The following is a 72,089-nucleotide window of genomic DNA, read 5'->3' as shown; positions in this document are numbered from 1 at the left end:
TGGAACTTCTCCATTTAATCTTGTCTATGGAAAAGAAGCAATCTTACCCACAAATCTTATTCTTCCTTCTTTAGCCCTAGTGCAGTTCATTGAGGAAACTCCTTCCTCTTCTATTCAGTTTAGACATGACCAGATTTTAAAATTAGAAGAGGAAAGAGAAAAAGCCAAGGTTACCCATGCCAAACATCAGCAAGTCATCAAAGCAGCTTTTGATTCAGTCTCATCCGGTTCAAAACAATTCCAAGTCGGTGATTTAGTTCTGAAATGGGACAAAGCCCATGAGGACAAGGGTAAACACTCCAAGTTCCAGAAGTTGTGGCTTGGACCATTTCAGATCTGTGAGAAGATAGGCCATTCAACCTTTATATTGCAAGATTTATCAGGTTTGAGAGATTCTCTCCCTGTTAATGGCCTTGTCTTGAAGAAATTCTTTCACTGAGGAGGTAACCCCTTCTCCTTTCATTTCAGTAGGATTTTATAGTTTGTAGGATTTTTAGAAATAAGGTTGTGAGATGTCTCCCATTGACCTTTTGCTGTATTTAAAAAAGTTGTCCCATAGAATGAATATGAACATTTGCTTTTAAAATCATAGAATTTTTAACCAAAAAGGATAATTTCTAGGAAATTAGATATCTTTGTATTCTGAAATCACAATTCAAATTTTGTCAACTCCTCTCAAAGCATAGAAATATTGTAAACCATTTTCTGTTTTTCAAATTGGTCTCTAAAGGTTATCCATACTAAGATAGGAATCAATCCAGTCTCAGCATCTTCAACTCTTACTCTGTCATCCATTACTCTTAAGAAGAAGATTGTTCACCCCATTCACTAAAGTTTATGATTTTTCAGAGTGTAATTCTAAAATATAAGATATTTAAGATAAGAGGTCTTATTACAAGCCTGCTTACCACGTTCATAGAGAAATAGTTTATCTGACATTACCAATACTGCAAACCAAAACAGGGTAATGGCTTGAAATTACAAGACAAGGGGTCTCATCACGAGCCAGCTTGTTCAGTTAAACTACTATCAGTGAGTGGCATTGTCAATAGCTGGCCACCAAACCAGGACAATGGCTTTTTATCTTATCAATGACAAAGAAGAAAAAGGAAATGAAATACAAAATATGAAAAAATATTTTGAATTCATTCTGTTAATCACACTCTTAATTGGATGGGACAATGGACAATCACATGGTTAAAAGGTATCCCTGTCGAAACTATAGATGTTTGTTGGCAGCAGAGGCTCTACCTATGACAGATGAGTTTACTATAAAGGCTGATTTGGAAAGATATTCTATTTTATCATTACAAACCAATAAAGACCTATTTCAAAGCTTAGAATGTTTTTATTTTCTTAAACAAGAGGAAGTCAACAAAATAGTTTCATTTTTCTCAGAATATATTGAAATCTAGTTATATTAGAAATTTCCCCATTGATTGAAACTCTATTTTCTGAAAAAAGCTTAAATGTTTCTATTTTTTGAAAGAGATAACTGGTTCTTCCAGCGAATCGCCAATTGTTGTGCTCTACAACAACCCCCCATTTCATATCATCTTTACTTATAAATATTAACGTATGAAATGGGTCCCTTTAGAATTTAATTTGGTATCAATGCTATTGTAATCCAAAAAGTCCAATAAATGAATAAATGCACTTTGTAAAACTTTCTGGGCGAACCCTTAAGAGAAATCATGTAATGATTTGTCATTGCGATAAAGCGATCGCAAGATCGCATATCGCAATGACACATGAATTATAATTAAGCACCCCAAAGTTTTCCGCCGATGCGCATTCGGCGCATTCGGCGATCGACGATATTCCATGTACATGTTATAATGCCCCATGCCAATAGTCCCGACCCGATACACATTCGGCGAATTCGGCGATCGGCGACACGCTACAACAGTTGTGATGTTCCCAAAGACTTGTCCCGATGCGATGCGCAATCTAGAATCGGATATCGGCGGCAATCTCACCCAACTCTTATTGCGCTCAAAACTTTTCGCCGATGCGATATCGCATTCGGCGATCGGTGATATCCAATACACACCATTAAAGCACACTAATTATATCCCCGATTGCGATCCGATAAAGCGCGGTTTTCAACGAAGAGCCATTAAGTGATGGGATGGCACAATTCATTTGTAATAAAAGCTTGATCTCTCACGCAATCCTTCATCTATGCTCAACCGCCAAAACATCCATTGCATGCTTAAGTGAATCGTTCACCCAAATAACGATATAATGGGCATTTAAGGAATGACGGATTGAAATCGGCTAATTAATAAGATCATGTCCTAAAATCTTTTCACTGATTGTATCCGCGCCCATTTTAAAAGCTAAATCCTTTAGTTACGCATCTATTCATATGTGCTGTATCACTTAAGAGTTTTTCATCGCTATCTCTGTGTATTACGCCCAATTGCCTCTTTGTGCAGAATTCATTCGTAGAAGCCAGGCCTGAGAAAATGGGAAAGAAGTCCAAGAAGACTGCAGGTGCTTCCGCAACACCAACTGCAGGACAAGCGGCCGCAAATAAAAAGAAGGGACTAATATCCGATACCACATGCACAGGGCTCACCAGAGTTACTTGGCAGGGCACTTATAACCTAATTGAAGCTGAGCAACCAGAAAAGGTGGTGACAGAAGCCAGTGTGGACTTACTCAAGAAGTCTGATGCAACTCTCAAAGATTTGGCCGACTCTTTCCTTCACAGGATAGCGGCCAGAGATCAAATTCTTCCCTATACAGACGTTGTGCGATGGGCGATTGAAGAAATCCCCATATTGGACAGAACTTTTAATACCAGAGATGGGAGGATTTTCGGATCATTCAAGCCAGATGACCTAAGGCAAATGTATCATTTGCCTGAACCAGAGAAAATATATAACAAGGCCTTCTTGGAGAAGTTCGCAAGCGAGAATGAGATCGAATCTGAACCTATCAAGGATTGGAGGCAAAATCCCAACAAGCACAAGCATGAATCCTCCGGTAAGTACTCGGTCGATTCTTTGGCTTCTCCTTATTGTTATGTGGGGATTGCTATGGGGATTGCATGATTCTGCCAATTTTACCATTGAAATGGTTCCTTTAATGGAGGCAGCAGTAAACAGTTGGATTATGGATTGGGCTACTATTCTTTCGGATAAATTAGCAGTAGCTGTTCGTGATTTTAGATCTCAGACTGTTGTTTCAGAAAGGAAAATGCCCCCGTTCTACTATAGTGCATATATCTTAGACACCCTTTGTTTCAATTCCGAATTTCCTGTTCTCGGGTGGAGGTGGACCGCACAGGACCCTTCACCCATTCATATATATCATCAAAAATTGTGGAAGTCTTCTTATAAAGACCACCTGTATCAAATCTGTAATGGTTTTATGGTACCTATTTATTATTCCATTTTTTATAAACCCATTCCAAAAATTTCGTATCAAACTTCCTTTGATTTACCAGCGGTAGCAAGTTGGTTTGGAGAAGAAAATTTCACCTATATCAGAGTTTTCGGCAGTGAAGCCGATCCACATGTTCTCCCTCTATATGTTCCAGATAAGCTGCTAGCAAGGGAAATTGCATATCAAATCATGGCTGAGAGTACTACACAGACTCTCAAAAGAGAAAAGAAGAAGGGATGGCCATCTTTTCCCTTCAGATGTGGTGTTTATACTCTGCATGATCTTAAACATGCAGAAAAGGAAGCCACGAAGCTTCAGTCTTTAACTCTGGCCACAATCCCAAACAGACCATATGACCCAAAAAAGACTGCTTACAATGCATTAGAACAAGCCAAATTAACAAGGTTTGAGCATCAGAAAGATATGTTTGATGACCTGTTCGTTGCCTCCGAATCAATAGGACATGCTAAAGAACTCGCTAGGATGCAATATAATGATGAGGGATTAACTGAGTTCAATAAACTCAGAGAACAGAGGTTGCAAACTCTGCCTCTGGATTTACTGGCAACAACCCCAGCGACATCATCAAGCGGACCTGTTCGGGAACAGTCCAAGCAACAGGAGGAGAGGCAGAAGAAGCAACAGGAGAAAGAACTGACAGATAAGCAGAAAAGGGAACAAGAGGAACAACAGAAAAAGGAACAAGAAGAAAGGCAGAAAAAAGAACTGGCAGATAAACAGAGGAAAGAAAAAGAGGAACAACAGAGGAAAGAGCAGGAGAAAGAGCAGCAGGAGCAAACCACCGATGTCAATGTAGACACTACTATAGACCCCAATTTATTACAAGAATGGCAGCAATTTCATTCCATCATCAGTGGATTGGAATGTTCAAAAGATGGGGATACTTCTAAGACAAATGATACTCAGGATGTTACCTCTCCTCAGGTTCCAAGTGGAACCAGCGGCCCACCAAGTTCTAAAGAAGTTGAAGTTATTCCAAAAGACCCCTCTGACCAGATTATTCTACAGATAGAAGATATTCCGCCATTGGATGTTTTCTACAGCCCAAGACACAGGGCAGTTGTAAAGCGGTCAAGGAAGAGACGAAGGATTGATCAACCTTCTATCTTCCCAGAACAAACGGTCACGGGTAAAGTAGTATGGAAGGAGGAATTGGATCCCTCTGATGACTTAACAAAGCTATCACAGTATGCAGGTGCTTATTCGGCGACAACAATTGACAAAGCATCGGAGGTGAGCCTTCTATTGAAGAATAAGGACCAAGAAATCTTTGCGTTACAGGCAGAATTGGTTGAAACAAGGCAAAGGGCAGAACAAGCAGAAGAACAGTTGCTGGCACAACAGCAAGAGAACAATCAGTTGACTCAGCAATTGCAAGCGGAAAGGCAAAGGATTGATCAGGGTGCAATCCAGAAACAAAAAGAATTGTCGGAGGCATTGGAAAATTTGAGAGTGGCGAATGAGCAAATGATAAAGACCAAAGATGAGCAAATCGCTCAAATGTCATCGCAGCTGGAAAAGATGAAGGGCGCGTCGCAGGTAAAAGAGTTTAAATCAGAGGCATTATTGATAAACAAAGCGTTGATATCTCAGGTCAGACTCTTATGTCAACAGATCGCTCAAGCTGAGCCACTATGTGAGCTAACTACAGCAATAAATCAGCAGGTAGAAAACGCCAGGACTGAACTAGATCAAGCGGACGAGGCCATTACTGCATATCTTGAATGGCAAGATACTGATTTGGGAAAAGCAGCAAAATTTCCCAGGATTATAGAAACGCATAAAGATATACTTTTCACAGAATGGCACACTCAAATGATGAAAGCAGAAAGGGCGGCTTCAAGATGTAAATCAACCGCCAACAATCTAGTGGATCTAGTCAATAACACTCTTTACCTGGCCGATATGATTTCTCAATGTACACCGGGAAAGATGACAACCACAAATACATTAGAGAAAACATGCTATCTTGAATTAGAAGAAAAAGGAAGATTAATCGCTGGAGTTAAAAGCTTATCCTTAGATGCATATTGGCTCTTTTTAATCAAGCCACATACACAGAGATCTGCCCTAAAGTGCCTTACAGACGCAATCGGGTGTATAATTCCCGATATCCAAGATGCCACCTACACTGCACAGCTCAGTTCGTGCCTCAACAAACCTCCGGAAGTTGAGCCAATGCTCGCAATTAATCAGCTCAGATTCAAAGGAAAGCAGCCGACTCATTGAGTCACCCTCCCGCTTGCCAGATCGCCAGCCGAAACAGGATCAAAAGTTATTGATACCAGCTTAGTAGGATTTCTGTTTAGTAGATATTTAAATTAGATTAGTATTTATAGACCCTTTCATTGTTTTGGAAAAGGTTGTAAAATTTTGTAACAGACTTAATAGGCTGAAGTTTGCACTACTGTGCTTCAGTCACTATTCTTTTATGAAATTGGACCAATTGTTCTGAATTCGACATCAAATTTTTTAATGCAATTGCGCACTATTGCCTTTGTTGAGGACAATTTCTGTGTTGGAGGAAGAACTGCTAATAGCGATTGATATTTGGGAATGTGCCGCAGCTCATATGGTACTTTTATCTATGTCTAAAGTCATTTCTTTTATATGAATTGTTATGCTATATATTCTTGCTATTGTTGAATACATGTATGCGCTGTAACAACAAATCTCTATCTCAGCCCACTATTGGATGTTTTGCGATTTGCCTTTTCCTTTAATCATGCATGTAACAATGATATAAATGATAAAGTGTAGTAATTTCGCTGTTATCGCTTTGTGTAACTATTTATGCATAGCAATCTTGAATAATTTAATATCTATGTTTAGAGACAGAGTCATCTATATGCCTGTCTAAAAGCTCAGATCATCAAACGCTACACTTTAGAGATCGATAAAACCCCGGGGTAGATTATAGTTATTATATTCATGCCGATAGTTTTAGTTGTTTGCTTATCACTAGCATAATCTATAAGTCACTCATCCATCCCATTTTATCTATTTTTGGGAAACTGGTCCCATTATCCCCAGTCGGAGCCACTATTCCAAACGGAAAAGGAGCTGTACTAAGGTCCAGACCGGGTGGTTTCCCCTATGTTGTTGCAGCGATTTTCGAGGCATCAACAGGATCACAAGTCTATACTAGCACTGTCTAGTGTTGAAGCAAATGACAACTGCTAGGTTTAAAGATGGAGGAACATGTCTTTAGCGTAGACCTCTAAAATGTGAGCGTTACATTTCAAATGCGCCTTAGGTTAATTGAATACATTTTAAATTTTATCTTGAAATTATGTCTCGGTTTTTAGGCCCTATCGATGTGACTCAAAAAACTCCTATATGTAGCTAAATGAGACAAAACCCTTTCAATTCGATGAGTGTTTACACTAATGAGAATAGAGAAAACAAACAATGCAACAAACAAGCAACTGAAAGCAAGATGAGTCTTCACTACTTCACTTTTTAAAACAAAATAATGAAAATTCTTTCCACTTCCTATCCTCCTATCAAATGCACTTCAAATAGTCCTTTCAATGGTAAAAGAAGTTCATTTCCTTTAGAATGCGAATGATGATGCAAGTCTAGTTTTCAATGATGCTACTTAATGCAACATATCGATTCAACAAACTAGAATGATGTATTTTTCAATGGAATGATAAAATGAATCTTTCACATAAACACTTCAATGAAAAATTTTCAAACAATCAACATCAATCATATGCAAAGCATGAAAAAATAGAACTCTTTTCCAAACCAATCATTTAAAGAATCAATATAAATAAGACGAGAAATTGTAATCTATGCTCAAAAAGAGATGTTCAACCAAGAGAAGAGCAAATGAAACTTTTCAAACTTGTTGAATTGAAACCAAAGCAATAAGAAGACTAAAACACAAAATGCATGGAGTAGTTAACGAACCACTTGACTTGCTGAGCACACAAACAGCTGAATGGACAATGACCTAGATTCCCTAGGGCCACAAACCATCCAAAGACTCAAACAATTAAGTAAGGAAATCTCAAGCCAAAAAATCATGAAAAATAGGCTAATGAAGTTTTCTAGCTATGGAAAACAAAGACAAACATGCTAAGAGGTAGAAATTATAAGGGCAAGACACATTGGTTATGATTCAGGAGAAACCATGATCTTCACCTATAGGAATCGGCATGATTGTCTAATTGACAACAAGCGCCAAAAGGGGGTACAACGCGACTATTTTAGCTCAATTCACACTGGTTGATGCGACTGTCAAAAAATAAAACGCACTCATCGAGGATTTGAAGGGAAAAATAAAAATTTTCAAATCTCAAAAATAGACTTGTCACTTTAAATTTCAGAACCAAAGTAGTAAACCAGGCAAAGCACAGAAAATCAAAGGGAAAGGGTGATAAAGAAAAATTTCACACAAACCATGAAATGAAAAACAATCAAAAGAGAGGGATGGCTCCCTAGTGGAGTTGCTAATTTTTGTTGTAGGTAAATCTCCTCTGTGGACAGAGGTCATCCCTCTATCCCAAGAGAGGGTCTAGACACAAACAGAACAACCTAATGAAAAATTCCTTAGACGAGAATTGAATAAGACGAGCTACCTCTTTGAATGTTAATCCGATTGATAGTGACCTCACTCCTTTGCTCCGGCTTCTTTTCATTCTTCTCCTTCAAATAACTAAAAAAGTATACAAGAGACAACAAAAAATGTAATAGCATACAATCGCATTCAATCTACTTAAAAAGTCAAGGAATCTTAAGCCATCAAATGTAATATGACACTCAATGTAGGAAATAAATCATTAGTTGTATTAATATAAATCGCATAAAGAGATACAACCAAAGCCTTGACATTGCAGGTCTCCTCCAACGTATCTAGGTACCAACACCACTTCTAGCATCTCATGGTTAGCCTCAACAATGGAAGTTTAAGGATTCTTCCTTATAGATCCAAACCAAACCAAACACACTATTCTCCCTTTACACACATAAACTAGAAGGCAAAAGCTATAGATATCTTATTGGTATTCAAGCTCCAAAAAAGAGTAGTTCAACATGGAAAGGGAGGATTTTATATAGCTTTGATGGAGGGGAGATGGTTCCTCTTATAATGGGAGAGGGCTTATATCTTTGGTTTGTTCCATATTTATAGGGGAAAGGAGCCCAAATAGACTCTCTTGGCTGTATCTAGCCCAACCATTTACCAGACTTCTGTTCACGAAGATTCTAGAGATGGAAGCTTCGACTCCATTTTTAAAAACTTGCCAAAAGAGGATCGACGCAAGTGAGGAAGTGCTCACTTGCACCATTTGACGCTAGGTCTGGTTTCAAACTCTGCAAATCAATGCGGGGAAGGAACTGATCACTAGCGCTGGTCTTGAAAACTGGGAATGAAGGAAAATTCTTGGAAAATGATGTAAAAGGGGAATGTTCTGCTCATGAACAGGGATGTAAAGGCATTCTATTCATGATAACAAAGTATATAGAGTTCACTGTAGAGGTCCTCCAGGATTGAGGAGCAGGGAGTATGGGGACAGTGACAAAATGTTGTGTAATAGGCACCATAAGAGAAAAATGACAATTGATCGACGGTGATAATTTTTCCTTCATGAGGAAAATGGAGCACCTAAAACAAAGAGGAAACCAAAAACAACATGGCATGGGTCAACCTTTGCACAAGTAGAAGGTTGTAATTCAGATTTGCATCTACAACTTCCACTTCTGGCTTGACAGTCTTCCCTTCCAAAGTGACAGGAAAACTTGTGAAAATACTATAAGGAAGAGAGCCTCTACCATCAAAGGCCTCCATCATGTTAATATATTTCCAACATGAAACAAACATGATGCAGGTGGAAGCACCTTCATCAATGAAAATCCGATGGATCATCTTTCCTTTTATAATAACTTGAATAAAAAAGGAAATCTGATGAGGAAGACGAGGAACATGGTTTTCAAGATCGATAGTAATCAAGCTCGAATCATCAAGATCAATGGTTCCTATAGTAGACAAGAATGACTTCCACTGCATTGGACATGTTTGGAGAACTTCCAAATCAGACATCACTGGAGGCGCTTCAACTAGATCTTTGACAATACTATAATGTTGAGCAACTCTAGAATTCGGATATAGGATGATTTCCAAAGAACAGCTTTGGGAGGCGGTTGGAGAACGGATTCATTATTAGTTCTCTCAATATGGAGAGGACCAGAACTGGGTGGAGTATAAGTAGAAGGTATATCAGTGACTTCTTACTCCACCGTCTACTTTTGAGGGGTTTGATAATCTTTTGATTGAGTAGCGACAGAGATAGGTAATGAACCCATCATCATGTAAACTTGAGAAATAGATGAGGCAGAGGATTGTGGTTGGTATACCAATTGAGTGTGTTGAGATGGAAATGGCTCTTTCAAAATTTTCGGAGTCCCTTTCAATAAATGACTAACTTCAATACGTCGGGGACAATCCTTGGTATAATGATCTTCCTCACAAATGAATCAAGGATATTTCAACTTTTTTTTGGAGGCATCATCGGCAGATTACTTGGGAGGATCCTATTTCGAGGCATTGGATTTTTCTTTTCCTTTACACTTCTTCTTACCTTTGAAGGTTTTATCTGCCATGGTAGACTGCACGACATTGACCTCAGAGGTTTTACCAAGATTCGACGAATTTTTTGAAGGATGACTAGAACCAGTATCTAATACAGATTTTTCCTTTGAAGAAGTTTTGGCAGAAGTTTGAGACACTGATCCAATTATACCATCAATAGGTGATACATCAGGGAACTTTGAAGATGACAGATTCGAAGATGGTCTTGGAGCATCAGGAAACATTTCATATAGTGTACAAGACTAGGAATATACTAAGTCCAAATACTGGGCACGGGAAATAGCTTGGTCCTTGGTAACACGTCCACCCATCGCTATATCTTTAGCAATTTTGTTTACGAATGATTTGGTGAACCATTTAGTTAACAACTCATCAGGAATTTTAAATTTGATGAGGCGACGCCAGCATCTCCATTCATGGATGTGATCAGAAATATGGGTCGTTGTATCCTGCTTCAAAGAGGTAAGAAAATGAATACCAATTTCATACTGAACTAGAAATTAGAAGTGGGTGAGGAAGGCCATAGCCAAAGAATTAAAGTTTGCATAGGTACGTGAAGGCAACTCAACATACCACTTTATGGTAGCACCTGTCAAGGTTATTTGAAAGAGGTGGAGACAAATAGAATCATCAATGTAAGAATTGGAAGAACACTATAAGCGATATGTCATCAAATGGGCTTAAGGGTCCTCTTTAGGTTTTCCTTCGAACTTGGGGAAATTGTTTCAAATTTTAGTAGGAACTGGAGGCCAGTAAGGCGAGTGAAGAATTGGATCATTAGTAAGCCCGAGATATCAGGTAGTTCCAGTGTAGATAAAAATACAAATTGTGGATTAAAAGGAATATAAGGCCTTTGAGGAGGCCAACCTACAAGTTCCAACCTTGTTGGTAGGGATTCTGGCCCCAAAGCGAAGGATTTTGTCCATAGGGGATTTGATTTTTCCCCCACTGAGGGGTACCTTGACCATAAGGTGGATTCTATCAAGGGTAGGGTTGATATTTACCTACCATAGGCTGTTGATAACCATAAGGAGGATAAACATTATGTGTGGCATATGGATTATAAGGTTTTTGTACCTGCTGACTCTGGATATGAAGTCATTGGCCTTGCTGTTGTATGGGTTGACCTTGTGTCTACAAGGTTTGACCTTGTTGATATATCAGTTGAGCTTGCTACTACAAGGGTTGACGTTGTTGCTGCAATGGTTAGCCTTGCGGATACAAGGTTTGGCTGGGTTGTTGAACAAACTCCGTTTTTTGTTGCAAAGGCTCTTGATACTACTGGAAAGGTTGCCCCATATGCTCTAATAGTTGCTGGACAGTTCCTTGAGGGACTCCCTATGGGTATTCGTAAGTTCCAAATGGGATTTCACCATATGCACCGGGAGTAATAGTTTGACCAGGTTGCACATGAGGACCTGCTTGTGGAATATAGGGTGTATTTTATAGTGCTTTTGAACCATATGGAACATAAGACTGTTGGAGTGATATCTGGGCCATGTTGATATTGGATATTAACTGCCCTAGATAAACCAACGAGATAAGGAATGCCACTAGGATTAGGTTGACTAAATCTAACCATGTGAGGTTATGATCCACTCACATAGATTCCACCTAACACAGGAGGAATGTTTGGCTTTCCCCCCCAGGCTGTGAATAAGGCAGTGGTATATTTTGTCCACTTGATGGAGGGACTGAGGAACTTACAAATGCATGAACCAAAACAGTAAGTTGTACCAGAATAGAAGGTTGAAATGACAGTAAAGGTTGTGACGGAATCGTAGTTTGAATTAGAACAGAAGTGACGAGAAATTTTATAGGTATTTGAGAGGTCAGTTTGGGAATAAACAGACTGAAAGTAGGCATAGCATTTGACGAGCAAATAGGATTTTGGTACAAATAGGAAGCACTGTGAGTTCCTGAAACTAATTGATCCAAGGTTGTATAACCATGTGGAAGCATAGGCCAATTGTTTTCAGGAATTATTTGAGATAGAACTCTTCCCGTATAAGGAAAGCCTTCAGGAGGACACTCATATTCAAGCTCTTCATCAACATGAGGAGTGTGAGTAGTGGAGACTTCTAGAGGACCTCGAGGAGAGGTTGGAATCTCACCTTCTGAATCCATGGGTGGAAATAACTAGCAAGGAGGAATCCAATATGTACAAGGAGATAACTCCAAAGGAACACATGGTCAATCGTATGCACTATAACGATGTTGAGGAGATATCACAAAAGGATCAAATAACAAATTCAGAGGGTATAGGACAAACCTTTGTGGACTCTCAGAGGTTTCTGGGTCAGACTCCTAAGGAAACAAAGAATCTAGAGGTGGTGGATTAGAAGAAAGGGGTTGGATTCTTGGGAGAGATCCAAGTTCAAAGCCTTGAGCTTCAAGTGACTATGAATGTTCCAGATGAACTCCTTGTGATGACCCTTCAGTATCAGACAATGAAGGGGAACTGTGGGGTGAACTCAATGGTTCAGCCACAGTGACTTTCTCTCAAGAGTAGAAGAAGAAGAGATGATTCGTTGAGGAATGATTAAAATTAAAATTTACAAGGAATTACTCAATATGGGGCCAAGAAGCAATTGCATGGGTTCGACATTTTATCATTGGCAGTTAATTTTATGACACAAAACAACAAATAAATCAAAATGCGTCATACTAGGTAAGAGATTTTACCAAGTAACTATGAACCATTATATAAACCTTAGTTGAGACCAACGACTTCATGTACGATGACTGATCTCCCCGAATGATGGGTTCGGTGTATCACATTTACAAGGCAGATGACTTGGTTACCTATGGCTAAATGATAACAACCTAATGGGGTCTCCCAATATATACTTGATGGTACGAGGAGCACAAGTTTGTGTTAGCGTTGTCTAATGTAGAACCATTTGATGAGAGCATCCCTGAATACTTATCATACTGAATTTCCTCCTATATACACAAAATTATTAGAGAACCTTTTATATACTTCCATAACGGGACGAGATTTCACCCTCAGGATAAACTGTAGGCAGTTAACAAGAGATGTTGTGTTTAAAGATGTCGGAACACATCTCTAGCCTAGACCTGTAGATATTTGCAATAGGTGACAAATGCTCCTTAGGTTAATTGAGGTAAATTTTAAGTTTATCTTGGATGAAGTTTCAATTTGATGGCTCAACGATGTCACCTGTATTCCTATAATGCAACTAAATGATGAAAGTGAAACCTTTTCATTCGATCAAGGCTAAACTAGTGAAGGAATAGAGACAACCAAATAATGCATCAAACAAGCAAAATACATCAAAAGACAATTCTTTCCAATGCAAAATGTAAAAACGAAATCTAATATTTCATTTCACTAAAAAATGAAATGGGAAGATGTAATCCTATAAGAAATGAAAATCTCTTTCCTTTCACTAAGATGCACTAATGATTTTCTTTCACTTTGATTCAATCAATGCAAGCTAATGCAATGAGCAAAGGAAAAATGTTATCGAACACAATGAAAATGAAATTTTCTTTCATTTTACGGTTTCGATTGCAAAAAGATGTCTGAAAAGTACTTAAATGATGAAATCTTTCACTTTTTTCTTTTTGAAACATAAGAATGAAAACAAGTACTCTCTTTTAGTCCAACCAAAGATAACAATTTGTAATCTATTCTTGACAATGGAACTAAAGCAATCTTCAAAGCATCAATATGACTAGACACCAATGAAAACAACTTCACATCAATGAACCAAAAGAAACTTGAAAAATATGTCCTCATCGTAGGAAGAGTCTTGAAAGGAAGAAATTAATCTCAAGAGAGAAGACCAAATAATTAGTGGAGGATTACCTAGAAGCCTAGAAAACCTAGAAAACAATGAAGCCTCAAACGCACATTAACAAAGTCAAGTGACAATTACAGTCATATAAGCATAAAAACAAAGAAAAATACGATGTAGACACACTGGGAAATCATCAACATAGACCAAAAGCACTGAAAACAAGAAGAGACCTTATTTTTTCTTCTATCCTCTAGGATTAACGCACTTGTTATAGGGGAAAGGGTGATGCAAGGGTAATCAATGTGACTATAATTAAAAAAGCAGCATGATAGCAAGACTGTTGAAGAAGAACATGCGATGGGTGAGAAAAATAGTTATAGGGGAAAGGGTGATGGAAGGGTAATCAACGTGACTATAATTAAAAAATTAGCATGATAGCAAGATTGTTGAAGAAGAACACACGATGCGCGAGAAAAATAGGGAAAAATAAAAAATATTGAAGACCAGAACAAATTGAATATCCTCAAGTAAGAACTACTGAACAAAAATAGCTACAGTGAAGAAACAAGCCAAGAAACTAACGATTGCTCAAAATCATTAGAAAATCTGATGAAAGGAATGGATGCAAAGGGTTATAACTTCCCTAATGGAGTCACCAATTTGTTGTTTAAGAAAATCTTCTCTGCAGACAAAGACGATCCCTCTAGCCTAATGAGTGAGACTAGCAACCTACACGACAATCTACAAGGCACTTTCCTAAATTACAATCGAAATGAGAGAAGAGGAAGATGAACTACCTCGTTTTGATGCTATAACGTCCTCCTTTGTTAAATACCTTGAATCACTTGTGCCCTAGGCTCAATCCTACTGCTCACAACATTTGAATGCCTGTGCAAGAGATCAAAGACACAACAAAGCATATGAATACAAATAGCATAATCAAAAGTAATCCACTTAACAGATCAAGGAGCATTAAGATAAATGATTCATTAACACAAACATTTATGGAAAGTGAACCAACAGTTATATATATTAGTGAAATAAAGGAGGAAGCATACAAGAAAGCCTTGATGTCAATAAGCTCTCCTTGAGTGAACGTCCAAGTCGAAGCTCAAGCTCTTCAAGAACTCCTTCTCCAAGCTAAATGAGTAGTATGTAGGAACTATCTCACCATAAGGGTGTAAATAGCCAAAGACCAACCATTTGGGAATGGGAAAAGATGAATATATAGGTAGGGAAAGAGAGTTAGGATCTCTCGAAATATAGGAGAAGGCCCTCATCTCAAGAAGGTTGCTCATATGGATAAGACCAAAGGGCTAATTTGAGAGAACCCAACCTCATCCATGCTGAAAAACCTCCAACTCATCGTTCTGGAAGCCTCTAGATCATGAAGCTTCTTATCCTTATTGGGAAAAATTGCCTTTTAGTGATCATCGTGGGTATCCAAGCCAATAGTGCACTAGCAGCATGAGGCTAGTGAAGTGCAGCGAGCAACCAGCATGGGTTGCCAATGTCAAGGAAGCGAAGATCCTCAAATTATGGTTTTAGAGCCCTTTTCTTTAGGGGAAGATCAAGGCATTTTCCATCAGTGTTTTAGGGAGGATTTGAGCTGCATATGTGGATAGGTACACTACATGATTTCCATGTTTCAGGCACTTTGGGGTATGTCACAGGGAAGTGCGGGAGGTGTGACAAAATACTGTGTAAGAATGGTCATGAAATCTCACGCGTACATGTCTCTTGGTCCCACCAGAAAGTAGCCTCCATGAGGTGAGAGGTATTTCATGCTCTTAATTTATGATTTCATAAGAATGACTTGGATTGGCCTTTTTAAGGATTAATTTGAACCATTTAAGAAATTTAAAATATTCAAGGCCCAAGTAGAAAATAAGACGGATTTGAAAATCAAATGTTTGATATCATACCACGGGGGAGAATTTACCTCAAATGAATTTTTGGTGAGAAACACAAAATTAGGAGGTAGTTCTTGATTACAATAACTCCACAACAAAATGGTGTTATTAAGAGAATGAAGAAAAAGAATACAAGGAAAAGGTAAATGCTTGATCAAGCAAAAGTGGCACATACCTTATGGGGAGAAACTATCCAGAAAACAATACACATTCTAAATAAGGATCATATAAGAGAAAAAAGCAATAAGACCCCCTATGACATATGGTATTGCAATCTAGCCTTAATGAAATTTTTCAATATATTTAGAAGTAAACGTTATATTAAGATAAATTAATACAACCAAGGAAAGTTTGAAACAAGAGTAGATGAATTCATCATATTAGATATTCTTCTAAAAGAAAAGGCTACAAATGTTATAATAAAAGACTATGTAATAGTTTGAATGCATCAATGTAAAGGTTGATGAGATATCCATACATAAAGAAATACAACAACCCCAAGATCATTCAACCACTTGTTAGCCTCAATATGAAGAAGAACATGAAAAAGGAGATCATGAGAAAGATAGTGGTGAAGAAAACATAAATAATCAATCACATACTAAAACCGTGTGATATCCCCTAAATTTATGCCCTTATATAATTATTGTCTATATATTGTTTCTTCTTCTGAATGTTTAAAATCTGAAAAGAAGTGAAGAATTTAATTATCACTATTTTATTACTGATATTAAATGATTGTAAATATGTACCGCCATTACAAAAATAAGAGAATGCTGATAGATAAAAAATTAAATGAAAAACAAACCATCTATGTGAAGAGGGACAATTCTCTTCAGTGGTACATTGCTATGCCATGTTACAATGACCTTGTCTCGTGAGTTCCTAGCCTCCTTATGATACTCCAACCTCCTCCACTTCATGTTTTAACTCTTTTTGATATTTTGTTTCTAACTTTCTCATTCCACAACCACTCTTTTAAGTATATAATGTAGAGTATAAAAAATTACTTTTAATCACATTATAATCCATTTAACATAAATTATTTCTATTGATACTATCACTCTATGTCAATGTGGTTCATATCCCTTCTAATCATTCCAAGGCAGTCTTATATACCGTCATGGTTTGACCTTCCATTGACGTGGTTTACAAAATTAGTGACGAGGATATACTCCATGCTTAGAGTATTAATCATGAGAATATAATGTTTTGCAATCATACGTGGACATATACTAATTATCTATTTTATTTTGAATGATATAAATATAATAAGTATCTGATTTATGTTGAATGGTATAGGTATTACAATAGCACAAAAGATAGATTAAAACTGATGATAAAGTATTGCTATATTTCTAGAGAAAAGTATTGCTATATTTCTAGAGAATTATTGACATAATAGGTTTATTTTATAGCCGAGTGTGAAGAACATGTGTAAGTATGCCTATAGGTAACTTGGAGTTGACAAATGTTCCTCTTAAAATAAAAATAAAATATTTTCTAAATAGAAAAACAATATAAGCTATAATAAAAAAAGAAAAAGAATATGTTATGTATATTCATTCCATATAACCTAATATAATTTCATGTAAAGTTATTAGAAGTAAAAAAAACTATGTTAGTAAGATAATTAAACCTTATAATTTTCAAAAATATTTTAACACATGATTTAAATAAACTATATGATGTTCTATGTTAACTAATTTATGTCGATATCAACTTCATATATATTTATGTATATAAAAAAATGTTAAAAGAAAATATTTTAATGTTATATATAATAAAGTATCCAATGTGGGTTATCAATAAAATATTTTGATATGAATTGATAATGACATATACATAACAATATATTAATAGAAAAAAACTCATTTTAATGTGCCACGATAAAATCACTCAATGCACATGTTATGTAAATTATTTTATATATATATTTTAAAAGATGATGTATATATAATATAAATCTATTGAAAATATAAGTTTTTATGATTAAAACATTTGAAGGGGTCTTATTATTTTATACTTTAATGATCTTTTAGGTATATGTATTTTTTTGTAGAAATCCAATAAAGATTTTTTGGACTTACAAATTTAACTTTTGTTTTTTTGGTACATCAAAAACTTTCATCAATTGTTCAAAAAAGTATAAAATGCATCTCATTGGCCAACGACTGTGCTGGCTTCACTCTGACAGGATTTGTTAACTTATAAGTTTAAGTTATGTAATATCTATAACATTCAAAAATACAATTTAAAAAATGTAAAATTACACATTTTTTTTTTGCAATCTAAAATAAGTTTGCACATGAAAATAATTGATCCCTCTTGACTCATGTTAGATCCATGCTTAATATAAATCTATACTGATTATTTTACATTTGGGGCAGAGCTATGATTGGGTGTTGAAATAAATTGAGGCACTCGACTATCTTATCCAAATTGTTTACATTGATGTTTTTGGATTTAACTACCTTCTGCACTTGTGTTCCTAAGCTTGCATACGAGAAATTATATCCTTGTTTGGTTGGATGAGCAACCACAGATGAATATCAAGCTCTTCATTCCTCAATGGAAGTTCTTTAGAGCTAGATGATCACCTCTACTCATATTTAGTCCATGATACCTTATCTATTTGTTCATATGCCTCTCCAGTTGCACCATATATTATTGTACTTAGTAGTACGTATCGACTAACATCTCACACTAATATAGTGTAATAGGAAGATTATGACTATGTAAAAACTAAAGCATGTCTCTGTTCCTTAATTCCTAGGCTTATGTCAATGGGAATATCCCAAAATTGATGTCTCTCATGACCATCAAATTGAGATATTCTTCAAACCTACAATGAACAAAGGATGTCTTTAGTATTGAAAAAATAAAAAAACAAGTACCATGTTTCTTCCACTATATCCCCACTTGTAATGTTATTAATTAAAATTTCAGTGGCCAATTATAGTCTTGTGCACATAAATTGATTCATAGTTGCATGACCTATGGATCCTTGAATTAGTTTCCCAATCAGGCATGTAAATGCAAAGAGATCCTCCTCTATCAACTCATTTAATCAATTATGTCAACCAAATATTTTTCTGCTTAGCTAAATGTCACAAAGTAGAGATGGTAGCTTTCTAGAATGTCAATTGTCATGGTAACTATCTTGATCTTGGTGTTTAAATAAGTGATTAGATAGGAATAGTTTGAAACAAAATCCTTAGACATTAATTCATAACAAATAGCATCCAAAAATATAGTCTTAATCTATATGAGATAGCCTAATAAGATAATAAATCTAGAAACATTCATGGAGACTTTCATTAGATGTTTCCATAAATATATTGATCATGACATTTTTTGATGGCTTTTTTTTTTTGTATAATGGTTGATGGGCAAATAGTAACCTCCCAAGATATATGCAACAACCTACAAGCCACATATATTAGAAACTCATAGTTCAACCTAGGACTTAAACATCTAAAGACTCCAAGGAGACTCCTATCTTTCGAGCCTTACTATGATGAGTCATGGTTTCCCCCCATGGGATTTGAAATCAGGAGGAGGGGATAACATCCCAGTTAAACAACAACCCTCCCATCCCCTGATGAGACTTTTTGATCAATTTTTTATCAATTATATGTATTGTATCACATACAACAACTCATTAACAAGTAGGGATTAAATTTGAGAGTAATGTTTACATTTTGATTTGAAAGGTGAAACTCATTTAAGTTTTTCAATATTGACAAGTTAAAATAAATTATTCTTTTCATGTGAAAATGAAAAATAATTCAAAAATTCATGCATACGTCACATATACATCTCCCAGTCTATAAAACTATGAAACCCTAGAACAAAGAATCATATAATCACGCTAGAAATTCAAGTATACATGTACATGGTACTTCTTCATCAATATTTGAATATAGAAAACATATAAAGGGAATTTAATAATACCATTGAGTCACATTCTATACAGGGGTTGTTAACACCCAGGTTGTTCCCTATGACTCCCAAGGGAATACGGCCGGGGTAACCACTAACCAATCTTTGGATTACAGTTTCTAGCCAAACTGTAATCAGAGAGGGCTCTCTCTTTATGATTTGTCTCTGTTCTGATAGTATTTTAGGCTAGCTATGTTGTTCAAACTTTTGTTTTGTGTTTGGTTGGGAATGTTTCAGTCAAAATATATATGCTCTCATTAGAATGTTATATGTCATTGGGCAATGGAGTCAGTGGTCCTTTAACTGTTTTGAGGTGCTGTGTGATGCTGTAGTGATGCTGCAGAGCAAGGTTAGTGTCTGAGAAACAAACGTTCATAAAGTGATTGGGTGGGTTGTGTCCAGTTTATGCAAGGCAATCAAGAATCTTACAGTAAACTGCTAGAGAAAGACAGTGAGAATATTGACCTAGGAGCATTTAAGAATTTCTAGGTAATATTCATACATATAGAATTAACAGCTACATGAGCAATTAAGAATTCATGTTCGTGGTTAATTCTGAAGACAAACATTCACAGCAGTAAAAATTGAGTACAAGGTGTAGTAACAAATCCTGCACTATTCTTTTTCTTTACTGCTAGTTTAGTGTAACATGAATATGATTTGATAAACATAAGAAAGACAAGAACAGAGATTAAGGAAAAAACTTGTTATTTCATCAGACAGCACAGGAATTCTGCATCAACACATGAATCATCAGCAAGACACCATAGTTCCAGGAAATCACTGAGCTGATCTAGCTCTTTGTATTAAACAATTCTGAAGGTAAACAGTATACATGCCTCAGAGTGAAAAATTACCAACCCCTTATGCGTTACTAAGGGGAGTATATATACAAAGTTTACATAAGAAAATATCTGAATGGAGAGTAAATGCTTCATTAATAGCATGCCAACCGCTGGAGTGTAGCAGCTGAGAAAGTTAATGCTGTAATAACTTTTGTTCCCTTAGCTGTCAAAAATGGTCAGAGCCTGTTGACTTGCTGGCAGTTGGAGTCGGCTGAGGGTACACTGTCAAAATTTGCGCATTTCTTTACCTTTTGGGCTAGCTGTCGTTGTCTATGTGCTGAGTCACATTTCAGCTGCTTTTAATGCTGACTTTATCATGCTGTTTGTCTTGTAGTGACCTGGAGCTGGCAGTGACCGAACAGCTGAGGCTACCATGGCAGAATTTGAAGCATTGCTTGCCACCAATCCTCTTTTGGCATTTGATGCCTCCTAATATTTATCAAGGTCTCATCGGCCTCTGTATATCTATAGAAATTAGGAGGAGTCTCAAAAAGATGATTCACTTCATTCTCAATAAAGAACAGGCCTTCCAATTTGTCATACAAGCTCTGTCCTGAGGGAGGTCCTGTTTGTTCAGATGTACTGCCAGATGCAGTAATCTGATTCTCAATGTATGTTGCCATTCTGTTGGAAAATTGATCCCGGGAGACTAGTTTTCCTGCACTAGTTAGGAGGCTGGGCAGGCCTTTTGCTTGCAGCACTGCCAACTTGACTTTGAATTCCTCCACATCTGTTGTGATCTCATAGCACTTCCTCTCCACAGTTTGTACATAGTTTCTGAGAGTTAGCACCTTCTTGGCAGTGAGGACAGCCTCTGTTCTGTTGGGAATGCCTATGGCTGCCAGTTCCTCCTTTTCCTGCCTGTTCAGGAAGTCTATCATTCTGTTGGCCTGCTCTGTTCTGTTTTGCAGCAGTGTTTTGGCCTTATTGATTTCTGTTTGTGCTTCACCCAACAAGTCCATCTGTTCATGCATTGTTTTTATTGATCTCCATTGTTGAGTGATGGATTGGCCTATTTTGGCCCATAGAATCCTTTTTATGTCGGCCATGGCTGTTTCTAGATTCAGCTCTTTTTCTAAGGCCTTTATCTTGTCCTTGAGGGCCTTTATCTCTCTGCCCTGTTCAGCCACAGTTACCTTCAACTTGTCATATTTGGCATCCAGTTCTGCCAATTTTTCCTTGGCCTTATTTATTTCATTGGCCTGGAGCTCCATTTCTTTGATGGCCTTGGTCAATTCCTCTACACTTTTGCTGGCTTCTGGAGCTGTTGTTGTTCCTGCTGCTTCTGTTGTGGGGGCCACTGCTGCCCCTGAAGTTGCTGCTGTTGTGGAAGTAGTTGGAGGAGCTTGGGAAGTGGATTCTCCCTGTTTATCTTGTAGTGCTCCTTCCAGCTCTTTCTCCAATTCCCTGATCCTCTGGTCTTGCTGCATTAGGAGGTCTAGTTGGTCATCAGCCTATTTTTGCTTTTGAAGTTCTGCTGTTTGAGGGTGCTCTGTGGGCTGCAGCTTCAACCTTTTCTTTAATGCATTGAGGTCATCATCTTTCTTCTTCATAAGGGCCTTCACACCCTTTGGATCACTAGGATCATGTCCCAGATCAATGATGATCACCTCAAGAGAATTTATTCTATTGTTTTTGGCCAGAGAGGACATTCTCTCAAAATCCAACTGGGTATTGGTGTTTTTCAGGGACTCTTTCAGCTCATGGGCCATGGTGGCCTTCTCCACCAAGGTTGCATAAACCATCTCCCCAGCTTGCTTGTGGAGTTCAATCTGGTCCATGGGATGTATATCTCTGGCTAGGACCTCCACCCTTGTCTTCACAAAATCTGCAGCTGACTTAGGTTGTGGCCCTTTGGGCTTAAAATGGCTGAGGAGCAATTTTTCCTCCTGAATGTCATATACCGACATTAGCCTTTCTTGCTGGGCTGGTGTTGCATCTATGAATTGCTTGTAGACCTCCGCCCTTAGCAGATCATTCTGAGGTTTTATTTGTTTGAAAGAAGCCTTAGTGCTCTTGGGCTTCTTGCTCTGCTGGGAGGAGGAAGACACTTCCAAACCAAGCTGCAATCCTTTCTCCTGCCGAAAAGAGCTTGTTCCTATGTGCTGGCTGCCCTCCCTGTTTTTCCTTGAGCTGTCAAGGAATTCTTCAGTGATGTCTTCCACCTCTGGGGAGTCTAGCCTTTGCCTTTTGGCTTCTGTTTGCTGGGAGGATCCACTAAGAGGAGTGGACTCTTCTCTATCTCTTTTTGTACCCCTTTCCTCATGTGCTGGGGTCTGCAAAATTGGGGCAGTCAATGGCTCAGTTTGAGGTGGTGGTGTTTGCATTATTGGAGCTGCTGGCAGCCCAGTTTGTGGTAGGACAGTTTGCCCTTGCTGCTGTTCTGGCTGCTGCTCTGTTTGCTGCTCTGTTACAGGGGCAGGCTTTTCCTTCACTGTTTCCTCCTCTGCACCCATTATGCCTTTGCCTTTGTCTGTCACCGGTGCTGATGTAGAGGGTGCCTGTGGTGCAGTCCTTGTGGCCGAGGTCCCTTCTCCTGCTGAGTGAGGCCGTTTGAGGGGTACCTGCTGCACAGAGTCTAGGTCAATGGTCTTTTCAAGCTCCTTCATATTCTTTAGCATTATTTCTTCTTCAGTTAGCTTTTCAACTAAAGAACCCTGTAGCCATTCTTGCTGGTTGGCATATTTCTCAATATGTGGGTATTGACAATGCCTATAACCTAGAAGTCTGTATTTGGTTCTTCTTGCAGTGATGAAGCCCTCAGGGTCATAAGGGACCCACCGGAAACTGTATGACAGTTTATATTTGTCCTTGAGGATGAGGTCAGCATCTTCCCATCCTTCTTTTTTATTCATGATGAATGGGCCCAACTGGTGTTTGAACTTGAGGTGAGCCTTCTTCCTGGAGCTGTGGAAATGGGTGAGGTCAGACTGAATCAATTGCCTATAATATTCCAAGGCAAATATCCTCATGGGCACATACTTTGGGAGTCTGAAAGGACAGAGCTCACAGCCATAGACCCTGATGACTGTGTGTTCCTCATATAGGTACCAATCACCTATTTTACATTTTTTGGAAAGCTGCAGAGCCTTCTGTATCTCTGTTGACATTCTGGGAGGAGGGGACCTCATTAATAGGCAAGAGACTGGATACAAAAATTGGTCAACAAACTCACAATAGGAATAGGGCGAGTTTGTGACATTGTGATAGACAGAGGTCCAGAAGATGACAGATCTTCATTCCCCTCTATAATCCAGCTTTTTGATATAGCATGGAAAAGCCTCAGACTGATAATACATAAAGAGATGATAAATATAGGCTGAGTACTTGAAGACACCCTGGTTGTCCACTTTGCTCAGCTGATCATGAATCTTATTAGCAATGAACTTGGCAAAGTTGTATTTGCGGGCAGGGGGTTGGCCTGGGCTGTAAACAACCAGCAATACTAGCATGGTTTGATCCACATGCTCACTGGTGCTGTATCCCAGCACATAAGCAATCATGTCCAGGAGTAATCTGCCTACTTCAGTGAAGTGGATATTTAAATAAGGAGGTGGCCCTGTAGGCTGGCACTCAGGTCTCATGAATGTCCTGGTGACCCTTTGAATCTCCTCACTGGTCATTTTGGTACCAGTGTCCAGCAGATAGTTCATAGAGAATGGGAACAACAGCTCTGTCTGGTCAAAATGTAGCATTTTGTTGATGGTCTCAGGATTAATGTAGAAAAGGACCCTCCCAGATGGGGTGCTGATGGCCCTGTGGTGCATATCATAGTTCTCAGCACATAGGCGAATGATTTCGGGAAACACATTTACAGAGGGGAGACAATAGTATGGCAGGTTTGACTCCCAGATGCCATATGTGTCATGACCCATCAGATAGTCCTCTCTCAACTGTCTGAAGGTCTGCAGAAAGTCTCTGTTTCCCACATAGTCTTCAATAAGGTAGTCCTGGTCAGCAAGAGATAAAGACTGTAGGTCTTTATTGGGTGGATTTAGTGGAGCCACACTGAGAGCCGTGGGTGCAGGGGCAGCCATTGTATGGTTTGATTTTGAGTGATATGAGTGCACTGGTTTGCAAAGCTTTTAAGAGCTTAAGTGATAGGCCAACTGTGGACAAAGTCTGAAATGCTTTTTTATAGTGAAAAACAGGCTTGTTTCTGCAGTCTTGGTAGGTTCACAGAGATTGTGAATTGCTAGGGGTGAATTGCAGAGGGTATGAGGTTTTCTTTAGTGAAAAAATCGTTGTTGGTCTACACCCGGTAAAAGGGAACAATGCTGGGCACCTCGAAGATAATTTCACAGTTTTGGCCCGCGAATTGCCTGTTTGAATGTTGAATTTATGGTTCTGGGGGTAAGCAGGTTAGCTTGGTTCACTTTAGGTAGTAGGTGCAGAGTTTATATGGAATTCAACAGGTATTTTAATGGCAATTTACAGAGAGATGGTATGCATGGGCCAAACAGAGGAATTACGGTGAATACCTGGATGAAACGCTTGAGAAGCCTGCAGGCCGAACTCTGGAGGTTGAATTGATGAATTGGAATGGTTGGAATTTGAATTTGGAGGTCTGGAGGTGCTTTGGCAGCTGCAATGGCTATCTCTTCCTTTACGCAAAAATGACATAAAAACTGCCCAAAACATGACTTTAACGACCAAATTCGGAAAAAATGGGTAATTGGCACCTTTCCGCCGATGACGTCAGCATGACGTCATGGCGGGCCCGAGTACGGAGGATGACGTGGCTGCTGAGGTGTAGGCCAGGGTGGCAGGACACGGTGGCGGGTGGATGAGGTGGCAGGGCTACGTGGAGGGCCATACGGCGCGGGGGCGGGGGAGGGCGCTACGTCATGCTGACGTATCGATGACGCAAGGGGGAGGCGGTAACGGGATGGTGGTAAGCGGGTTCCCCGCACCACCTTTGGGCAAAGGCGGTATCGGGGAGGGGGGCTCCGAACAACCCCACCGCCTGCCACGCGTCCCTTGTACGGGGCGGAAAACCATTTTCCCCAGACACTAAAGGGCGGGGAGCGAAAATGACCGCCCACCATTAGATCTGGGCGGCGGAGATCGGACGGCTGGCGGGTCCTCCGACGGATCGTGCAGGTTGGGGGGGTCCCGCCGGCCTATTAAAATATTCAATTAAATATTTTTGGGCGGAGAACCTTAGGGTTAAGGGTTTTTGCATGTATTTTCAGGATTTTTGGGTTTTTCAAGGGTTTTATAAGGAAAAAGAGGTTTAGGAGTGGGTTTAGCAGGGGGAAAGGGGTTTTCTGTGGCATTTTTGAGCAGAGGGAAGGTGGGGGCTTAGGGGAAAGGTTCTTGCTCAAAACCAGAGGTTAGAGCAACCCCAAGACAGGGTTGACCACAGCCCCTGGTGGACTGAAGTCTCCCTAAACAACTTATTTAGCTATAGTGCCAGGGGGGGGATATTTATACCATGTTTGGGGTTTATACACCATGGTGTTATAATAGTAGGGAAAGGGCAATTTAGGGGATTTAGATAATAGAAGTTAGGGGTTAATGTGAATGAGGAAAGTGAATGAGGAGTGATTTGATCAAGTGTATTTGAAAGTCACTTAGTTTAGGGAGTAGATCAAAATGAAAATATTTTTAGACAAGAAATGTGGCTTTTAAAGGAACAAGAACCACCATAAAACCTCAGATCTTCTCACCAATCTCAAATAGATGAAGGGGTGTTAGTAATGAGAGTGAAAGGGGAAATTTGGGAAGTTAGAGATGCTTCCTTGCTTTGCTGCAACCTGATGGAGAAGAGGAGCTTCTCAACCATTGATTTTCCTTTGTGGACATTTCAGCACACATTTATTTGCAAGGAATGATATTTCTGCAACCCCAACTGCCTACCCATCTACTTGCCTAGCATTTTTTGTTTCTTCTTGGAGGGTGCACTTGGACTTGCAGACCCTTATTTTCCTTTTCTTTTCTTTGGCTTTTTCCTTTTGATTTTCTATCTAATTCTGCCCTTATTGCTTCCAAGGTCCCAGATTAAGCAGTTGGGAACCTTAGTCCTCTACCTAAGCTACTTGTCTGCCAAGATTAAACAGTTTGGAAAGACTTCTTTCTCTATTCTACAACTGAAAATTTAAAACATGGCATGATCCAGATTGGGCTGTTGGATCATCCATCAAAATTGAGACAACATCAAGCTATATACACAGATTGTTTTCTCTTGGAAATATGTGATCTTTGCATGATCAAAGCAGAGCATATTTGGAACTTTTCATTGTCAATCATGAAATATGAAACCTATTGGTATAGGTAGCTAACAGGGGTCATATGGAGCAAATTCAATTGGACCATTTACTTATAGTCTATATAGGAATTATATGGAGAGAATTTAATGTGACTATTGATTCTTTCATCTTTTGGATTTCATTCCCCACACACAATGAAATTATTGTACAATGAAAATGTTATTTTCTCTTACAAGGTAATTGGTCCAATTATTTAAACTATTGCAATATTTTTTATAGATAATCAAAATATAGTATTATTTTACACTTATCACTAGAGTGTTCAATGGAAAAAAAAACTATTTAAAATGTCCAACAACTCAATTTTCCATAAAATAAATTTAACCTACTAGAGTCTTTTTCCATAAGTATAATAAGGTCCAATGATTTCCACACATGTATATTATGATGCATAACACTATTTGCAAAAGAAGATAGAAATAACATTATCATTTTTCAACAAAAATGAATGTTTGAACTGAATACTACTTATTCAACTTTGAATTTATATAATAAGGAATCAAACCTACATTGGATCAATTTTGATCCATGGTACTCATTGTATTGTCTTCATATTAACCATGCATAATAAAGACATAAAGGTACTATTCATAAATCCAAGCAAATGGAGCAAGCAAAGTAGGAGGTAAATACAAGCAAGTGGTAGGTGGGGCAATAGAAGATTGGTAAGTACCATTTGTAAATTAAAGCAACAAGAGGATGGGGAGTTGATTGAAACTTTTGAAATTGTTTCTCCTCTATGAGAGGCAAGAGGATTCACCACAATCAATCTTTTTGGTCTTTAATGCACATTGTTTAGATAAAGTTACAATAAATAAGTGATACATGTATGCATGCGCTACACAATAATATATACTTTTATTGTATAAAAATGATAACATTATTTTTTTGTTAAACATGATATTTGATCTTCAACGCCCAAAACCTAGATGTAATTTCAATAAATAGATAATACATGAATGCATAAAGTCCATAACAATATTTGTTGAATTACCATGATATAGGAAAAATTGTTAGCATAGTTACTTTTTTAATTGTCACGATATAAAATATAATTAATGAAATAAAAAAACCATTAAAATAATGAAATAAATTAATGAAATAAAACCACCATTAAAATAATGAAAAAAAACATATTGCGAAATATTTCCTTACCTTTTAATTTAAAAAAAAAAAAAAAAAATTATTTCAAATTTGATAAATATTTTTGTATTTTAATTTTCATTTCTATAAGAATTCTTTGTATAATGGGATACATGGCTTTTGAAGAGCAACCACCACTTCAATTTTAAACCTGGGTAACATGATAACCAATGAATAGACATCCTTAATGATATGCCTTTGTGAGTGACCTCTTATTACCTTTCACACTTTAATGATTGGTGCCATTAGAGGTTCATGATTACAATGGAATGCTACACCGCGTGGCTAGATGGTTGCAAGATAGCTAATGTCTTGTAAGGCTTTAAACTATGTAACTATGCATGTGGAAAAAGGTTGTTGTAGGGTAATATAAATGCATGTTTTTGTGTGAGTGTAGTAAAGCTCCACTGTTATAATGCTTACACAATCCTTTGTGCAGGTGATTGATGAAAAACTATATCGTCCTGCAAATCTCACACAAATTGAACCCACACGAGACATGTAGCTACTTCTGCTTTCCCATTTACTTCCAAATTATGTTGATTTTCTACAATACGACATTGGTTTCAAGCACTCGCAACATTCTGATCTGTCATTAAAGTTTAGCCAATCAAAAAAGTGTGGGGCAGATAATCAACATGATTGGCTACCGGGGGAATTGAGTGTTTCCTAGAGTTACTAGGCAATTATACATTGCCTAGTGTACATAATGGTCACCCAACCCATTGCCTAGCGTACATAATGGTCACCCAACCTGTGAAAGTACTCACATAGTCATTCAAGCCCTTGACCAAACTAATTGGAGGTGATCATTACATAAACATGAGTGAAGTAATTTTTATATGGTAGCAGCTTTGGATTGCATGAATGAATCTATTAGGCCATGGTTGTGGTTGGAAAAATAACACATATCCAATTATACATTGCCTAGTGTACATAATGGTCACCCAACCTGTGAAAGTACTCACATAGTCATTCAAGCCCTTGACCAAACTAATCGGAGGTGATCATTACATAAATATGAGTGAAGTAATTTTTATATGGTAGCAGCTGTGGATCACATGAATGAATCTATTAGGCCATGGTTGCGGTTGGAAAAATAACACATATCCAACTTCAGCACTAATTATATTCTTTCCCTGGATGCCTGTGCAAGTACCTGGTGTTAGACTAAACAATGCGCAGCAGAAATAAAATAGAAAAAACATACACAGCACATTCAAAAACACAAAACCATAACACACAGATTTAACGTGGTTCACCCAACCAATCTGGGCTACGTCCACCAGAACAGAGTCATCGGCAATCTTATTATTCAAAGGAGATTACAACAATTCTAATTCTTCACACATACTCTCCGCTCACCCTATTTTCTCTACACACACACACACTCCTCTACAAGATTACATTTCTATATAGCTGGAGCATAAAACTGAATCATAAATTCCCTCACAACAAATATAGGATGCATTAACTCCTCCTCAAAAAATACTGGAGCTAATATAGCAACTAATCCTATTGTTGTCACATACATGAGATTTTTCCCAAATTTAATAAAACAAAAAATCTCAACAATCTCCACCTTGACAACAATTAGCTTGATACCCTGTTCATTTATTATTTTTATCTTTTCTGTAAGCTAAGAGAAGCCAGAAACCAATGCAGCTTCTCAAACAAAACTGGTTTCGTGAACATGTCTGCACAGTTTTCCTTCGTATGCACCTTTTCAAGAGAAACACCCCTTTCAGTGATTACCTGTCTTACAAAATGGTACTTGATAGGTATATGCTTTGATTTACTATGATAGGCCAGATTCTTAGCCAAATGAATTACACTTTGACTATCACAAAATAACTTGATGTTGTCTTGTAACCTACCAAACTCACCAATCAAACCTTTCAACCAAACCACTTCTTTGCAAGCATGCGAAGCAGCTATATATTCTACTTCAGTAGTGGATAAAGCTATAATATTCTGTAGCTTTGACATCTAGCTAATAGCTCCACCTGCAAGAGTAAAGACATACCCTGAAGTTGACCTTCTCTTATCCAAATCACCTACAAAATCGGAATCAACATATCCGCAAACAAATTCACTACTTCTGTTATAAGTGATACAACAATCACTTGTGCCTCTCAAATACCGAAGCACCCGTTTCACTGCTGACCAGTGTTCTTTTCCTGGATTTTCCATATACCTGTTGACAACCCCAACTGCATGTGAAATATCTGGTCGTGTACAAACCATCGCATACATTAAACAACCTACTACATTGGCATATGGAATTCGAGACATATATTACTTTTCTTCATTTGTACTAGGACATAAACTTGAAGAAAACCTAAAATTGGAAGCTAACGGGACTGAAACAGGCTTCACATTGTTCATACCAAACCTCAAGAGTATTTTCTCAATATACTTCTGTTGTGATAGCCACATCTTACCATTGCTCCTGTCTCTGAGAATCTCCATGCCCAAAATTTGTGTTGCTGCTCCTAGATCTTTCATATCAAATGTCCTAGCCATCTAAGCCTTTAACCTGTTGATCTCTGTTATGCTTTTGCTTTCTAAAAGCATATCGTCAACATACAACACTAAGATAATGAACATGCCATTACTTAATTTCTTAAAGTAAACACAATGATCATATTCACTTCTTATATAATTTTGACTCAACATGAAAGAATCAAACTTCTTGTACCATTGTCAAAACAACTGCTTCAGACCATACAATGATTTCTTGAGCCTGCAGACAAATTTCTTGTTGCGATCTTGAAAAAACCCTTCCGGTTGTTCCATGTAAATCTCCTCATCTAAATCTCCATGTAGAAATGCAGTTTTAACATCTAGTTGCTGTAATTCTAAATCAAGTAAGGCAACTAATGCTAATACAATTTGAATTGAAACAATTTTTACAACTGGTGAAAATATTTCATGAAAATCAATGCCTGCTTTTTGAGAAAAACCTTTCGCGACCAGCCTTGCTTTGCACCTGTCCTTTGAACCATCAACACCCCTTTTCAATTTGTACACCCATTAACATCCCATAGTTTTTTTGTCTTTAGGAAGTTCTACCAGATCCCATGTGTCATTCTTGTCTAATGCCATCATCTCGTCCTTCACAGATTCTTTCCACTTTTCACTTTTAGAACCTTCTACAGCTTCCTGATAGCACAAAGGTTCATCATCGTTCGTGGTTAAAGCAACTGAAGTAACATAATCATCATACCTTCTAGGAGGACATTTAATTCTCATGGACCTCCTTAAAGATGTTTCTGGTACTTCCACAATTTGCTGATTATTGTCTTTAGGACCTTATTCATGATCATCACCTGAATCATGTTCATGATCTACATCTGAAACTTGTTCATGACCTGCATCTGAAACTTGTTCATGACTTACATCTGAACCATGTTCATCTTGATCATCATCAATATTTGGACTGGTTTCAAATTGAATGTGATGAAGCTTAGATACATTATCCTGTTTCACTTTATCATCTACATCTGAACTTTCAAGTGAGGATTCATTAAATTTAACATCTCTATTAATGATGATCTTGTGAGTAGTAGGATCCCACAATCTGTATCCCTTAGTCCCATCACCATATCCAACAAATATATATCTTTTTGACTTAGGATCTAATTTAGAACGTTGATGTTTTGGAACTAGAGCATATGCATCACAACCAAAAGCTTTCAGTTTAGAATAATCACAAGGATGACTTTTCCATACCTCTTGAGGAATTTTGCATCCTATTGCAGTTGATGGTGATCGATTTATCAAATATCAAGCTGTAGCAACCGCTTCTGTCCACAATTCCTTCTGCAAATTGGCATTACTCAGCATACTTCTTGCTCTCTCTAAAAGAGTCCTGTTCATGCGTTCAGCAACTCCATTTTGCTGAGGAGTATATACAGTGGTTTTATGTCTTTCGATCCCAGCTTCCTTGCAATAATTATCAAATTCCTTTGAAGTAAACTCACCACCATTGTCAGTTCTTAAACATTTAATAGTTCTTCTAGTGATGTTTTCAACTAATGCTCTAAACTGTTTGAAAACTGTAAACACATCAGACTTCTTCTTTAACATGTAGACCCACACTTTTCTAGAGAAATCATCAATAAAAGATACAAAATATGACGAACCTCCATATGAGGTTGTAGGAGATGGACCCCAAACAGCAGAATGGATATAATCAAGGATTCCTTTACTAGTATGTTTTCCAGTTTGAAACTTCTGTTTGCTTTGTTCCCAAATAGACAATGTTTGCAGAAATCTAACTTAACAGACTTTAGACTAGGAAGTAACTTGCGATCAGATAAAATCTTTAATCCTCTTTCGCTCATATGGCCCAACCTTTTATGCCATAAACGAATAGAATTACTGTCTTTTTTAGGCACTATAGAAACATAATCTAACTCTGTTCTTCCTTCTAACTGAAAAAGATTTCCAACCTTCTTTTCTTTCATTACTAGTAAAATTCCTTTATAAATTTCCATTACTCCACCTTGAATAAAGGTTTTATATCCATTTGTGTCCAATACTCCTAATGAAATGAGGTTTTTCCTTAGTTCAGGTACATGTCTTACATCAGTTAAAATTTTATTTGTCCCATCAAACATTTTAAGCTGTATACTACCAATTCCCACTATGTTACATGTGACATCATTTCCCATGTAAACTACTCCATCATTGATTTGTTTATCAGTTTTAAAGCATTCCCTATGAATACACATGTGATTTGATGCACCAGAATCTAACAGCCAATGTTGATCATGACTAGACAAATCAACTGATAACACTTCATCACTCATACTTGTCTTGGATGTCGAACCTGTATTTGTCGTGTTTGCTTCTTGCTTCACTGGTGAAGAGTCTTCTTTGGATGCTTGCTGTCTCTTCCAACAGTCCTTCTTCAAATGTACCGATTTGCCACAAAACCAGCACTTTACCTTACTCTTCTTCCCTTTCGATTTTGAACGCGAGTCGTTGTGCTTATTGGAGCGTCTTTCTCTAGAACAACCTCTAGGCATCATTGCTTCTGATGTAGAGGTTTCTGAATTTTACCTCTTCCTTGTCTCTTCGGACAACAAAGCTCCAATAACATCCTCAAATTCAAGGGTTTCTGATATACTTAGACTTATAGAAGTAACAAAATGATCCCATGACTCGGGCAACGAGCACAATAAAGTATAGCTTTATCTTCTGATTCAAATTTTACTTCTATACTTTCTAATTACACCATGAGAGTATTAAAGACATTCAAATGATCAGTAATAGCTGTACCTTCCTTCATGCGCAAACTGTACAATTGTCACTTCAGAAGAATCCTATTGGTCAAGGATTTTGTCATATATAGCTTCTCAAGCTTTGTCCACAAACCAGCAGCAATTTTTTTCTGACACAATGTTAAACAGAACATCATCCGCCAAACACAGTCGAATACCGCTCAGAGCTCTTCCATCCAATTCATTCCATTCATCATCTGTCATGGGGTAAGGCTGTTTGGATCTTCCCAACAGTGCCTTTGCCACGCCTTGTTGCAAAAGCAGATCATGCATCTTTACTTTCCAGATTTCGAAGTTATTTTTTCCATTGAACTTCTTGATCTCAAAACGAGCACTTTGAGCTTTTGCCATGTTGTAGCAAACTGAATCTCCAATTCCAACTTAATAAATAAAGTTAATATCTAAACAAAAAATGCCTTTGCCTTTTACTGTGTTGTCTTTACCTTATCATACAATCCCTCTGCTGTACAAACTACATATTACAAATAAAAAACAAATAACAAAAATTGTAGTTTTACCAAAGCGATCCTCACTTGGCGCGTTGGCGCTTCGTTGACAGCAGATGATCCACACCAGAACAAGAACGGTGTAAGTGACAAAATATTGGCGCGCTTAAACTAGTTGATTCCGTGCCAATCAGGATACTGGCGCTCTGGCGCGAGTATCAAACTCGGAGCCACGCCACTAGTGCATCTCTTCCAGAATAAAATGCGCCAACCCGATCACTGTCAGAAATTGGCGCGACTGTCTCTGTCGAAACTGCGCCAATCGCCAAACTTTACCTTCAGCAGCTTTGTTACACGCACCAGCTCCACAACCAGAGACTTGTAGGTTATGGGCCCTCCATGCTTCCGCTGCGCCACTCTAATACCACTTGTTAGACTAAACAATGCACAACGGAAATAAAATAAACAAACATACACAGCACATTAAAAAACAAAAAACCATAACACACAGATTTAACATGGTTCACCCAACCAATCTGGGCTATGTCCATCAGAACAGAGGCATCGACAATCTTATTATTCAAAGGAGATTACAACAATTCTAATTCTTCATACATACTCTCAGCTCACCCTATTTTCTCTACACACACACACACACACATCCTCTATGGGATTACATTTCTATGTAGCTGGAGTATAAAACTGAATCATAAATTCCCTCACAACAAATATAAGATGAATTAACTCCTCAAAAAATACTGGAGCTAATATAGCAACTAATCCTATTGTTGTCACATACATGAGATTTTTCCCAAATTTAATAAAATAGAAAATCTCAACACCTGGTATATGTTTTTGATTGATGTCTGCAATGATATCACGTCCCAATGCATGAATGATATCCTGGACAGACACATACACTAATTTGATCGAGAACAATAATTAGAACCTTTTGAGTGTTATTTTCCATGGGCACAATAGAACAATAATTTGAAAGTTTTGTGTTTTATTTTCCATGGGCACAATAAATCCTATAGTACGATGTATCCAAAAAATAAAATTCAAATGAATTTGAATTACAAAAATCTAAACCCTTTTGCTTATGTTTCCATTACAACCGAGACCTCACATGAGAATTTGAATCACAAAAAATCTGAAAATCACAACCTACTCAAGTTTCTGGCCATCACTGCTTGTGGTAATTTTTGGGCTTCAAATAGAATAAGCTTGTTTCTAGCCATCACTGCTAGTGGTAATTTTTGGGCTACAAACAGAATAAGTTTGACTTCCAAATGTGGGGTGAGAAAAGGAAATACCACCTGCTATGCCACTGAACAATGAAATTTTTTTCGGCCCCATTTGGACCAGGGCTAAAAGCGCCTTGAGCTTGTGGCAAAACCACTTTTGCGAGAACTTTTCTGTAATAAAAAATAAAGATGTATATATGCTCCACTAATATTCTCACCTCATTATTCACTTCTCATAAATATTGTCAGCTCATTATCCATTTCTCTCATGGTGAAGTATTCAGGATTATAACTAATAATATTGAAGGGAATCAGTAGAGATGTATTTTGACAATGTAAAAGTTGAAAAAAATATGCATCTTAATAATGTAAAAGTTGAAAAAAGATTTATAAGATTTTCTTTAGGTTTTTTATTTTAAAAATAGTTTTGTATATAATGAAATTTGATTTCTTGGTTAAGATGGATTTATACTAGTTTAGATGGATTTATAGTGATTTTCTTTCTCTCTATATAAAGCATGTGTAATTTTTCATTGTTTAAATTATATTTTCAATATTTTTTTTTTGTGAATTTTTACAAGTGATTTCTATTATAATAAAACGAGATTACATTAAGATTTATTCTAGAGAAATCCTAGCTTGTGCCAAAGAGACACTAGTTAAGAGTAGGAGAAAAATTAGATTGTAGTCATGTGTTTCCTTCACAAAGGCATAGTTGTGCTATTTAATTGAAGGAATTATAGAAAAAATAAGGTTACAATACCCTTACTTCCAACAAAAAAAAAACCATGTAAATATTTGTTAAAACTATTTTTGAATAATTTATTATTATTATTATTTTATATGAAAAATGAATGAATGACAAATTAATCTCTTTTTAAAAGTAACTAAATTATTTCACCTTTAATTACATTTTCCTTTTCATTATTGAAATAAGGTAAACATAAACACATATATACACACACATATCACCAGAATTTCGTAAATACAATTTCTAGATTTTTTTGTTATTTAAAATACATTTTTGAATGTATAAATTGATTCAGCTCCCTCAGATTATACATATTAAACAAACTAAACTCAACTTTTTAAAAAACTTTGTTGTATTTTGATTAAAATTAACTATAATCTCTATAACTTAGATTATATATGTGCGTGTGGAGGTTTTTGTGAGTAGAATTGTTTAGATATTTGCTTTTGGATCCATGGCATCAAAGTTAATAGACTATAATAAAGGAAATTTTAATAATAATCAAAATAAATAATGGGTAACATAATATAAAATTAGAACAAAGGAAATTCAATAAGGTGTAGTCTAACTTATTGACTAAATAACTTTTTTTCGCAACATTTTTTCTAATTAATTTTAATAAAAATCTCATAGAAATCTTAAAAACATGAGTTTAAGCTGTTTAATGTATAGAATTCTAGTGACCTGAGGATTTCCAAGGTTGTGAATCCATTTATGCATTTAAAAATGCATTTTAACAACAAAAAATCACATTCTTTCTTAAAATTGTTTTGCAGGATTCCGATGAAAAAGTCTATTTTGTCTATACATTACACTAAGTCATTCAATAATAATAATTACAAATACTTTAAATAATAGTTTATTAATAAATATAAAAATATTAAATGTAAATTACAATAAAAGAAATATATAAAGACATTTAAAAGTTATTGAAACAAATTAAATAAATAAGTTAAAGAAATCTACGTTTAAGAAAAATTAAAAATAAGATAAAATAAAAGGAAAAATACTATTAATATAAATTTATTAAAAATAAAAATTAGCCAAAAAAAATCTAAATTAAAGTTAAAAATATAATATTATTCATGAAAGGAAAAAATAAAGCAAGACAAAATTCAAAATACAAATAATGTCAAATAATAATTAAATATTAATAAATATTACAAACATATAAATATTACCAACATATAAATATTAGTTTAAATAAAAATAAAGTTAATAAGAAAGTAAATATAAAAATAAGCCTCAAATAATAATTAAAAAAAAAATATTTAAAAAAAATAAGATAGATAGAGATAATAAGAGGAATAAACTAATAAATAAATCTAATCATAATGGTAAAAAAGAAAGACCAAAACTAATATGAAACCATATAAAAGTTATTAAATAAATTAAGGTAAATATGATTAAATAATTAAATAAAAATTAAATAAAATAAATACATAAAATGAAGTCCAGTGAAATATGAATTAACGTTAATGATAAACACAACGCTGAAAATGCATATTAACGTTAATAATAAACATAAAGCTGAAAATGAGTAGAAATGTTATGAGAAAAATGAGAGCATGAAAAATAATTAGAATGAAAATTTAAGAAGAAGGGTTCCTAGACAAGAGAGGGGAATCCAATTTTTACTATTTTTTTAGCTATTATCTTTATTCATATTGTTGGCAGCTTGTTTCTCTATCTGGATGGCTTCAGTGAGCTTCCTATTGTGATAATGAGAAATCTTAGCAAGGACAAAAGCATCCCCAATACAAATGTGATGTTTAGTTTTCGTTGAATACTCAGCAAGATCTGATGAGCAAGGTCGATTGTACCTAAGTTCCATAGTGTGCTCTCGATTTCTATGCTTGGGTGAATGCATAAATATGCGCTACACTTTTGGGCCAAATGAGGTAATGGAATTTAAAAATTTTACTCTTTTATCGAATTGAAGCCCTCAAAATTCATATAAGCATTGTGAAATTTGATTCAAAGTAAAAAAAAAAAAAAAATTTGCAGAGAATTATGTTGTTGTGTAATAATATTTAAAAAAAAAAAATAGTGTAGTATAATCTCTCAATTTTCCATTAAATGAAATGCTTTTCCTTGCAAATTTTCACACATCTTCACAGGTATGTGTGTTATATCATAACTTATTCTAAAATGTGCAATTTAAAAAAAATATGTATATGAGCATAACCTACACAATGCTAACTAAGTTATGCATATTAAAAATTTGTATGCAAAATTATATTTTTTATTATTTTTTGAAGTTGGTGAAGTAATAATTCAATTGCATTTTGCATATGCATGTGTTCACGTTAAGATTTTTCTACTATTTAAATAAATTTAAAAACCAAGAGTGCCTTTTTGAAGAGGACTTGTAATTGAGATATTTGTATTTTTTTTAATTTTTAATTTTTGTATATTTTATGTTATTGATTTTTTATTTACCCACATTGAAACTATCCAAAAAAAATTCAAACATTATATTTAAAAGAAATTAGATGAAAAATATCATATGAATTCGATAATGTCAAACTCATATGCCACTAGATAGAGGATACCTTCAAGAATCGAACATCATCAACTCCACCACTTAAGGACAAATTTTGTCGGAAGTGTGCTAGTGTACAAAATGGTGTTGTAGAGAGATCTGTGTTAATTTTTCTTAGGGCGACATTGTTCTTTGTTATGGTAGTTTCATTTCATCATAAATACATTAAGTTCACCCCATATCATCATTACATTATTGAGATCTCCACTATTATATATCAGCATATGCAATTACATAGAAAGAAACAACATCACCATCATCATCAATGCAATGGAATATAAAAGGAACATTAGAAGGAAGCATGCACACACATAGAGACACCACAATTGGTGTGAGACCAAGGAAAAACCCACTATGGGGAAAACCCTTGCAAATATTCTTCTTCTTATACCATCATAAAATGATGCAGCAAAAGATAGTACAATGCTCCACCACTTTATCTATGAATGAAAACAATAATGTTATATATGAAACAAATATATTCACGCTAGGAATCAGAATCCTCATACTCATGATTGTAATGTGTTGTCACAAACTGATGTCAACTGTTGTATACTCTTGTCACTATGCTGAATACTGTTGAGTACTATTGTCACTATCAATGAGCACAATACATATGTTTGCAGCAGAAAGTAACAAATCAAATCTACAGATCTACTAATATGTATAATAGTAGAGAGAAGCCTAGATTTATCTCATCACTGAAGCTAGTTGATGCCAATATGTCAAAACGCTAGATCTAAACTGGGTCGCCATCATCGACATTGTCTGTGAGTGAACGAAACTTCTGAGTCTCTCTCACGAATATAGTATGCAATTGACTTGACTACAGAGTCACTCCTAGGAGTTGTCTATGTGTGCGACTCTAACACTGAACTGCAAAGACCCAACATCACTCCCTAGCCAAGCTGTGTGTGCGACCTTGATGTCATGGTCACTCCCAAGACTACTCTATGCGAGCGAACAAGGACTGCAACCTTTCGATCGTCCTTTTAACACATAGTCGCTCCCATAAGCCTTTGTTCAAGCGTCCAAGGGTCTATAGTCACTGTCATAGGCTTGTGTGCCAACGACTAGGGACCTGAATACCCTATTATGTGCCATTGACTGAGATTGAGAAGACCCTAACCGAGAGCGAACCTTTCACCTATAATTTCGATCTCTTGACCTAATACCTGGCATCGAACCTGTGCAAACCAAGACAAAAGTAAAGAGAATATGAGTCCAAATGATCTTGAGGTATCTTCTATTTATAATATTTCCTAAGGGGACACTTGGGGTAAAGGCTAACCCAAGCAGTTACTCATGAGGTTAGGGCCGACCCATTCCATAATACATGTGTGAATAAAATAATTCATAACTCAACTTTCTCTTAACTAAATTAGGTGATCTTTAGGTCGATTTTGGTCCTCTCAAAAAAAGGAATCTAATGAAATCATTATCTTGATCATTTGAGTTACTGAAGGTGGAATTTTACTGGATTTTCCAAAATTAACACTCCCTCTCAACTAGGGAGAATTCCACATGCCAACATATGTCCATCGAAAAATATGCCATTCTAGAATATTCAAGTATCATCATGTATCATCATGGATCATCTCTTTCATGTAGTCATTGTGCCATGTCCATCTCAAGTATCTCATGATCACAAATCATCAGTGTACATCTCAATCTATCCTTTGCATATTTCTTCTTATCTCTTGATTGTTCCTGCTCATATGATGAACATTCTCGGATCTATGAGAAGAATAATTTGATGCTGGAGGGGAGCTCAAAAAACCACCCTTTATCCATTAGGATTCTATTTATAACCTCTCTTAGTGGGCTGCTATCTAGAATGTTATCCTCAAAGAGAATATCATCAGGGAGAACATCTCAACCTATAATCACATCAGAGAGCAACAGGTTCCACCCATACTGAGGAATAATATACTTCATCACACAGGGGAGTAAATGCTCGACCCTGAAATTTCATCGAGGAGCTATACCCTCAACCCATAATGATATCGGGTCATCTCAACCCACAAGTCATCTCAACCCATCTTGTTGCCTACTGATCTTCCCATTGATGACCCATAATAGTCATGTGGTAGAACACCTCCATAATAATCGCCTTGGGTTGTACACCCCCAATCATACCCTCAACTCTTTGCCCAGACGAGGAGTAATATTCCCAAAAAACCTTGCTTGTGGGTATGATGACAACTGGAATATACTCTACTAAGACCACAATATGGTGAGCTACAACTCCAACCCAATGTGTAATAGATAGGGGAAACTCCCTATATAGATAGGGTAGCACCCTATTGTCTAAAGTTCACTCAACCCCAGGAGCCCTCTATCTTGATTCCTTGCCCTTGGAGCTCAAACAGGGTAGGAAGAGTTAGCTCAGTGTCCTCAATCAATGTTGCCCCTCATCCATAGGGGATGCTTTCTAAAAACCAAGATGCCTTTGACAGAATATGTTCCATATTATTGTCTCAATTGCAGTTGTTTCTTCTTCATACAAAACATTAAATCAAATATCATGTTAGATCATATATAATCATATGAATCACAAAAGGATACCATAATCATCCCCCCTCTCAAGGAGGCTCCAACCACAAGGCTTAGCTTGTTTCTAACAACTCAATTATCTCAATATAAGAGAGTATTTCGGTCCCAACTATAAATATGGGACTTATTGCCACTCGAATCATCACAGTGTATCCATGGTATCCATCTCATATCCAGATCATGCTCAAACAACTCTCTAAGGAGCTTTCATATCCTCCCTCATAGTTAGCCATGCTAGCAACATCATGATCATGCTATGGACCTCTCATCCAAGATACCATGGCAAATCATATACTAAAGTAGCATCCATACAATACATATCAAATATCAGCAATACATATATGTAAATACATATCATAGGAGAACTATCACATTCTCAAAATAGAAAACTTCATGTAGATATGTCAAAGCATGCTCAGAGGCAAGTCTATGTGAGTGAAGCAACTCACTCATGAATTCATTAAGGTTCTATGCACATCATACATATACAGATGGATGTTCAAAATAGAACATTAATGCTTCAACTCTCAGATGCTATTCAAGTTCAACAAAATCTTGAACTTCAAATCAGAGTATCCAAGGATTTTCATTTTCATTATTCAAAACATTTTCTAATAGCTTTGAAATATGGAATTTCTTTCCCAAATTCTAGAAATTGATTCATTATGCCATGATACATTATTCTGGGTTTCATAAGCCATCTCCCTTTGATTAGATCAGCATAGTCTCATCACTTGTCACAAGTACATCATCAGGATATAAAATCATAATATACCTTGGAACTCATCACCCTGACTTCATCAGATAACTATCAAATCTAGACTTATATGGATTGCAATGCTCTAAGAATAATGCCTAGCTAAGCCAACATAATCGTCCTTACATAACCCAATGTTGTACCATCAACAACAAAGCCAACTCATTAGAATTTAGAAGCCAGATCATGACCATTATCAAAGTCATCATTATCATAGTATTAATATGTTCAACCAGGAGACAGGTGTAGTGCATATCAAATCATGACTTCATCATGACAACAAGTCATGCATTATCAATCTGAACTTGATTAATTCATTCTCATAATCATAATATAAGCCTTCCTGTCACTAGGTGCAAATGCATACGTCAAGGATGAGTCATGTAGGTTCCATGCCAAATTACAACTATCATTATTTTAACTATTGTGCAAAGATTAGGGAGGGTAATCTCAAAGTAAGTCATCATGCCCACATAGTATCGATATCAGGGAAAATCAACAATCATCAAATCAAATCACTAGACATGAAGTCAAGTCCAAATGCTATTGTAGAGATATCTATAGTCAAAGAACATCTTATTCATTAATTCATCATAAAAAAACACTTTTCGTATATACCAGTAGACCCAAATCATGCCAACCTCTTGTAGCAAAAACATGTTGACATATCTATATGTATGTGCCAGTCACCTGCAAACACAAGTTCAGTCTGCATGTTCACATTATGGCAAACATTCGACCTTTTCCTGTTAGAAAATCTTGTTGTTATCTACAATACATCTGTGGTCCTGATATCTTCTAGGTGACTATCTAATTTCATGCACAATACATCATTATATGATCAACAATTTAACTTAACAACTTCAAATATTCGTTAGTAGTGGAAAAATATGTCAGGAACATCATGATTCAAAGTTCATACATCTTTTAGAAAGCTTCAGATGATGGTAAAAAAAAGTCATACCTCTAGTCACTCTCTTCAGGTTAGCATGTGAGTGACTTTAGTTGCCTTGTCATTGTCTAGGCCTTAGCATGTGTGCGACCAGGGATGACATCTCCTAGATCTGTAACTATGACCGGAGTAGAGACACTAATTTATGAATGGGAATCAAATCTAAGACTTTGTTGTAGATTAATATTGTCAGATGCATATAAATCATACTTCAGCAACATATAATACAAATAATAGAAAGGAAATAATATAAAGATTATCCCTCTGACTGAGTATCTGTATCATTCATCTTCATTCATGTAAGAAACTTGTCTCCACTTGAGTCGTGCAACAACAGATCTATTAGATCATAAACATACGACTATCAACATCATGACATCAATATTTCATAAAAGTTTTAGACTCAAAGTAGAAGATATATGTAGCATCACATCTCAAAGTTTATGAACACAATAGCATTTTATGTCAAGTTACTCCATCAAGTTCTTACATCTAGTTTAACCATATGACGTCAATACAAGACCATAGAATGTAAGAAATTTGGAATGTTAATACTAATATTATACCTCTCACATCAAGGTTTCCATGCACTTCATGACCAATGAGATCATATTAGGTCATTAATTAAGGCTTTATCAAAACAACAAGAGTGTCAATTGCTCTTTCCATAGGTTTTCATCATGCTTTTCACAAGAATTACCAACAGACATGTATAGTAGTCAATGACCTATCCTTCTATATGAAATGCATCATGACAATGATCAAGAGTATCATTTTCTAGAGCCAAGGTGCTAGCCTTATTTATAGGATCAAGATATCCAATAGATAGATTATAGATGTTAGCCAAACATAAAGTGTATCAATGTATCAACATTATATAGCCTCATAGAATTCAAGAAGGTCAAAATTTTTAACAAAAAGTGCACAATTTCATCATAGGATACATATATCCAAGTTACTTTCATATGCATGTATGATCCATTAAAGAAAGAGGCATTATCATCATACCTCAGGGCTTACCGAGCCAATAGCTGAAACAAAACATACCATGCATACCTTGAGGTATTCAAATACGTGAGCACCTACTCATTATACATAGGCCACTTGAAGCACTTTATCATATTTTCATTAAGTACCTCTTTGTCTTTTTCCATATCTACATATCAAAATGATCCTCAAGAAGGATCTACACATCACATCTCATCAAGGAGGTTAAAAACATCCATATACATATGCAGGAAGTACAAGAAATAACATAATCATTAGATCCATAAGTCTAACAAGTAAGAAGCATCATAAGTCAAGAAATACTTATCTTCAATGAAAGGTGATCCTCTCCCTCTTGAACCAATCTTCAAGAGCCATCATTGTCCATGGTCCATATATCAATGTTGTCTTCAAGTATCCAACCATATTTTCTAGGGATTATCCCATATAGGGCTCCATTAAATCTCCCACAAGTTCTTGAGCATATTTTCATTGACCATACTATACCTCATATAGTTTCCATAAACCAAGGTTTTCTCTCTAACCCTAACATCATATAATCCATCAACCCTAATCATCAAGATTACTAGGGTTTTCTTCAAACCCTAGAATTATTTTAGGTCTCCACCATCCTCTTCTTGCTTCAATCAATGGTGTCATCATCGGGGTGATGTCCATGGATTTTCTTCAGCCCAACTCTGAATCCATGTTAATATTTCTTAGCGAGACATTGTTCTTTATTATGATAGTTGTATTTCATCATAAATACATTAATTTCACACCATATCATCATTACATTATTCATATCTACACCATTATATATCAACATATGCAATTACATAGAAATAAACAGCATCACCATCATCATCAATGCATTGGAATATAAAATTAATAGTAAAATAAAGCATGCTCACACATAGAGACACCAAGATTGGTCCGAGACTAGGGAAAAACCCACTACGGGAAAACCCTTGTAAATCATCTTCTTCTTAGATCATCATCAAATGATACAACAAAAGTGAGTATAATGATGCATCACTTTATCTATGCAGCAAAACAATAATGATATCTATGAAACTGATCTAATTAGGCTAAGAATTAGAATCCTCATACAGATGACTGTAATGTGTTGTCACAAACTAATGTCAACTATTATATACTGCTATGACTATGTCGAATACTGTTGAGTAATATTTTCACTGTCAATGAGCCCAATGCATACGATTGTAGCAGAAACTAATAAATCAGATCTATAGATCTGTATAACATTAAAGAGAAACCCAAATATACTTGATCACTAAAGCTAGTTGATGCTAATATGTCAAAACCATAGATATGAACTGGGTCACCATCATCAACACTGTCTGTGAGTGACTAAAACTTCTAAGTCGTTGTCAAGAATACCATATTCGAGTGAATGTGACTACAAAGTCTATCCTAGGAGGTCTCTATGCATGTGACTCTGACATTGAACTAAAAAGACCCAAATTATCTCCCTAGCTAATCTGTACGTGAGACCCTGATGTCTTGGTCACTCCCAGGACTACTCTCTGTGAATGACTCGGGACCGAAACCTTTTGATCTGCCTCTAAACCTGGAGTCGCTCCCATTAGCCTCTGTGCCAGTGTCCAAGGGTCTATAGTCACTCTCATAGTCTTGTGTGACAATGACCATGGACCATAATGCCATGTTCTATGTCAATGACCGAGATCCAGAAGATGCTAACCCAGAGTGAACCTTTCGCTTGTAATGTTCGACCCTTGAGAGAACTCCTTCCATTTAACCTGTGTGAACCAAGACAAAATACAAGAGAAGATGTGTCCAAATGATCTTTACATATCTTCTACTTATAGGATTTCCTGAGGGGTCACTTGGGGTTAAGACTGACCCAAGAAGTTACTCATGAGGTTAGGTTTGACCCATTCCATAATACATGTGTGAATAAAGTAATTTATAACTCAACATTCTCTTAATCGAATGGGGTGATCTTTAGTTCAATTTTGGTCCTCTCAAAACGAGGAATCTAACGCAATCATTATCTTGGTCATTTGAGATGTCCAAGGTGGAATTTGACTGCAGTTTCCTAAATTAAAAAACTGTAGGAGGGGAGCTAAAATCCTATTTTTAAGCCCTCATGAGCTCGATCAAGTGCTTAAGGTCAAATTTGAAATAGTTCAATCAAGGGTTTAACAAACCCTCGATCAATCTCTTGACATGGTTAAACAAGGGCTCGATATAGAAATTTGAACCATAAAGTCAATGTTGTGTTTTCGATGGGAATTTAAAGAAATTAGCTTGATTGAGTTCCTATGTAACTGTGGGTTACATATGAGCTCAATCGAGGGGTTATTTTTAAGCCCTAAAATAACTTGATCAAGGGATAAATTGTTGCACCAATCGAGTTGTATTTTTTTCTCCTTCCTAACCCATGTGCTTGTGAAAAATTGTAACCCATATTCACGCATTCACTCACTTGATAGAATGACTTGTCTCACCTATATAAGGATTCCCACAAGAACACGAGATCATGTAAATCATTTTAGCATTAGAGAGATCAATCTAGTATTTAACTAACCTAATAGAAGACTGTATAATATCGAGTAGTGCAAAGGTCACCGAGATATTGTTGTTCTTAAGAATACAAGCCAACCTTTCAGAGGTTCATTCAATGAAAGGAAGATGAATAGGGGCAATATGATTGTTTGGATTGGCCTTAGATCTATGTCCTTTTGCTGATTTTTGGAAGGCTTTCAAGCCGGATGCTTCCAATGACAATTCTGCATGAAGACATTTAAAAAATGAGATTTCTCATCATTGATATAAAATTCATTAGAAATCTTCAAGCTCTATTAGGAAGGGTGTTCAAAACTCCAAATTTCTACGCTGGGTCATGACGAGAATTAGCATGTAGATATTTCTTGGTGTGAGTCTTCTTACGAAAAATGTGATGGGATATGGAACCATCCTCATTCCTTGTGATGATGACATCAAGAAAGGGAATGTTTCCATTAACTTCAATATCCATAGTGAATTTAATAAATTCAGATTGGATATTAAGATGTTGCTTAAATATTTCAGTATTTTGATGACCATGGGGCAAATGATAAAGGTATTGTCAATATATATTTTTCACAACTTATGGTAGAAAGGAGTAGAAGAAAGGAATTTAGTCTCAAAATCCTCCATGAAATGGGTTTCCAAAATGGAAGAGAGAGGGGAGCCCATAACAAGAACACAACTTTTCTCACAACTTTTCTCATAAATAACATCTTGAAAGATAAATAAAGTAGATTTTAAGGAAATGTTGAATCTATTTTAGTTTTATTTTGAAATATTTACAAAAGAAATAGAAGGTTTTTTTTTTAATGTTAATTACTTTATATCTATAAAGTTATATAAAATTATATTACTTAATATAGACATGGAAATATTTTATTTATCACTCCAAAAGTGAAAGTGAAATATTTTACATCTTTTTCATATGAGATTGTCATATTAATGATGAACCAAACCAGTGGAATGAGAATGACATTATCAAAATTTTATAATGCTTTTAATTAAAACTAACCAAATATGTATAATCATTTACTTTTTTATTATAGAAGACATTTTTTATTTAAAGTAATATTTTAAGGGACACGTGTCAACTCCTAGTCAAGAAGAATTACACATCGTCCTCATATTGGGTTGTAAAATGAGCCTCTCAACTCAATGATGTATAATAACAAGATTTCCATTTCATTTTCCGTTTTAAGCATAAGAAAACTTGGATACCTTGAATTTGCAATTGGTGCAATAGACTAACATCAAAAGGAGTAGCTAATAACATTATGCCTTAGATCTGATATACCTACATAATTACTTAGTGATGTAATTTAATAGTGAAAGGCTTCGTTGGATAAAGATCAATTTACATAATGTGAGATAAGGAAAGAAATTTACAAAAAATTGAGGCATGGAAAAAATTGTTAGCGTATTTTGGAATTGCAAAATTAATGTGATAATATATGGAAAAATTGAAATATTTTAAGGGAGTAAACTTTAGTTATAACACTATAGATTGAATGTTTCAATAATATGGGAGAATTACATAACACAAAAATGTGAGAAAGAGAAGAAGTAATTTGTATAAATGGAATAAATCAAAATTATTATAGTCTATTCTAATTAAGATTTTTAGTGTTAGTATCTGCATACATCCATCAGGGATCAAAATTCACTCTTTGTATTTTCATTTTAGGAGCCCCATACTGAAAATTTTGCATCATTCCAGTAGGTCATGATATATGGATCCACTGATGGTTGTTTTCTCTTTAGCTCTTCCTTCATAGAACTATACTTGCTGATCCTCCTTCATATTGTCTTCAGTCATGGTTCATAAACAATCTGCAGTCCATTTCATTAGGTCCTAGGGTTTGATTTCATTAGGTTTTAGGGTTTCACCAAGGTCAAAGGTCTAATGCTGAAATGCAAATAATGGTCTGCAAGGATATGAGGATGATCAATAAATCAAGCATGATGGCTTGAAAAGTCATAGCCTACTGAAAATATTATATTTTTAACCTAATGTAATTTTCACCTCAAAAACATGGTTTTGAGGTGAAAACAGAGTATTTTGAATTTATTTGTATTTCTTATATAATTTTAAGTTTCTATATATAATAATGGATCCCAGTAACACCTAAGCACCTCTCCTTTCTGCATGACAAATAAACACTACAAAATAAATCGAGTCAGATTGAGCATTTATCCACCTGCAAAGACACAACAAGAACATGCATTAAAAATAGGGTTTTGAAGAAAGCCAAGAAACATTAGAAAGTGGGTTTTTCAAAGTGAAAAATCAAAATGTACTCCTATTTAAGCTCTCATATTTAATTTTCAAAAATCATTATGTTCATTTAGCATGCAAGGAGTCCAAAACTAAGAAGAAGAGGTGAATTTGAGTGAGTTTGGGCGAAGGAACCCTGGCGCTGTGCTTCTGGGTGAAACAAGTCGGCACTGCACATTGGAGACTTGGCGTTGTGCATAGAGCCTGGCATTGTGCGTTTGGAAGAGTTATCCAGTCTAATTTTACACGGGCACTGCGCGTTGGGGCTGGCACTGCGCGCCTGGGGAAAAGCGCTGCGCGTTGAGGAGAAAGGCTCCAAAACCCTCAAAACCTCAAAAAATCTTCAAATTGCTCTCTCTTTCCCTCTTTTCAAGTAAGTTACCCTCCTCTCCTTCATTTTTTGTTTGCATATGAAAGTCACAAGCACCATTTTTCATGATTAAAGTCAAACCCTAGTTTTACACTATTCATTGTAAAAAACTCGAAACCCCTTTGTTTCTTCCCCTCACTTATCATTAGAACTCAAAACCCATCTCTACATCACCACCTATCCCCTCATTATATCCTCTCATCCTAAAACACCCCTCCCTCACTCTCATAATTCACATCTTACCCGTCATTGTCCAATCTACCCTAGTACATCCCTTCACTCCTAAAAGACTCCCACTCATTCCCTTTATCCCTTTCTAGCAGTGTGCCACCAGAAAACCTTGCGAACATGGATAGAGAAGACCATGACTATGACGAGGAAAACATAGCTAGTGATAGCTCAGTAGGTAGATCTAGGCAACAAAGAAAACCTCATAAGGGAAGCAGGATTATAAGAGAAGAGCCATCAAACTTCAGGGAATTGCAGGCTTCTCAGTTGGTTGTGTCATGTTTTAGATATCTTGGCTACTATGAGTTTTGTGAACAAGTAGAGAGATCCAATTTCACACAAAGCTCACCAGATTCTTTGTAGCTCATCTTCAAAACAACAAAGTAACTCTTTTTGGGGTAACTTTCACATTTTCACCATCCATCATTTTAGATGCCACCAGGATTCCTAATGTTGGTGAGAAGTGGTATAAGGCCCGGGATCTTGATGAAAATTATTATGAGCCTTAAATTAAACCCTAGTACAGAAATCAGATGAAGAGGCTTTTTCCTTTCAAGTTTCTTGAGAACAAGTATGTCCCCTTGATGTGAATCATCATCAATATTTCACTTGTGAGGGCAAATTCTCCAGGCTGTACACTTATCACATCAGGCTCCTCATGCATTTTACCAGGGTGAGGATGTTAAACTTCCCATACCTTTTGTTCAAGAATATTGAGAATATGGCTCATTTTGTCTAGAAGAAGCCATACCCCCAGCAGATGAGTAGCCTCTATCACTACTCCTTGATCAAAATCCTTGTTCTTCATCATCTCAGTCTCCTCAACATTCCTTGGGAAAAATTTATTGCTCATGACATATTTAGGGGTCCTCAAATTCCTCCACCAGTGTCTCAAGAAGCAGGGGGACCTTCTTGTCAAGTGAAAATGGGTGAGGAGCATAAGGAGACAAGAACTGTTGAGGTGCCAGTTTACTTGACCTATCAGGGCACAAGGAGATTATTTATAGCAGCTAGGAAAGTGTTTTCTCCACGGGATGTGAAAGGGGCCTTTCCTTATTCATTGACATAGTAGGTATAGGTACAACAGCGACATAAATGGAAGGAAAAGGTGCGGGAGGAAGACATTGATGATGAGGAGGAAAGAGACTTTGATCTAGCAGAGCATGATGAGTTTGAGCAGCATGATACTCATACCATTGATTTAGAGACTTAGGATCAAGAAACCATCAAACACATCATCATACGGGAAAGGGAAAATCAAGTGCAAGCTTTGGTAGATAATTTGGAGAGGGCCAAATATGTCGTTGCATATTTGGAGTAAGAAAACAAGCAATTGAGTGACAAACAAGTCCTCATGGAGCTAGAAATGCTCAAGATGAAACGACAAACTGATAAAGAGGCACAAGTCACTTTGACCCCTATTGAGCAGGAGATTGAAAATGATAGGGAGACTTCACTTGAGGGAGTCAACTTTCACCTTGAGAAGTTTCTATGGAAGGCCAACAGGGGTAATCAGATGATCAGACACATGGCCTATAATTATAGGACTCGAAACAAGATTTGCAATGTGAGGGTCAAGAGAATGAAAGCTAAGCTAAGGCAGGCCTTGAAAGGAAAGAAAGAGGAGGATAGACTTAGAATACTGGCTGAAGCATCCTTGGCTTAGTAAAGCACATGATGTGAGGCTTCACACAAATTTTGGTGAAATTTTGAGCAAAGTTTAACATTTGTAATTTTTGGAAATTTGACACATAGAAAAATGGCCTAGACAGTGCTACGCTTTTCCTAGCGGCACACAATGGACAAATGGATTGCATTTTTGGATTCATGGCAATGAGGACATGCAACCTAGCAAGTTCAAAGATTTTGGAATAGAACTGGGCCACCAAAAGGTGAAAAAACATCCTAAAAATGACCTTTCTACCACTTTTTGAACACACAGAACCAATCTTGGGAGAATCAAGTTTTGTGTCGTCAAATGAGCTCTAAATTTTGAAATTGTAGGTGTTCTGGAAATTACACTTGAGTAGCTTTCCAATGAGCTATCATGGACTCAATTTGGATGCTAGGAAGGCCTTCAAAAGGGACCTGAAAGTGGCACTGCGTGTTGAGCCAGTGGTGCTGCACGTAGAGCAAATTTTGCTCAGGATGCCTATTTTTCCAGTTTTTGACTATGGCCATGGATTATCTCTCATGGTGGATGATTTACTATTGTAAATGATGTCATGGCTTGTAAATATCATGGTTAAAAAGTAGTAGAGGGTAGATTCATTGCTTTAGGAGTTAGTTTGAAGTTAAGTGAATCAGTTTTTCACTTTTAGAGGCAAGTTGTTGATGATGCCTATATTCCTGTTCCTTGTTTAATATCAGTTAGATCAGCTCCTAATCTTAGGGATTCTACCCCTGAGGATGGGAGGAGGTTGAATGCTTGTCTATAATTTCTTCTTCTTTTTGTTTGTGAGAGGTTGGACTCAGTTGGATGCTCAGAGCTTGATTGTACATCATTGTAAGCAGTTTCACAAGGAGATTAATAAGATTTGCAGCTATTTTTATGGGATCCCTGTGGTATCGAGTTTTAGTATAGTTTCTTCTTTTTTGATCATTTTTTTACATGTTTTATGTATGCCATCATTCATTTCATTGCTTCTAGTTGAATGTTTTCAAGTTTGATAGGTGGAATCCATTGTATCAATGCTTTGCCTTGTGAAATCATTCAACATTTCATGTTTTCTACTATTTAAGAAGGATCCATGATTGTCACATGCCCTTATTAGCACCTCATCATTCTTAAACACATCAATTCATCAAGTCTAAAGTGCTAAAGCCTATGCTTACCTTGCCCCATAGGACACCCTGCATTTCTGAGCTAATTTCCCAGACCTGAACTACCCAGCTCCTCCTAATCTTGAAAAACACCAACAAAATTCACTCAAAACCTTCTAGCTACTATACCTAGCCTAAAATCCTTTACTTGATCTAGTCATATTGATTGAGATCCTTATGGAGAGAGCCCTCTCCCGACCTAGTAGGGCTAGCTACTTGGCTAAGCTTGGTTTGTGGTTACCCTGGCATTGCCTCCCTTCAGCTTGAGGTCAATCTAGGTGATAACATAGTGGCGACCATATTGGGGAACGAAAAGACTAATCTCAAAGACTAATCTCCCCGGTAATATCTTTCATATAAATTCTTGAACTTTCGATGATGAGTTTTAGAATTTATTAGGCTGAAATAGAAAGTTGTAAAGCAATATAGAAACTTTGAAATTTGAGCACACTGGATTTGAGAAAGTACGCTAGGGCCAATCTTGATCCCAATCCCACCCCAGTAGTGGATAATCCTAATTTGATTTCAAGAAAACTTAAAATACAAGAAAGTTCAGTTAGCTTGACTCCTTCAATAAAAGTAGATTCTTGCTCGGATGAATGGTTTTTCTTAGAAGATCTCTCTTTTGAATTTTCATTTGACCTTTCTCTGTTTAGGACCAAACCTAAAAGTGCACTTGATGATATATTTGTAGACCCGAAATTTATTGCAGATCTTGAAATTCAAAAGGAAAACTGGTCAATTGACGAGTATATCCTAAATTCCCCTTAATCGTCCATCACTGCTGCTAAGATCCCCGAGCTTTCTGAATCAGCATCCACTACTCTCAGTTCATCATTATTCCCATCAATCTCTAAAGTTCATTCCCAACTTTAGTTTATACCTACCCTTCCCCTTCAACCTATCATATTCTATCAAACACCTATTACCCCTCCCCATCAACCACTCCATTAAACCCTAGTGGTCCAACAGTTATTTCAAGTCCACCTTGAGTAATGGTTGCCCGATATACACCCCTTGTTTTACCTCAGAATCTTGGTGATATGCCCCCTGATTATCAAAGTAAAATACCTCTATTTGATGCCACTCAAAACATTACAGCTCATCAACATGTTGATAGAATGAATGACTTCTTTGACCTTCATGAGGTTAAGGTAGAAACTGTGACTATGAGATTGTTTGTTCAAAGCTTCAGAGGTGAAGTTCAAAAATGGTTCAGAGCTTTACCTGCATCCTCTATCACCAATTTTCCAGTCCTGCATAGGCAATTCATGGATCAATGGGAGGTAAAGAAGAACCCACTCCAAAATTTTTCTGAGTATGAAAATATCAAAAGGAATGCTGGTGAAAGTGTGCAAGATTATTGTGGGAGGTTTCATGCAGTATATAATGTTATTTCGGCTAACATTAAACCACCAGAGGGGTTAGACTTGCTCAAGTTTCCAGATGGTTTCGACACTGATATGGCATATCAATTATGGGAACATGATCCCACCACACTAGAAGACATGCAAAAGAACGTTGTAAGTGTAGAAGCAAATCTGCTAACCAAAAGAGCAAGAATGAGATCTGAAAAGGGAGTGACCATAAAAGAGGAAGCATCTTCTTGAGATGCTAAGATGGATACCTTGATCTGAACAGTGGAGAAGATGGTTGACTAGCTGACCATTACAGATAGACCTAGACCACCAATCAAGAATCCAAATTTTAGAGGACAGCAGTAGCCCCAATTCCGGATTACGCAGATGGAACAAAAGGCCCCAGATCAACAAGCACACCAATCGTATATCAGAACTCCTTTACAGTAGAATTATGTTAAGGGAATGGAATAAGAAGATGACAATGATCCAGTAGTTGAAGCAAACCATTTCTTCACTGCCGATGGTATGGCCATTTTCTGATGGAAGATGAAGAATATGCAGAGGTTCCAGACACCCAAAGGGATGAAGAGTACATATTAGCAAATGATGCAGTTTTGGAGGTTGAGTCCAATGATTATCAGCGAGGTTATATGAATGCTTTGACAACACAGCAGAAGCAATATTCTTTGAGGAGCAGAGATATGCCAATCAATCCCATTCAGAAAAGAAAAGAGTTATAATCAAAGAATGACTCCTCAAACATTCAAAAGAAAGGGAAAGAGCCTGTTGATCTGAGTTCCAGCAAAGTACCATCTCCAAATAACATTGCAAACGAGAAGAATAATCAGCAAAATGGATCAAAAGAGCAAGTAGAAAAGGAGGACCTTACTGTCAAAGATGTAGAAAAAGTTTCATCCTTTAATTTAGAAAATGAAATTGTTAAATTAAAAGTGTCCATTCCTTTGACTGAGCTGGTAAATAATAGTAATTATAAACAACAGTGTGTAGAATTTTGCAAATAGACCCTTTGTCAGATATGGTAAATGTCAAAGATGATCATCCTGAACTCATTTTTGGTCTGGCCCTAGAAGATCAATCTGAAGATAGTGAAGTTCCTCCCTTTTATCTGAGTCTTAGATTGCATGAGTACATTCTCCATAATTTTGATTCCGGAGCTTCTCATAATTTGATTCCTAAAGCCATTATGGAAAATCTGGGCCTTGATATTACCTGGAAATACCATGATTTGTACTGCTTTGACTCCAGTAGAGTTCGTTGCATTGGTGTTATCAAAGATTTAGTAGTGTCTTTAGATCAGATCCCAACAAAAATTGTTTTGATGGTTGTAGTTTTTGTTGATATTCAAATGCGATTTGGTATGCTCTTGTATAGATCATGGGGTGCTAAACTCAAGGGCACTTTACAACTTGAATTCTCTTATGCTACCATTCCCATTTTTGGTCAGTTGAGAAAGTTATATCGGGAGAAGAAAATGAAATACATGATCACCAACAAAGAGAAGCCACTCAATCATCCAATAAATGTTGTACATACTGATTTAGAATCATTTGTTTTGTACTCTGATAGCAGATTAAACGATGTAAATATTCAAATCGTAGAAGTAGATAGTGTGCCAAAAATTTCAGAGAATTTTAGGGAAGTCCTTAATCCAAAAAAAGAAAAAATAGCAAGTTCTTCTAAGTAGTCCACATATCAGCAGCAAAAGGTCAGTGAAGAGCAGAAAAATCAAGTTATCAGTCAAGGTAAGGTAGAGAATGAAGCATAATTTCAGCATTTAGAAGACGAAGCCGACCTTTGGAGCATGGATTTTGATGGTGTCATGGGTAAGGACGGTGCCAGTATGGGAATTTGGATTCGTAGGCCTACTTTTCATCCCACCAAAGTCCCAAGTAATGTTAGAGTATGTTCTTAGAAGTTGGCTTTTGATTGTTCTAACAATGAAGCGGAGTATGAGGCTTTGATTAGAGGTCTTAAAAGTTTGAAGAAATTGAATGCAAAAAGGATTTATATCTATGGTGATTCAAAGTTGGTGATAAAACAGGTAAAGGGAGAGTATCAAGCAAAGCATCCACGGATGAGAGCCTACAGAAATTCGGTCTTAGATATTTTGAGAGTGTTTCTTGAATATATTTTGACGGCGGTACCCCAGAATCAAAACATTATTGCAGATTCACTCGCCACTGCTGCAAGAAATTTGAAGATCCCAATGAACTCCAGCAACAAGTTTGAAATTCATGTCAAACATCGGCCTATTGTTCTAGATAATTTAAGGTATTGGAAAGTTTTTTTGCATGATAATGAAATCAATTAGAAAAATGAGGTAAAGTTCAAGGATGCTTCCATTGATCATGATTGTGATATCGATGAACAAGAGATTGAGGTGAATCAGATGGAGGTATTACAACTGAAGGATAACATTATTCCTAGAGGTCTCATACCTTTAGAGGAGCTTTTTGGTCAAGATGATGTTGCAAGAAAGCTGAGCTTGGTGCCTGCTGATAAAGGAGTTGAGGATGTCAATCTTGGAACAGCTGACAAGCCCAAGCTTGTAAAGTTTTCAAAATCATTGTCTTCCGAGGTAAAGGCCTAATATGTTAAATTACTTTATGAATTTTATGATGTGTTTGCATGGGATTATTCAGATTTGAAGGTGTATGACAAAGATATAGTTCAACATACTATTCCTATCAAGCTGGATGAGAAGCCTTTCAGACAGAAGTTGAGAAGGATTAATCCAAAGCTGTTGCCATCCATCGAAAAAGAGGTAAACAAATTGTTCAAAGCTAGCATCATTATTCCAATCAGATTTTCTAATTGGATTTCGAATTTGGTCCCAGTACGAAAGAAGACTGGAGAAATAAGGTTGTGCATATATTTCCGAAACCTCAACAAAGTATCCTTAAAGGATAACTATCCACTTCCAAAGATGGACCATATTCTGCAAAGAGTAGTTGGAGCATCACGGATGTCACTACTCGATGGTTACTCGGGCTATAATCAGATCTTGGTGCATGAAAAAGACCAAGACAAAACTGCTTTCACAACACCTTGGGGAACTTTTTAGTATGCCAAAATGCCATTCGGATTGAAGAATGTTGGAGCCACTTTTCAGCGAGCGATGGACATCACTTTTTCTAATGAGAAGGATGTTTTCTTAGTTGTTTATTTAGATGATTTGACGGTATTCTCTAGTTCTGATGATGAACACTTGCACCACTTAAGGATTGTCTTTCAGAGATGTAGAAAGTTCGGGATTTCTCTCAACCCCAAGAAAAGTCTTTTTTCCATGGATGAGGGTAAACTCCTTGGTCATATCATTTCTAAAGATAGTATCTGCATTGATCCTTCAAGGGTGGAGGCAATTCAACATATATATTTTCCACGCAACAAAAAAGAGTTTCAGGCATTCAAGGGTAAGATGAACTTCTTACGCAGATTTATACCCAATTTGGTGAAACATTTATGAGAAATGACTAATATGTTCAAAAAGGACAACACTGTGAAATGGACCGAGGAGGCCATGAAGTCATTCAATTTGGTAAAGTTTGCTTTGACCACAACCCCAGTCTTGATTAGTCTTAATTACACTCAAGATTTCATTATATTTTCATTTGCATCCGAACACACCATGGTTGCAGTATTGATGCAAAAGACGGATCAGATTGAGCAACACATTGCTTTTTTTAGTAGGAATATTTGAGATGTTGCCTTGCGTTATAATATCATTAAAAAAAAAGTGTTGGATCTCATAAAAGCATTAAAGGATTTCAGAGTGTACATTCTGCATTCACATACCATAGCATATGTTCCTAACGCAACAACAGAGGATGTTCTACTGTAAATTGATCCGAAGGGAAGAAGAGATAAGTGGATAGCAGCAATGTTGGAATATGATCTGGAGATTAAACCCACAAAACTGAACAAAGGACAAGGCTTAGCAAAACTGATGGTAGAATCAAATCTGCATGATCTAGACATAAATCTTATTGCAGCAATGTCGAAGGATGAGGATGATGGCTCGCTAATTCAAGTTTCAAGAATGTTTCTTCAATCACCGTGGTATTCTGATATAGTTTATGTTCTTCAACATCTTTCGCCACCTCCTTGAATGTCAAGGAGCAAACGTAGAACACTAAAACTCAAATCAGCTAAATTCTACATTTTAGATAGTGCTCTTTATTGGAAAGATCCGGGAGGGGTTCTTATTAATTGTTTGGTTGAAGACGAAGCTCAGCAGGTGATGCATGATTTTCATAAAGGTAATTGTGGCGGTCATTTGTTTTGGAAAACAACAGCTAACAAAGTTTTTCGAGCAGGATATTATTGGCCGCCTTTATTTTCAGATTTGTATAAGACAGTGATGAGCCAACATGAATGCCAAGTTTTTCAAGGAAAAAGGAAGCTACCTCCTCTTCCTTTGAAACTAGTTGAATTAAATGCACCTTTCCAGCAGTGGGGACTTGATTTCATAGGGGAAATTCATTCTATATCATCAGCACAACATTGATGGATCTTGACAGCTACTGATTACTTCATCAAGTGGATTGAGGCCATTCCGATAAGGCAAGTCATAAATATGGTAATTATTCAATTTTTAGAATCTAATATCTTGTCTCATTTTGGTTGCCCTCACAAGATCATAATAGATAATGCAATGGCATTTAAGTCCAAGAAGATGGTGGACTTCTGCAACAAGTACAATATTACATTGGGTCATTCCACGACATACTACCCGTAGGGCAATGGATTGGTCGAATCATCAAATAAGTCCTTGATGAATATAATCAAGAAAATGTTAGAGGAAATAAGAAGAATTGGCATCGAAAACTTGTTAATGATTTATGGGCCGATAGAGTGAGTAGCTAGAAATCCATATGTATGTCACCTTTTGAGTTGGTTTATGGTATGGATATAGTGTTTCCTACATCACTGGCAATCTCGGTCATGAGCTTACTATAGGAAGCTGGTAACGAAGAGGATGATATTCAACGAACAATTAATCAAATGATTCACCTTCAGCAAACAAGGGAGGAGGTTTCCCAAAACACCTTCAGATTGCAAGAAAATATAAATAAGATCTATGACCGCAAAACCAAAGCAGAAAAGTTTCAGCTAGAGGATGTGGTGTTGCGGTGGGATGCACGGAATGAGGACAAAGGAAAGCATGGTAAGTTCAACAACCTATGGAAAGGACCATATAAGATCTCAGCATACAGAGGACATAATTCTTTTCTGCTCAAGGAGATGGATGGTCAGGATTGTTCAGGAGGGCCAGTGAATGGTAGGCTCCTGAAGCACTACTACTTTTGAGGTGGTTCCCTGAAATTATGTCACTTTCATTGTATATACCATTTTCATTTTCCTTGCAAGTTTTCAAGTACACTGTCATTTGAGCTTGGGGCCCGAAGTGAAGGCTATAAAGTTTAAATGATTAGTGTCAAGTTTGAGTTGGTTTATAGTCAAGTTTTGAGTCAGTTTGGTTGAGAGTCAGTGTTTAGTTGTATTGAGTCATTTTCCATTTTTTTGGGTTTTGACTGTATTGCCCAATGGATGAGGCACTTGGTCTACGGTGTTCTTGACACCTCCAAGGAGCTACCATCCCCAATAAGGCCAATGTTAGTGTCAGTATCTGCATACTTCCATCAGGGATCAAAATTCACTCTCTGTATTTTCATTTTAGGAGTCCCATACTGAAAATTTTGCATCATTCCATTACATCATGATATATGGATCCACTGATGGTTTTTTTCTCTTCAGCTCTTCCCTCATAGAGCTATACTTGTTGATCCTCCTTCATATTGTCCTTAGCCATGGTTCATAAACAATCTATAGTCCATTTCATTAGGTCCTAGGGTTTGGTTCCATTAGGTTTTAGGGTTTCACCAAGGTCAAAAGTCTGATGCTGAAATGCATATAATGGTCAGCAAGGATATGAGGATGATCAATAAATCAAGCATGATGGCTTGAAAATTCATAGCCTACTGAAATTATTATATTTTTAACCTAATGTAATTTTAAGTTTCTATATGTAATAATGGATCCCAGCTGCACCTAAGCACCTCTCCTTGCTGCATGACAAAGAAGCACTACAAAAAAAATCGAGTCAGATTGAGCATTTATCCACCTACAAAGACACAACAAGAAAAGGCATTAAAAATAGGTTTTGAAGAAAGACAAGAAACATTAGAAAGTGGGTTTTTCAAAGTGAAAAATCAAAATGTACTCCTATTTAACCTCTCATATTTCATTTTCAAAAATAATTATGTTCATTTAGCAAGCAACGAGTCCAAAAGTAAGAAGAAAAGGCAAAATTGAGTGAGTTTGGGTGAAGGAAGCTTGGTGTTGCGTGTTGGCTGAGTGGTGTTGCACTTCTGGGCAAAACAGGTCAGCATTGTGCATTGGAGACTTGGCACTGTGCATAGAGCCTGGCACTGCATGTCTGGAAGAGTTCTCCAGTGTAATTTTACATGGGCGCTGCGTATTGGGGCCAGTGGTGCACGGCTAGGCAAAAGCACTGCGCGTTGAGGTGAAAGGCTCCAAAACCCTCAAAACCTCAAAAAATATTCAAATTGCTCTCTTTTTCCCTCTTTTCAAGTAAGTTACCCTCCTCTCCTTCATTTTTTGTTTGCATATGAAAGTCATAAGTGCCATTCTTCATGATTAAAATCAAACCCTAGTTTTACTCTATTCATTCTAAAAAAACCTAAACCCCTTTTTTTCTTCCCATCACTTATCATTAGAACTCAAAACCCCTCTCTACATCACTACCTATCCCCTCATTATATCCTCTCATCCTAAAACCCCCTCCCTCACTCTCATAATTCACATCTTACCCTTCATTGTCCAATCTACCCTAGTACATCCCTTTATTCCTAAAAGACTCCCACTCATTCCCTTTATCCCTTTCTAGGAGTGTGCCACCAAAAAAACTTAAAAACATGGATAGAGAAGGCCATGACTATGAGGAGGAAAACACAGCTAGTGACAACTCAACAGATAGAGCTAAGAAGCAGAGAAAGCATCATAAGGGAGGCGGGATTATAAGATAAGAGCCATCAAACCTCAGGGAATTGCAGGCTTATCAGTTGGCCGTGTCATGTTTTAGATATCTTGGCTGCTATGAGTTTTGTCAACAAGTAGAGAGGGTCCAGTTTCACCCAAAGCTCATGAGATTCTTTGTAGCTCATCTTCAAAACAACAAAGTAACTCTTGTTGGGGTAACTTTCACAATTTCACCATCCATCATTTTAGATGCCACCAAGATTCCTAATGTTGGTAAGAAGTGGTATAAGGTCCAGGATCTTGATGAGCACTATTATGAGCCTTAAATTAAACCCTAGTATAGAAATTAGGTGAAGAGGCCTTTTCTTTTCAAGTTTCTTGAGAACAAGTATGTCCCCTTGATGAGAATCATCATCAAATATTTCACTTGTGAGGGAAGATTCTCTAGGCTGTACAGTTATCACATCAGGCTCCTCATGCATTTTACCAAGGTGAAGATGTTAAACCTCCCATACTTTTTGTTCAAGAATATCGACAATATGGCTCATTTTGTCTAGAAGAAGCCATACTCCTTACAGATGAGCAGCCTCTATCACTACTCCCTGATCAAAATCCTTGTTCTTCATCATCTCAATCTCCTCAACATCCCTTGGGAGACCTTTTATTTCTCATGACATATTCAGGGGTCCTCAAGTTCCTCCACCAGTGTCTCAAGAAGCAAGGGGACATTCTAGTCAAGTGAAATGGGTGAGGAGGCCAAGGAGACAAGAAAAACTGAGGTGCCAATTTACTTGACCTCTCAGAGGGGCACAAGGAGATTATTTGCAGCAGCTAGGCATGTGTTTGCTCCACAGGAATTGGAAGGTGCCTTGCCTTTTTCATCAACATAGAAGGTACAGGTACAACAACTGCATAAAGGGAACGAAAAGGTGTAGGAGGAAGACCTTGATGATGAGGAGGAAAGAGATTTTGATCTAGTATAGCACGATGAGTTTGAGCAGCATGATACTCATATCATTGATTTAGAGACTCAGGATCAAGAAACCATCAAAGACATCATCATACGAGAAAGGGAAGCTCAAGTGAAATATTTGGTGGACAATTTGGAGAGGGCCAAATATGTCATTGCATATTTGGATCAATAAAACAAGTAATTGACTGACAAACAAGTCCTCATGGAGCTAGAAATGCTCAAGATGAAACAACAAAGTGGCAAAGAGGCACAAGTCACTTTGACCCCTATTTAGTAGGAGATTGAAAATGCTAGGGAGACTTAGCTTGAGAGAGTCAACTTGCACCTTGATAAGCTACTACGTAAGGCCAACAAGGATAATCAGATGATCAGACACATGGCCTATCATTTTAGGACTCGAAACAAGATTTGCAATGTGAGGGTCAAGAGAATGAAAGCTAAGCTAAGGCAGGCAAGAAAGAGGAGGATAGACTTATGCTGATGGATGAAGCCTCCTTGGCTCAACAAAGCACATGATGGTGAGGCTTCACACAAATTTTGGGGAAATTTTGAGAAAATTTTAACATTTGCAACTTTTGGAAATTTGACACACAGAAAAAAGGCCTAGGGTGGTGCTACGCTTTTCCTAGGGGTACCCAATGGACAAATGGCTTGCATTTTTGGATTTCAAGTATTGAGGACATGCACCCTAGCAAGTTTCAAAGTTTTTGGAGTAGAACTGGGCCACCAAAAGGTAACAAAAATCCTAAAAATTACCTTTTTGCCACTTTTTGGACACACAGAAGTAGTCTTGGGAGAATCAAGTTTTGAGGAGTCAAATAAGCTCAAACTGTAGCAATTCTAGGTGTTCTGGAAAGAAAACTTGAAGACCTTTCTAATGAGTTATCGTGGGCTCAATTTGGATATTGGGAAGGCCTTCAAAAGGGACCTGAAATTGGCATTGCGCGTGGAGCCAGTGGTGCTGCCCGTAGAGCAAATTTTGCTCAGGATGCCTATTTTTCCAGTTTTTGACTATGATCATGGATTCTCTTTCATGGTGGATGATTTACTATTGTAAATTATGTCATGGATTGTAAATATGATGGTTAAAAAGTTGTAGATGTTAGATTCATTGCTTTAGGAGTTAGTTTGAATTCAAATGAATCAGTTTTTTACTTTTAGAGGCAAGTTGTTGATGATGCCTATATTCTTGTTCCTTGTTTAGTATTAGTTAGATCAGCTCCTCATATTAGGGATTCAACCCCTCAATATTGGAGGAGGTTGAATGCTTGTCTATATCTTCTTCTTCTTCTTGTTTGTGAGAGGTTGGACTTAGTTGGATGCTTAGAGCTTGATTGTACATCATTGTAAGCAGTTTGGCAAGGAGTAAGATTTGGAACTATTTTTATGGGATCCCTGTGGTATCTATTTTCAGTATAGTTTCTTCTTTTGTGATCATTTATTTACATGTTTTATGTATTCCATCATTCATTTCATTGCTTCTAGTTGAATGTTTTCAAGTTTGATAGGTGGAATCCATTGTATTAGTGCTCTGCCTTGGGAAATCATTGAACATTTCATGTTTTCTATTATTTAAGAAGGATCCATGATTGTCACATGCCCTTCTTAGCACCTCATTAGTATTAAACACCTCACATCATCAAGCCTAAAGTGCTAAAGGCTATGCCTACCTTGCCCCATAGTACACCCTGAATTTCTAACCTAATTTCCCATACATGAACTACCTAGCTCCTCCTGATCCAGCAAAACACCAACAAAAATCAATCAAAACCTTCGAGCTACTATACCTAGCCTAAAATCCTTTACCTGATCCAGTCATCTTGACTGAGATCCTTTTGGAGAGAGCCCTCTCCCGACCTAGTAGGGCTAGCTACTTAGCTAAGCTTGTGTTTACCCTAGCATTGCCTCCCTTCAGCCTGAGGTCAATCTAGGTGATAACAAAGATCAAGGAAATAAATGAATGAGCAACTAAAACATAACATTGCTTAAAAGTAAGAGAACATATATAATTTTCCTATTACAAACAATCTTAGCATTTTCAAATTGGCTAAACACATAAAATTTAACTTATAGAACAATTAATAACTGTTCATTAAAATCTGAAAGAAACTTCCAAAGAGATATAGAACATGTGGAAAATTTCAATCAAGGATTTGAAAAGCCTGCTTACGAATATGTAATTATATACACACTTATGCATAGGGTCAATGATAGCTCTTAGGAATTCAAATATTTTTTTAATTTCTTATTAACCTTAAGGTTTGGCCTTGCCTCTCCCTAACCTCCAATTGAGAGGAAACTTGCTCACTTTTAACAATTTCTCTACTAAATCAAGGTTTCTATGTTATAGGGCCATATATTAAGTTATGTCCTTATCACGTTTATCCTATACCTTGAGATCCATATTGACTATTGCATAGTTGTAATTGGTTACCTCCTTGCTGATCCATTGATATTTTGGGTGAGTGTGAGATACTCTATTTGCCATTTATTTAGCTAGTCAACTGCATTGAATACTTACTTCAACTATGTTTCCCTTTATTTTTCCTTTCCCATAGTGGGAGTAACCTGGTTCATTTTTTCTACATTTCCAAGAGGCATGGATAGATCCATTTTACCATTGCATTGAACGTTCAATGTACCTCCATAGAAAAATATTGGTAGTTATCCATATTAGAGTTTTCTGACTTCTTTTATTCTCTAAGCATTCAATTTTGTTTCTCCAATGATAACCTTTGTTCCTTTTTCTTTTTAATTTTATTTACCACCTCTTTCACATTTTTTCGTATGAGAGTGTTTTCCTAGTGGAGGACAACACTAATGAACCTGAGTAGGTATAGATGATGATGGAATTTTGCATTGTAATTAACACTCGGTAAAGTTAGGAACGGGAATCAACCTTTTCATTGTTTTATGATTAGCTTTAGCATTTTTTCATAAATGAACTAGATGAGGTTAACAAATTTTCAAATTATTGTAGGAGTGATGTCCAATTCTTACATCTAGAGGTGTCCCCTAGTGATGGTTGTTGTCTTAGTGTAACACCCCTAACATATGCCCCTAATTTTTGTAATTTTTTACTAAAAAAATAATAATTATTCATTTGACTGGAACTAATGGAAAAGGGAAATGAATCCATGATCTGAGGGGATGGTCGAGTGGTGCTAGGATGGAATAACCACCCACACACCTCACTCAACAATTAGAAATGAGACCTCCAAGGGAAGCCCCCACATCTCCCATGTTGAGGGAATGAGAGTGACAGGGGGAATATGAACAACCATGTGAGGGAAAGGGGACACAAGAAAAACAACATGACAATGGAATAAGAAGAGGGATTTGATTATCAAAGGACAGTAGGCTAGAGAGCATGGGATAAGATAAGAACACAATGGATGAATGAAATTTGGAAGTGTGTGTTGAGTGCTAGAGAATCTTGTTGTGGCTAAGGAAATGGACTTACCTATTTGAAAGTTATGAAGCCACAAAATTTGCTTGTCCTAGCTTAGATAAGTCATTGGATTTTTGTTGACGGTGCTGGATCTCGCCAACATATAGGGGGTATCCCTGATACAAGGTCCTAATTAGACCTCACATCTTTTTGTGTAGGAGCCCAATATGGAAATATAGCTCGATTTCCATTAACTTAAGTATTTTCCTTGGTTGCAGTGGGTAGCAATAGAGAGGAATGCACATGTACTTTTGAATGAGCAAGTATGCTTTATGAAATGTTCAATTGCATATGTGTCACAGTTCTTTCACTGAAAGGAAATAAGGTGAGACTTTAAGAGACTAATATTAATACTAATCTGGAAAAGACACGTGACCGTATGTATGAAATAATCATTAGTCATCAAGTGAAGTAGTTCACATAAATTCAATTATCATTAAAAAAATCACAACACACTTTCAATAAGATGAGCACCAAAGGCATCGAAATAGTTCAATTTCTTTAGTACATATAAATGCCAACATATATTGCAAACATCTAAAGAACAACCTTAAAATAGTAACGATATACAAATGGAAATGTGCTGGATCAAAGAGATTCCAGTATTATGCAAAAGTTCCAAGATACATGAATAGAATGAACACCACTAGCTCCAATAGTGGAGCATTGAGCTACTACTCGCTCTCCAAAAAATCTATTTTTCTCTCTAATGATTTGTTGGAGAAGCCAAGGTTAGAAGTCATTTCTTTGAGTAATGAGGCTTCTTTTATAACTAGCGGAGTGACCTTTCATATCCTCATGACTCTTGAACTTCCCACACGACTCTTAGACTTCTATTTTTCCCTTTGGAATTTCATGCAATGTTTGAACTTCTATATGACTTATGAACTTGTATATAACTTTTGAGCATCTACATGTGGTTGTTTTGTTGATACGTGACTATTATAATTCCACTTATTTACATATATAATATTTACATAATTACATCATCTTTTATGCATCATCATGTGATGACAATGTGACAAATCATTAATACTGATGACTTTGACTCATGGTGACTTGTATGTAAGGTTCTTTGATAAGTTATGAAACTCTCACTATGTCTTCATATATTGCATTGTAGTTTCCATCTACCCACTAAAGGGGCTTGAGAAATCTTGGGGTCTTCAAGAGTCACTTTGATCATCGGAATCCATGGTTCATTCATTTGTTGCAACATGGTAACTTTGTTTTTAAAATGCTTCCTTGGGAAGCCATTCTTGTCAAATCTCCTCAAATATCTTTTCCATTATTTATTGAACACCTGTAGTTGTAGATCACTAATTTAAAGAAAAGATTAGCCCAAAAATCTCCTAGTCTATCATGCCTTATGCAATGTTTTTATTGTGGCTTAATAATGCACCAAGGGAAGAGAGAGAGAGCGATTTTGCACATAGGGAATAATTTATAGTGACAAGGATGGGATCCAATAATCATTAATGATATGTTGTGTGCTCACTAAAAGACTGGAGGAGGCCTGATGGGTGTAGGGCACAAAAACAAGGAATACGAAGCATGACTATTCATTGAAGATGTGTTATCCACTACGAAGGGACAATTAGACCACAAGGAAGGCACAAGGCATAGAAAAAATGCACAAGGTTGTCATAATACATAGAAAGAAGGATAAAGGTAAGGCATCACTACCCACTAAGAGTGCACAGTGTGTTGAACTGGAGAAAAAGAACTTGAGTGGTACAGGGCACAACAACAAGAAACAAGGATGGATCTTGATGACTAGGAGTGCACTTTGCGCTGGAGAGAGGGATTCTTGGCATAGGGTATAGTCCCAAATAACAAGGATGGTTCCCACTAATCCTTACGAGTGAATAGTGTGCTCTCCTAACCAAGAGGGCTTGATTATAAGGTCATAAGATTTTCTAAGTCTGGGAGGTTGAAGCCTTGAAAAACACACTTAGTTAGGAGTAAAATCAAATGCAACACACATAAAATCATTAGTAAAACTTAGGTTGGACCCATTGCTAAGAAGTATACACCAGAATACTAGTTTACAATTATTACCCAATTCCAGTAGACAAAGTATATGCAATTGCGTCCAAAAGCATTGTTTTATGACCAAAAGTGTACTATGACTCTAAAGTGCATTATTTTTTTTCTTGAGGATGTTAAAAAAATTAATAAGGGACATGGACTCTTAAAACATGTATAAGAACATGTAAAAACACTTTTCGACCATAAGAAACACTTCACATAGTGGAAGGTAGACTCCAAAATTTAAATATAGAAAAATTTTGGAGGGTGTTGTAGCAGTGAGAACACTTAGCAACACATTGAACGAAATTTAGTTTCTCTATCTAGGAATATTTATGAGAAAATAGCTATCCCTTCAGGATGTATTGATTCACCAATGGGGTTTTCCTTCACTTACCTACTTAATTCAGTTATACATGCAGTACCCTCATTCCCTTTCTCGGTTATAACACATAACAATTTTTTTCATTTCACAACTATTTCCATCTAGGAGAAGGGTAATATGTGTTTGTGAGTTAAAGATATTCAGTGTCTTAGTTTTCATCTATGGTCTTGCTCCTCTGCCAACATACATGTTCATTACCCTGGTGGATTTGCTACAAGAAAACAACCATTTCTTTAGTACTATCAAGCTTGTTCAGTAACCTGATGAAGTTGCTTGCTTCAACTCTCTACGCAGAAAGCCATTCTCTTCTTTCACCCTTTATTTATTTTACTTATAGAACTATGCTCAGGAACTTACTATTTCAGTGGGGTGGAATATGGATCTCTTCTTATTGAGAGCATAAGAGGTTTTTCCTTCAAAGAAGGGCATGTATACCTCTGATATAGGTTTGCTTGCTATTGATTTTCCCCTTTCCCTTCTCTAGTTGATTGAATTAGCATGAACAAAAATAAGTAATTTTAATACCAAGTGCAAGAATTAAGATGATAAATAAATTCAAGTTGGATGGTTGTAATAAAAATATTTCATCTTAAATGTATCACATTATCCATCTAGACATTACTTGACTGGAGGTATTTTTACAAAAAAAGAAGGAGAATTAATAAATAGCCAAGTGTTACAGTTGTCATAATTGTCATTCTTTTCGCCACATAATATTTTTAGCCAAGGGTACATTCACACACAAGGTATTATTTATGTACAATGACCAAACAAAGGGAGAAAAACAAGACATGAAGAAAACAAAGAAAAATGAGACACATAAAGAAAATTGTGCAAAGAGAAGGATGCAACCTGTTATCACTCCTCCAGATCTCCAAGGCTAAGGAAGAGTCCAGCAGACGTAACCATAAATCAACCTTTCGATTTGGTATCTAGCCCTACCATGCCGGAGAGGGCTCTCTCCAAAAAATCACAGCCAAGAGGGCTGGATGAATTATGGTTTTAGGGTAGTTATGATGTGCAGAGGGTTGTTTGATTTGATTTAGTGGGGTTATTGCTGGATGAGGATATTAGGTTAAAGAGGCTAGGTCAGGGCAAATCGGATATGATTGCAGACATTCAAAGGGGCATGGTAGGCAGAAAGTTTAGCACTTGAAAGGTGATTTGATGAGATGCTTTAAGACTGATGAGGAGTTAGGAAGAGCATGGGAGATGTATTCTTCCTAAACTAAAGAAAATGGACAAATTATCATAAATTTCTCAAAATAGAGCATGAAAAAACATGTATTTTGCCTATCAACTTGAAAATTACCATATAAAAGACATGAAATGGTTTATTAGCTTACAAAAAAATAATAAAAATGATAAAAAAGAAGAAACAATGCTAAACATCCATACCACATGTATCCCAAAGAAGTAGTTGCAACGCATCTATTAATATTGGCTAAAGTTGATACAATAGTGTCTCTGATCACTAGTCTAACATCCAACTGAGTCCAACCTCTAAAAAGAGTGAAGAAAGGGAAGATATAGACATAAAAATAATTTCCTCCCGACCTGATGGGTCGAATCCATGAGAGGAGGAGCAGTTTCACCAAAATTTGAACTTACAACTAGAGTATAGGGTGGTCAAAGTGACTCAACCCTAACCACATTGAAACTAATTCATTTGACTTGATGGAGTCTATTTACATAATGTATTTACCCATAGGTAATATTAAAAGACCATAATTACATTTACCATATCAATTGCATCAGTAAAAAGTTGATTCCCAAGGATGAAAATCAAAACTGGAGAAAAACAGTGAAAAATCAGGCAAATTGTCCTATGCACAGTGCCTTTGGTCTATGTGCAGCGCCATTGTCTAGCTGAGTTGTGAATTGATTTCTGATGTCCAAATTGATCTTAGGATAGCTCATTAGAAATCCTGTCCTCTCTAGTTTTCATTTGACTCATCAAGCAAGTCATTTGGATACTCCAGCTATGAGAAAAATTGATTTTCCTAAGGTCACTCTAGACGTGCAGCAACTCTCTTATAGCAAGTATATTTTTGAAATTTCTCCAAAACCATAACATCTGTGTAAACACTAAATGAGGTTTTTCATCCTTGGACTATTATGGCCAAAAACCTCTCTCACTTTTGTAAAATTCGTCTCTGTTTGGTTGGAGACATACTTTGAAGCAAAATTGGCCCTATGTGTGGCAAATGATTTGTCCCTTGGAATGACTTCTTGAAAAATGATGGATACATGATGTTTATGAGTTGTAATGGCCTCATTATTTCTAAAATTACCTCTCTTAGGCCTCCTTTTCTCAGATGTCTCTGATTCCATAGCCAACGCTAGCTCAGTGGGAGAGGAAATTAGGGTTTAGTGCTTGTGGAAAATGATGATTCAGACAACCTTGGGAAAAGACAACTCCCTTTGGAATTCACTTAAATTCTTAAAACATGACACTTTCAATTGACTATTTCCTTTTACAAAATTGATCTTTTGATGGTCTTTGAGAACGCTTTGAATTTTACTTTGCTTCAATGAAGTTTGCATATAGAGATTGAGTTGGTAGCTTAGGAACAATACTTATTACATATAGTGAACATAAAATTACATGATGAAATAACCATTTCTCTTTAAAAATCATCTTCACATGGTCAAGATATGCTATTTGATCACCCTTTAATTGCTGGTCTTATGCAATGGAATGGAATTTTATTGGAACCTTGGAAACCCTAATGACCTAATGAAACCTTAAAAAACCCTAAAATACCTAATGAGACCTTGAAAGACTGAATTTCAAGATGACATGACTGATGTGATGGCATGATGTCATTAAATTTATGGACAATGGATACTCAGGAAAGTTGAAATGAGCCAGTAAGGGGTAAATTTATAAAAGGAATAAAGGAAACCCTAATTTAGCCTCTAGTGACCAAATTTTTGCAAGATGACCTAGAGGAATGAAAAAAATTCTAGAATGGGACCCTAATATGATATGAAAAGAGGAGTTTTGATCACTTATGGTAGTATGAAAATACTGACTCTAACACAACCTAGGGCGGCTACTAAAAGTAATGCTTCAAATCTCACCCATTTATGGGAAGTGGGCCAGTCCTCCCATCCAAGGATTTCAACTTCTATTATTTGTGTCTAAGTTTCTTGTTGGAAATAATACTGAGAGGGGGGGGTGAATCAGTATTATCACATTAATAAAACTTTTTAATTTCCATAATCAGATTCATATATGCTACTTCCACAACTTCTTATGATTAAGTTAATTGATCTTCAGTGAGTGCATTAGAACATTATCAACCATATTATCAGTTAACAGATGCAGTAACATATAATAGATCATCACACATAAGGCACGCACATGAACACCATGATATAAGGTGGAAACCCAATGCGGGAGAAAACCACCTGCTGCAAGTCATCTCAATCTTCTTCTTAATAAGAAAATCCTTTTACAATATTTTGTACTGGTGCAGTCTTATACCAGTACGGGAGCTACAACCCCCTTTGCTCTTGTACTAGGAATCTGAGTAATGGCGTTGAGCCTTTCTGGGTCAATCTTGATTTCTCTCTTAGCAATGTTGTTTCCTAAGAGATTACCTTTCAACAACCAAAGATGCTCTTTTTTGGATTAAATGATGTTACATATTTATGACATTACTTAAAGACCTATTTAAGATGATGAAAGAAATGTGATCTCTTCTTAGATAATATGGTTACAACATCTAAGTAGATGACTATCCCATGGAAAGTGTTGTCCATAGCCCTTTGAAAAATAGCACTAGCATTGATTAGCACAAATAGCATGTTATTAAATGAAAAAGTTCCTCATTTTATCCTAAATGTGGTCTTAAAGAAATCTGGTTCTGCTACTAGCACTTGATTTGAGACAGACAAAATATTTAGCAGTGAGAACATTTTCGACCCAAATACTATTTTGAGTATCTTCTCCATCGATGGCATGAGACATTTATCTTTACTGGAAGCTTGGTTGAGGTTAGGAAAATCTACACACAAGTGTATCTCATTAGACTTCTTCCTTACTGGAACCAAAATGCAAACCCTTGTAGAACGTTGAAATTTAAAGATGATCTGAGCATCCAACAACTTCCTCAATTTCTTCTGAATTAGGGGCTCAAGCGTCAAATGAAATTTTCTTCATTTCTATTGGAACAACTTTTTCCCTTAATGGGAATAACATGTTGAATAATGCATGTATCGTATATCTTCAAATCATCATATCTCCATGCAAACACATCTTAACATTGTTTGAAAAGGCATATGAAATCATGTCATTCTTGCTAAGAACAACATGTACGGAGGTTTACATACCTCAAATCCTCTCTAGTTCCCAAATTAGCTTATTCATGTGATAATATTGAGCTCAGAGTCTTTATGGTTATTGGTCCCCTAAAATGGTTTTGCAGGTTTTATAGTTTCTCAAGAGATACTACACATGAAATTACCTTTTGATGCTTGAGTTGCCTCCTGCAAAGCCTTCTCGTGCTAATATTCTTCAATTGGCACATCCTTGGACACATCATCCTTAGCCGTGAAATGCAGTATCTGTTGGTCATCATTAAATACATTAAAATTAGTAACATTGTTAGGTACATATGGATTATAAATAATTTCAATAGAAAAGGCATCCTTTAATGATGATATTTGAGAAGCTACATTTGCTAATATGTTTGGAGTGACATGACGAATCCTAGGTAGAAAAATAATATTAAATGAGTTAGATAAATAAATAAGTTGCCATACCTCTTGTTGATAGTTTTTCAAAGTAGGTGAAACAAAGTGAATGGAATTCTGTACTTAATGGGTGACAATCTCTGAATCGTCGATTACCTTAATCACCTCTACCTTGAGGTCAGTGGATTTATTTCATCGCAAAACAAGTGCCTGATATTCAGTAGTGTTAGTCATGCACTCAAGCTCTAAGTGGCATGATAGAATGTACCCTTTGTTTTGAGGGTGTACAAGAATGCAACCAACTCTGGAACCATATTGGGTTTTTGAACATTCAAAGTACAAGGTCTACATCTTAGTAGTTGTTGAGTTTATTACTACACTAGTACTATGTACATCTATATTACAAATATCATTTGAATCAATTGGAAATGGAAGGAGGTCCAACTCTGTATCTACTAGAATGAGTGAAAGTTTCAC

This window comes from Pinus tabuliformis, chromosome 3_2 (genome assembly GCF_031772625.1).
Source record: "Pinus tabuliformis cultivar Carrire ecotype Pingquan chromosome 3_2, CPIR1, whole genome shotgun sequence".
NCBI lineage: Eukaryota > Viridiplantae > Streptophyta > Pinopsida > Pinales > Pinaceae > Pinus > Pinus tabuliformis.
Note: the sequence above shows the minus strand (reverse complement) of the source record.